At 44.3% G+C, this 71837-nt stretch overlaps 2 protein-coding genes, 1 long non-coding RNA gene, 2 other non-coding genes and 1 pseudogene across 6 annotated transcripts in view; 2 read left to right on the forward strand and 4 right to left on the reverse strand.

Moving 5' to 3' along the window:
• Positions 1-3695, reverse strand: part of LOC144697516 (uncharacterized) — a 3969-nt gene extending 274 nt beyond the window's left edge. The window contains exons 1-2 of the mRNA XM_078569540.1: positions 3515-3695; positions 1-2507 (exon numbers count right to left, since the gene is read on the reverse strand). The exon at positions 1-2507 is cut by the window's left edge and continues 274 nt beyond it. Of these exons, the coding sequence (XP_078425666.1) occupies positions 1667-2404 (738 nt within the window). The 5' untranslated portion in view covers positions 2405-2507; positions 3515-3695 and the 3' untranslated portion in view covers positions 1-1666. The remainder of the gene's footprint in view (positions 2508-3514) is intronic.
• Positions 3696-7717: 4022 nt separating this feature from the next.
• On the forward strand, positions 7718-7790 carry trnak-uuu (transfer RNA lysine (anticodon UUU)). The gene has a single exon. It is a non-coding gene; the product is annotated as a tRNA-Lys (tRNA).
• A 2569-nt stretch (positions 7791-10359) lies between these two features.
• On the forward strand, positions 10360-10432 carry trnat-cgu (transfer RNA threonine (anticodon CGU)). The gene has a single exon. It is a non-coding gene; the product is annotated as a tRNA-Thr (tRNA).
• Positions 10433-17663: 7231 nt separating this feature from the next.
• LOC144697990 (uncharacterized) lies at positions 17664-44279 on the reverse strand. Its single transcript, XM_078569939.1, has 2 exons — positions 42942-44279; positions 17664-19026 (listed from the first exon to the last, which is right to left on the reverse strand). The coding sequence occupies exons 1-2, from the start codon at positions 44019-44021 to the stop codon at positions 18079-18081; spliced, it is 2028 nt and encodes a 675-aa protein (XP_078426065.1). The 5' UTR covers positions 44022-44279; the 3' UTR covers positions 17664-18078.
• A 9167-nt stretch (positions 44280-53446) lies between these two features.
• On the reverse strand, positions 53447-58230 carry LOC144698494 (uncharacterized; annotated as a pseudogene). The gene is made up of 3 exons (XR_013580519.1): positions 58160-58230; positions 56629-56707; positions 53447-56517 (listed from the first exon to the last, which is right to left on the reverse strand). The product of XR_013580519.1 is annotated as an uncharacterized LOC144698494 (transcript).
• A 13015-nt stretch (positions 58231-71245) lies between these two features.
• LOC144697568 (uncharacterized) overlaps positions 71246-71837 on the reverse strand; it is a 1879-nt gene continuing 1287 nt past the window's right edge. Inside the window, exon 3 of the long non-coding RNA XR_013580390.1 lies at positions 71246-71352. This is a non-coding gene — a long non-coding RNA (uncharacterized LOC144697568). The remainder of the gene's footprint in view (positions 71353-71837) is intronic.

The raw sequence follows: 71837 nt of genomic DNA on the forward strand, positions 1-71837 counted from the left end.
AGTTTGGTGTAGATGGTCCTCGAAACACGCTGAACCAAATTTCAGTGCTTGCCTCCAAATATAAACTCATAGAGCGCAGGAGAAGGCCATTCGGCCCATTGTGTCCACGCTGCTCACAATGTTCTGACTACACTAATCCCATTATCCAGCGCTTGGCCCATAGCCCTGGAGGCTAAGGCAATGCAAGTGAATATTTAAATACTTCTTAAATATTACAAGAGTTTCTGACTCAACCACCCAAATCATTTACACCCTTTCAGGCAGTGAGTTCTAGACTCCCACCACCCTCTGGGTGAAAAAACAATTCTCCTGAACTCCCCTCTTAGCCTTCTACCTCTTACCTTAAATCTATGCCCCCCGGTTATTGACCCCTCTACTAATGGAAAAAGTGCCTTCCTAACCACCCAACTATGCCCCTCATAATCTTATACGCCACTATCAGGTCCCCTTCGCTGCTCTAGGGAAAACAACCCCAGCCTATCCAATATTTCCTCATAGCTCAGACCCTCCAGCCCGGGCAGTATCCTGGTAAATCTCCTCTGTGCCCTGTCCAGTGCACTCACATCCTTCCTATAATGTAGTGACCAGAACTTGGCCGGCCGACTGCAGTGTTTTCCGAGGAGAGGCAGTCTGCAATGCAGAAGTTTGCAAGGCTCTTTTTTAGGGTGTCCTTGTATCGGTTGTACTGACCACCTTGATGTTGTTTGCCCTGAGACAGTTCCCCATAGAAGATCAGCTTGGGAATTCTGTAATTGTCCATGTGGGAAACATGGCCTGGCCATCGGAGCTGAATTGTCTGGAGGGTGGTCTCCAAGCTGTTGAACCCAGCGTGTTGGAGAACCTCATTGTTTGTGATTTTTGTCCTGCCATCTAATTCTCAGGATGGACCTTGGGTGTCTTTGCTGGAAGTGTTCCAGAGCTTTGATGTGGTTCCAAGAGCAGACCCAGGATTCTGCTCCATACAGCAGGGTGGTCAGGACAATGGCCTGGTAAAGTTTGATTTTAGTTTTCAGTTTAATGCCATGCTGCTTCCAGACAGATAATACCATGGATTTAGACTAGATTGCACAGGAGGTTACGGGATATACAGCAGAGAACCAGGCCATTCAGCCCAATCAGTCCATGCTGGTGTTTACGCTCCACTCGAGCCTCCTCCCATTTTTTCTCAGCTAAATCTACCAATGTAATCATCTATTCCCTTCTTTCTCATAGAGCTATCCATTTTCCCCTGAAATGCACCTATTTTATTCACTTCCTGATGCAAATTCTATGCAATTCACCCCTGTCCCGAGAGGATGGATCTTTGGCCCAGTGGGCTAGTGGAGGGAGGGAAGCAGCAGAGGCAGCTGATCGGATTGTCTCAATCTTAGTGACAAAGAAGCTCCATGAGCTCCTCACACTTGTTGTTGGAGGTGAGGATGGAGGTGACAGGGGAGAGGCAGAGTCCTTCAAAAGGAACTAACTTGTGTTAAAGGTACTAAAAAGACTCAATACACTGTAATTAACACACAGCACTTCAAAAATACAAATGGCCCCCTATAACTGGGCTGGGGTTTATGAAGATCAACAGAAACCGACCCCAATGAACATAGTTCAGTCCTGGATGTGATTATCAGCAAATCCCAATCACTGTCGTTACTTGTGAACGTGTTGGTGCCTCAGTAGGTTAGATGATCGAGTGAATCCCTTCCCACACTCCGTACAGAATTCTCTGGTGTACCGTAAGGTCAGATGACCATCTGAACCCAGTCTCACAGTGAGAGCACCTGAACGGTCTCTCATCAGTGTGAACACGTTGATGGGACATCAGGTTCCCGGAACTTTTAAAGCACGTCCTGCAGTCTGGGCATTTAAAAGTTTTCTCTCCAGTGTGAACCCGCTGGTGTTTCAGCAGGATGGATGGATCAATGAATCCCTTACCACACTCAGAGCAGGTGAATGGCCTCTCCCCAGGGTGAATTCGCTGTTGTCTCAGCAGGATGGATAACTGAGTGAATCTCTTCCCACATTCTGAGCAGGTGAAGGGTCTTTCCCCAGTGTGAGTTTGTTGGTGTCTCAGCAGGTTAGATACACTAATGAATCCCTTCCCACACTCAGAGCAGTTGGATGGCCTCTCCCCAGCGTGAATTCGCTGGTGTGTCAGGAGGTGGTGTAACTGAGTGAATTCCTTCCCACACTCGGAGCAGGTGAACGGTCTCTCCCCAGTGTGACTGCGTCGGTGAGTTTCCAGGTCAGATGGGTAAGTGAATCCCTTCCCACAGTCCCAACATTTCCACGGTTTCTCATCGCTATGCCTGTATTTATGTTCTGACAGGCCAGATGATTGGCTGAAGCCTCGTCCACACACAGAACACGTGTACGGTTTCTCCCCACTGTCAACGGTGCTTTTTCCTTCCATGTTCATAAACCAAAGATATTCAGTTTATGATAAATTGGGCGGCTCCGTCAGATCCTGATGTGATGTTTGGTTTCAGTTTCCTGACTGTAAATCCTCCCCTTCTGATACCCTGTGAAATTGATTTAAAACAGAAAAAAGGGAGTGAGAGAGAACCCACAAAAACACAAAGGCAGGTTGTGAAATTGAGCTGAATGAATCTGGGAATTTGTGGAGCCGGCATGAGGAAAAAGTGACCATGAAAACTGCTGGATTGTCATAAAAACCCAACTGGTTCACTAATGTCCTTCAGGGAACCTGCCACCTGGTCTGGATCGACACTGGCCTCTATGGAAAGAGAGAGTGAGAGAGAGAGAGAGATAAAGAGGTAGGTAGCGCAGGAGGCAAAGGAGATGGATTGTTTATATCTATAACATAAGCAGAACTTTGACAGAATCTTCCAATCCCTCTACGTCCACCCCCAGAAGGACCAGGGTAGCAGGTGTTTGTGAGCATCATCGCCTCCAAGTTCCCCTCCAAGTCACACACCGTCCTGACCTGTCTGTCGCACTCCCGGTCGGCCTCCCGCTTTCAACCTCCCTGTAACCTTGAGGTCATCCAAAACTCTGCTGCCTGTGTGCTTACTCGCACCAAGTCTTGTTCACCTATCACCCCTGTGCTCACCGACCTACAAACGATCTAGGATAAGAAGCACCTACATTTTAAAATTCTCATCCGCTTTTTGAAATTCTATGTTGGTCTTGCCCCTCCCTATCACTGTAATCCAGCCTCACAACCCTCTGAGATGTTTGTGCTCCTTTCGTTCAGACCTGCTGAGCATTTTGTCAGTTTCCATGGCCCCAAGCTCTGAAATTTTCTCCCTAAACCTCTCTTCCTCTCTACTTCATTTTTCTCCTTTAAGACACTGCTTAAAACCTGCCTCTTTGACCAAACGTTTGGTCACCTGCCCTAATATCTCCTTACTTGGCTGTGTCAAACCTTGCTTTTAACATTTCTGTGAAATGCTTGGAACATTGTCTTACATTAAAGATGCCATATAAATACAAATTGTTGTTGTTGATCTGGACATATATCACTGTTCCTTTATCATCACCGGGTGAATAACCTGTAACTCCTTACCTAAAAGCATTGTGGGAGCACCTTCACCACATGGACTGCAGTGGTTCAAGAAGGTCAAACATCATCTTCTCCACAGGCAACTGGGGATCACAATAGATGTTGGTATCTGTGGAGAGAGACAGAGTTAACATTTCAAGGTGTGCAGAATGATTTTTCTAAATTCACGTTGGCATCACTGGCTAGGCCAGCATTCAGAGGGCAGTTAAAAGTCAACCACTGCTGTGGTCTGGAGTCACGTGTGGGCAAGACTAAGGACAGCAGATTTCCTTCCCTAAAGGGCATTAGTGAACAAGGTGGGTTTTTACGACAATCATCATTGGACTTTTAATTCTAGATTTTTGTGATGGAATTGAAATTCCACCATCTGCCATGACGGGATTTGAACCAGGGTCCCCAGGATATTGCCCTGGATTACTCGTCCAGTGACAATACCATTACACCATCGCCTCCTCTCTGGGAGTAAAAATGGTGCAGAATTTGATGGTCAATATAAGCTCAGAAGTGGAATAGAAATGGACTAGAGGTCAGGAAAAGCAATTCCTGACAATGAAAGATACTGTGGGAAGTTAAAGCTGGGAAGCCAGCAGCACATGGTCGGGGGATGGACAGTGGTGGAAACTTCATTTAGACACAATCGACAGAAGTAACAGTAAAATACTAAACATAACTCAAATACATCCATTATTAGAGACAGGGGAAGTTAAAAAATGGCAGAGAGGTGATCAAGGAGGGCAGAGGTGAAACAGACCAATGGATGAATATGGATTCAGATCCACAGTAAAGGAGCCAAATCAGCCCCAGAGCCATGGAACATCTCACAGATACAGAGCGTGGAACTAAAAGCTCTAAATTGTAGGTGGATGGTGAAAAATAGTCAACTCTGAAACAGTTTCAGTTTTCAACTTTAAACTCTCCTGCTGGAGCCTGCAGCTGGAAAGATATCAGAAGCACTGGAGTCAGAGAAAAATCTCCCAGTTGAGGAAATACCCGGGGAGCGGGGTGATGTCACAGTGTAATTGTCGATGTGTGATGATGTCACCGTGTAATTGTCGATATGTGATGATGTCACACACAGGGACACAGAACATCTGGGTCTGTGCAATCCAGTGATCACCACACATTATGAAGGATGTGAGGGTATAGAGACTTTTTTTACCCAGTGACTGGTAATGACCTGGAACTCAATACTGCAAAGACCGGTACATTGTTATTTGGGGACTGCGGCCTGCGCTGTGTCTTTATGAAGCCTCCCTGCCCACTCCGCTGGCTCCATTCCTCCTCACACACCCACTAACTCTGTTACAAAAACAGAATTACCTGGAAAAACTCAGCAAGTCTGGCAGCATCGGCGGAGAAGAAAAAACTAACTCTGTTAGTTTGCTCCGCTCGACATTCTCTCAACCGCTCTGAGCAGCTTCAGTCACAGACCAGCACTGCGCATGCTCATGAAACAGGCCGAAATGCGCATGCCCCAGCACACTCCGCAATACGCATGCGCAGTAAGGTGCTGAAGTGAGGATAGGGCACATTCTGTCTCGCAGTTAAACCTGGGTCTCCGCTCCGCCATTGAAAGACGATATTGTAGAACAGAAACCTATTTCCTGTAATCAGAATACGATGGGTGACATAGGGGCAAGACATAAAATTGTTGAATCAATTGATGCAGCGGCCAAATTGCTCAGGGCTCCACCATAATTCTCTCCTGAATATAATAATCCTACAGTTAGATCTGAACTCAGTGCAGTCTCAGCAGATGGGGTGAGCTAGTGACTTTTCCCCCTATACGTGGAACATTTAAACCGTGTCATGCTATTATCATTTCTCTGATTGTGGATCAAATCCTTTGAACTTTTAAAGTTGGAGTGTTAACTTGTGGGAAAACTGAATAAAGCCCTTTGCACACGTGAAGTATCTGAATGGTCTCCCACCAGCGAGACTATGTTGTTGTGTCAGTAAATGGGATGAACGTGAATCCCTTTCCAATTCCAGCTGTGAACAATCTGGTTACAGTGTGAATTTACCTACACATTTTCAGCTCAGACATGATCTCGAAATCTACTGGTAATGAGTTCCACGTTCTTAGCACCACATAAGAAAAAGGAGCGGGAGTAGGCTATTCGGCCCCTCAAGCCTGCTCCGCCATTTAATAAGATCATGGCTGATCTGATAGTAATCTGAAATCTGTACCCCACCTATCTCCGATATCCGATCACGCCCTTGCTTGCCAAGAATATATCCACCTCTGCCTTAAAAATATTTAACAACTCTGCTTCCAGAGCCTTTTCAGGAAGAGAGTTCATAAGTTTCACAACCCACTGAGAAAAAAAAATTCGCCTCATCTCCGTTTTAAATGGGTGACCCCTTATTTTTAAACAGCGATCCCGAGTTCCAGATTCTCCCACAAGAGGTAACATCCTCTCCAAATTCGCCCTGTCAAGTACTGCTCAGGGTCTTATATGTTTCACTAATCAGGAAAAGAAAAGCAAAATACTGCAGATGCTGGTTACCTGAAATAAGAACAGAAAATGCTGGAATTCTCAGCAGATCTGGTAGCGTCTGTGGAGAGAGAGACATCGTTTTCATTTCAGGTCTGTCGCCTTTCATGAGAACTGCACTGCATCTGAAGTGTTAATTAAGCCTCTAAATCCAAAGATGCTGCCAGATGTGGTCAGGGAGCTCAAGAAGGAAATGAAAATCCCCTTTGAGGAATGGAATCCAATGAGAATGAAGGGTGAACCAGAGACAGTCAAGGCACCTTTCCCTTCTTTAAGACGCTGGAACATTGACTCTGATGTTATCAGTGAAATTAACTGATCTGAGACATTGAAAGGATTCTCGTTACTGCACATCAGGAATTCAAACCTAATATCGGCTTCGGGACAATCAGAATACTTGGTAACAGACAAGACAATAAAAAGCTCGAAGGGAAATGGCACCGGTTGTAGGAGAACTGGTTCACAGTGACATGGGTGTGTCTGCAGTGGGTGGGATCAGACTGTTTCCATGTATCCATAATGAATGTCTCACCCTTTATTTTGGAAGAGTAAAACTGATAGAGCGTGATAACCATCTGGGTAGTGGCAATCTGAAGATTAGACTCACTGACAGCCTGGTTACAATACCTTGTCAGTTAGGTTTGTGTAAATGTCTGTGGCGCAATTGGTCAGCGTGTTTGCCTGTTAACTGAAAAGTTGGTGATTCAAAACCACCCAGAGGGTTAAGGTTTTTACTGTTTTTCCCCCTCATCACCAATCATTGCCACACAGTTCTGGATTGTCATTGGGTACTTGGGCTGCAAGATATCATCCCCAAAACGGTGGCAGGTCTTTTGTTGTCCAGTGAGCTCCCACAAAAACAGCTTCTTTTTAAAATTACATTTTCTGTCAAATACAATGAGAAAAGATTTGGACCCACTATGTACCTTCATCTAACCCATTAGAAATTCATGAAATTATTGGAATCAAACGAACGCAACAATTATTCTCTCTTCATCAGCTCCACAGTGAGTGAGACAGGGAAAAGCAGAAAAGCAGCAATATTCCGGCCCCGCGCTCTCCAATCACCCACTGCCAGCAGAAAACGGCGACTGCAGCTTCAATCAGCAGGTTACTGCCCATCCCTGGAACGCAAGATACTCCAACCCAGACCAAACCTCCCAATACAATGGGCATAGGCTCAGGAAAACACAGGTAGATTATATCCCGGTCACTAAACCTCTGAGCAGCATTTACAGGATACCCGAGTGAGTGAGTCACAAATAAAAGTCACACAAACTTTCTAATTCTTTTCACTGTAAAACTCCTTCATTTTATTGGAAAGCTGACTGTTGTGAATCTGAAAATGAGCACCATGGGATTTGTTTTACGAATGACTTGTTTTCCATTGTTTGTCCGTCAGGTTTGCAATTCAATTTGTGTTGGATGTTGATGTGAATCTAATTTCAAAATGAGGACACAAAGCAGGTAAATATTAAATCCAGGAGACAATCCTGAGGAAAATGGATCACGTTATTTGGAAGGAGGTGCAGCTAAGAAGTGGAAGATGTGAATAATGATATTGATGATTGAGAGGAATGTATTGCAACCTTGTGGCTTTTGTCGGCCGATTATGTCCCACACTTCAAAATTCAGACCAAGCTGAGGTATTAGGTGGAAAGCAACAGGTTTATCCATGTATGTTGGGATACAAAACAGCTCTTCACATTCCTGGCTAGCTCAGTCGGTAGAACATGAGACTTTTAATCTCAGGGTCGTGGGTTCAATCCCCATGTTGGGTGCTGTAGTACTTTAAAAATCTGGTTAAGAGTTGTACGGTCTGGAAGCATTGACTCTGTGTCTCCCTCCAGCTGCTGCGTTTTTCCAACATTTTCTGTGTTTGTTTCAGATTTCCATCATTTGCAGTAATTTGCTTTTATCTTTTTTACTTTTAAATCTTGCTGCTTAAAAAAAACAACTAATCACTGCAGCTCCTGTGAAACTTACAAGGCAGACATTCATCACTGAAAGCAACTGAAACACATCAAATTCAAAGCACTTTATTGTCGCATTTCTTCCTGCTTCTGTCCCTGTCTCGCCTCCAGCTCCCTCTGCCCGTCCAGCTCCCAGGTTAATTAGCTGCTCGATGCAGACACAGCCAGTTGGTGGGAATGGATAAAACTCGTGGGTAAAGAGACACCTGGATCTCATCTTCCTGGTTCTCCCAGATACTGATTACAGGAATGTGCCCAGTGCCGATTATCCACACTCACACTTACTCTCCTCCCAGTTGTTCAGCTTTGAAATTGATTTTTACTCTGTGAAGAAAGCAGAGCTGTGATAAGCTTATATTGTTCAGCAGATGTACTGCAAGAAGGGACATAACAGGCTGATGGTAACAGTGCTCTTTGGACGTGGTGAGCTCCAGGGAAGGATTGGCACCATTAATGTGTCGCTCATTTAGTCTCGTGACAAATATCGCGCTGGAAATGACAAGAAAACTCGCTGAATTTGCTCCGTGTTTAGGTTTCAGAAGAGCCAAATACAAGGTAAGAAAGTACATCTCGCTCGAGTCGGTTATAAAATGGCAGAATGACCCGTGCTGTTGGGAAACATAAAATTATAGAAAGTTACAAAAAGAGGCCATTCGGCCGGGCGTGCTGATTTCAAAGAACAGTAGTGATTGTTTGATCCATCTGGAGTGATATTTGTGCCAATGCAAACTGTAGGCAGCAAAATTCGTTCTTCTCCCACCCATATTTTGCCTCACACCAACATTTCTATAGTCAGTGCTTTGCAAACAGCCCTTCTCCTCTCCTCTTCCTTCACTACCACTCACGAGTGTGATGTTTTCCAGATCTGAGGCGAAACTTAAACTCTCACTCCTCTGATTCTGGTGGAGTTTTTAAATGTTACCAATCAACGAGTAATCGACACTCATTTCAACAAATCGATATTCCCTGACCAGGAATCGAACCCGGGCTGCAGCGGTGAGAGTGCCAAATCCTAACCACCAGGGAAGTTGCACCAGCATTTTTTGATTCGGCTTATCTACGCTGCTTTTGCCTATTGTTTTTCAGTTCAGATCTCTTTCAGCACAAAACTGCCTGTTTAGGTTCAAGATAAACGACTTCTTCAGCCAATGAAAACAACGGTTTCTGTGAGCTGGAACATGAAATTGACAGTGAGGTGAAATAGTCCCACAAGCTGCTCATGTGTAACTTTCAATTTCCAAAACCCTCCACCCAATTCGCTGTTGGTCCAATGGAAGCGCCAATCCCGAGTCACTGGACATCAGGGAAACTACCAATAAGGCTTGACATTTGGATTATGGAGGCTACTTTTGACTTTTTTCTCTCATTCCCGATCTCCATCACCAGAGACAACTTTCTCCGACCAAATGGTCTGTTTAGGTTGAACACAAGTGACTTCTTCACCAATGAGAAGAGCTGGAACATGAAATCGATACTTTCCTCCTTTAAGACAATTCTTAAAGCCTCCCCCTTTGACCGAGCTTTTAGTCACCTGACCGAATATGTGGCTCAGTGTCACACTTTGTTATATAATGCTCCTGGGGAACGCCTTGTGACGTTTCATTAGGTTAAAGGCGCTTTATATATATAAGTTGTTGTTGTTGTAGGATAAATATATAAAGGGCCAATCTCCTGTTTTATCTTTCACGCTGATACTTTTCTCATCGACATTTTAACCTGAAATCAAGTTTGCGACGTTAAAAACGTTTTCACCCCCTCAGGGAACTGAACCACATTGACAAGCCTGGATAATGCTCTTGCCAGGTTTAACACCGCAGCTCCATCATATGTGAAGTGAATATGACCCCCACTCGCCTCTATAAACCCTGCGCTGTAAAGATCCCAATATAAATTATTGTGGGGGCAAGGCGGGTGTGTGGAATTGGTTGAGTTGCTCTTCCAGAGAGCCAGCACAGACACGATGGGCCGAATGACTTATTTTGTCGCCATCTCTGATTTGATAAGAACACATTTGAGCTCTGGAGCAGCTGTTGCTCATAATTCAATGTTTAAGGTGACGGATTTGAAATCCATTGGGGTCTCCCCCTGTAGGTTTGAATCCTGCCGACTACAGTTCTCATTATTCCTCATTTTAACCAGGTGTCACCAACCTCATCCCTGCGACTCCTGTGAAACTGACAAGGCGACACACGGCAGAAATTCATCACTGGAAGTAACTGACACACGTCAAATTCTGCCTCTTTCATGTCGCATCTTTTAACTTCCTGTTCTCCCTCTCAGACGTTTCCAGGCCGGTCAAATGTCATTCGTTTGGAACTTTACCCTGGTCCTCGTCCACTGATTATGGTCAACTTTCCGGGCGTTGTAGTTGGCACTTGGCCCCGTAGCTCAGTGGTTAGAGCACTGGTCTCGTAAACTAGGGGTCGCGAGTTCAACTCTCGCTGGAGCCTGTGGCTAAGGTTTAGCCGATGAAACCGAGTTCCGTGGAAAAGTGGGCGATGGGATGGGCTGGACAATGAGAGGCTGCAAAGTTAGATGGGTTAGGTGATTGGTTTGCAAGATAGCACTTGGTCTTAAAAATAATTTTTTAAAAAACCAACAAGGCAGCGCATTTTTCAAAATCTGAGAAAGTTATGTTCTGGTGTTCAAAGAGACTTTTTGTACAAGGAACACAGAAGTTGCATCAGTCTGTGTAGTACCATTGGTCAGTGCATTCGGCTGTTAACTGAAAGCTTGGTGGTTCAAAAGTACTCAAAGGCGAAACTTTCAATGTTTTCCCTCTCCCCTCACACCTCCCCCCATCTCATCTACATTCATTGTCACACAGACCCAGGTTGTCAATGACAGCAAGAAAAATTTCCACAAATGTTGCCAGTTCTGCTGTTCTGCAGTGAATTTCGAATCAGGGAATCTTCGGTGTCTAAAGCAAATGTGATAACCACAACACATCAAAAACAAGCGCAGCTCCTTGCAAACGACTGAGGATGTCAAACCGTGCAGTCTTATTGCACTTCTGAACCTTGCTTTGTGGAAGTATAATTCGGCTGAAAACCTTAGCCATGCGGCAGAGAAATTGATCTAATGTTAGAATCATCAGATAACACAGCACATCAGCAGCTCATTCAACACCTCACACATGTGCGAACTATCTTAGTGCAATTCGGCCCCCATCCTTCTCCGTTCCTTAAGGACAGTGCATTTTTCAGAATATCATTCAAAACCTGGGAAGTATAAATATCACAAGGCTGTGAGATAATACAGCCATTGACTAATTCACAACAAACAGCAACGATGCAACCTTTCCCCACTCTGTGTTTTGATAATGCTACTTCCTGGTTTCAAACAGAGAAACCATTCGTGTATGAGGTGACCATGACACCCATTGCCCAACACAAACCCTGCGCTGTAAAGATCCCAATGGAGCTGTCTGGAATGTTAAACGGTGACGTCATGCAGCAGCACTTTGGGTCTTTGTTTTGAAGAAATGGAATTCGGCTGTTCTCATTAGGAATGCTGGAGACAGACTGATCAACAATGTCATCATCAAATGGCACAGCTCAGTAAGAGGCCCTTCCACCCATCGTGTCTATGTCTGCTTTTTTAAAAAAGAGCTGATGGATTCGTCTCGACTTCCTTCTCTCTTTATTACCTTTGAGGCTCTGCTTCTTAATTTGGTGCCTAGCTCTACATACTTGCTATGCAGAATTTCTTTCCTTTTCCTTTCTATGTCATTGGTACCTACATGTACCATGATAACTGGATCCGCGCCCTCCCAATGCAAGTTCCTCTCCATCCCTGAGCAATTGTCCCAAACCCTTGCACCAGGTTCGCAACACAGCCTCCTGGACTCTTGCTCTTTGTTGCAGAGAATAGTGTCAATACCCCTCACCATACTGTCCCTTACTACCACTATATTCCTGTTTGCTCCCCACAGTTGAACAGCTCCCTGTACCATCGTGCCATGGCTCGCTTGCTTCTCTAACTTACATATTTCTCTTTCGGCCACACAGGTTGTGAACACCTCAAACCTGTTTGACAATTGCAATGTCTGAGGCTCCTCCGCTACTGTCTGCTCTGTCCCATTACCTGCCTCACTCACGGTCACATCCTCCTGTCCCTCACCACTAACCACAATAGATGACTCAATTTTTAAAGGCATGACTGTCATTTGGAACGAAGAGCCCATGTATTTTCCCCCATCCCTTATATTGCGCAGTGTCTGCAGTTTGGCTTCCAGATGAATAATCCTGATCCAGAATTCCTCTAGCTGTTTACACTTTCTGCAGATGTGTTTGTCCTGGATCACCTTGGTGTCCAAAAGGGCCTACATTCCACCGCTGCAATTACACCTGTCCTGCCAATGTTAATTATTATATTTAGTTAACTTAATTTAATTACTTCATTTATTAACTTAGATAATTCCTATGTATGGTACAATTTACTGTGCTTATTAAATATTTGTACATTTATTAACGTTTATTAACCACACAGCAATATGTTTCAGGTGTTTATTTTAATTATTTTATTTTATTTTTAAAGTTTTAGTTAATTTATTTATAGATCTACCTTAACTCCCGCGCCCTAAGCTGGTTATTAACACACTGTGCCTTACACAAAGCACTTACCGGCCAGTCAACTTACAATGACATCATTGTTGTCACTGGCTGAAGAAGCTGTTTGTGTTTTACCTAAACGCGCGCGCCCCTCTGTCGGAGAAACTTGTCTCTGGTGAAAATGGTCTGGAATGGAAAAATAGGCCAAAGTAGCCACAAGGGCTGTTGACAGTTTCACTCATGGTCTCATGGTCAGGAATTCGGTGGTTTTACTGCTTTGGCCGACTTTCATTTCCGGTCAGAGAATGATGGTTTTGTGAAATTGTTAGAACGAATGTGATTTAATTATTGATTGAAAACAGAAAACACAGAACAGCTCTACCAGAATCAGTGGAGTGAGAGGAGAAGTTTCACATCAGAGCCGGAAATGTCACATGTGGAACAGGCCGAGGACAAACACAGAGGTAGAGTGAGGGTGTGAAAGCAGGAGAGAAGGGCTGTGATAGGATGTACAGCACGGATGAAAGAGATATTGGTGCAAGACAAAGTATGGGAGTTAATGGGACAGATTTTACTGCCCACTGTTGACACTAGCACAGAGATCGCTCCTGATCAATCAACCACAACTGCTGTTTGAAAGCAGCATGCCAGCCGAATTGAAAGTTACACATGAGCAGCTTGTGGGGCTATTTCGCCTCACTGTCGGTTTCATGTTCCAGCTCACAGCAACTGTTGCTGTCATTGGCTGAAAAAGACGCTTGTGTTCAAACTAAACCTGCCATTTTGTAGGAGAAACTTGCCTCTGGTGATAAAGGCCTGAACTTAAAATAAAAGGCAAGGGTATCATGGATAAGCCCAGTTAAAATGCTCGGAGGCAGTTCCCTGGTTGTCCAATGGTTGGACTGTGTTCTCTCAACATCGCGACCGGCGTTAGGTTCCAATTCAGGAAATGAAATTATTGCTCATGTAAAAACAAACATCAATGACTTCCTGATCGAAAACATCTCTGCCTGAAGCTGCGAGGAATGAGAGATTTTGTTTCGCATCAGAGCTGGAAGTGACGCATGTACAATAGGCTGAGAACAAACACAGAGGCAGAAAGAGAAGGGCAGTGAGAGGCTGAAAAGCACTGATGATAGACGTGTTGGTTGGTACAAGGCAAAATATGGGTGGTAATGGGGTGGATTTTACCGTTGACTCTGACACAAATATCTCCCAGACCTGGTTCCGAATCTCATGTTAAATAACAAGAAAACTTCTCACTGAATTTACTCAGTCCCATGACGTCAGAGGAGCTGAACACAAGGGAAGAAGGTGGATTTTGCTGGAATGGGTTGTAAGATGATAGAATGACTGTGAAGGCAGCAGCAGTGGGGATGGGAATGAAACTATAGAAAGTTACAGCACAGGAGGAGGCCATTCGACCCCGCTAGCTGCTGTGAAGGAGCAGTTCCAACTGATTGATTAGGAGGGATATTTGTGCCAGTTTGAACAGTGGCTAATTTACTGAAATTAGAGACAGATGGGCTGCAATAGGAGCAGGAATAGACCATTTTCTCCTCGAGCCCCTCATTGTGTTATACAATTAGAGCCAAGGTTATGCCACAGATAGAGGCTATTCGGCCCGTTTCATAGCAACATCGGACTAATGAGCAGGAGTGGGTTATTCAGCCCTTCGAGTCTGCTCCCCCATTCAATAACGTCTCAGCTGATCTGGTTGTGATCTCTTTCCTGTCCGCCCCCATAACCCCTAACCCCCTTGTCTATCAAAAACTTAATTCTGCCTTGAATAAATTCAGTGACCCAGCCTCCACTGCCTTCTGGGGAAAATAATTCCATAGACTAACGGCCCTCGGAGAGAGAGAAAAGAATCCTCAGCTCTGTCTGAAAAGGGAGATCTCATCCTCTTCTGGAAACTAACTCATCTGGTCCCACTCCCCCGCCTTTTCCCCGTAGACCTGCATTTTCTGTTCAATTCTCTTTTGAAATCCGTGATTGAATCTGCCTCCCCCACACTCTCAGATAGTGCATTCTAGATCCTAACCACTTGCTGTGTAACAGAGAAACCCCTTTAGAATTGTACGTTTCATTTGAAAACAGGAAATGCTGGAAAATCTTTCCAGGTCTGGCAGCATCTGTGGAGAAAGGAAGAGAGCAAATGCTTCTTTGAAGAAGAGTCATATTGGACTTGAAACATTAATTCTGTTTCTTTCTCCATAGATACTGCCAGACCTCCTGAGTTTTTCCAGCATTTACTGTTTTTTTTCAGGTTTCCAGCACCTGCAGAATTTTGCTTTGGCACTTTACTTGATGTTGTCTCTTCTCGTCCTTCTGACCAAAATCAATCACTTCACACTTCCCTACATTAAATTTCAGCTGCCACTTGTCTGCCAAAATGGATTTGTTGAAGAGCCCGAAAGGAGGCCCAACTCAAACTGGGAATGAGTGAGAATGAAAGAGGAAGAGAAGTGACGGGTTTTGTAGATCCCAGGGGAAAGAGACTCCAGGATCAGTTCATTGTGACAGTTCACACAGCAACAAGAAAACAACATTCCCTGATGAGGGCCAAACCCGGGCGGCAGGAGTGGGAGCGCCGAATAATAGCATGTTTAGTGAAAACCTAGGAGACTGTTTCAGCCAATAACAGCATCAAATGTGTTAGACATGAACATGAAGTGAACAGTGAGGTGAAATAGTGTCACAAGCTGCGGATGTACAACTTTCAATTTCCAAAACCCACCAACGTCATCAATGCGTCTCCTCTGAAACTTTCAAGGCAAATATTGATCCCTTATAAGGTGTCATTCCCAGAACTATACACAGTCCTCCGGGTATGATTTAACCAGGGCTTTGTACAGCTGTCGCAAACCTTTCCCTCTTTCCTATAACGATCTCTGTAACAGGTTGTACAGCAAGGGGAGTTAGAATCTATGTATCAACTGAGAAAAATGACAAGATGCTTGATCAGAAAAAACTTTAAAAATTTAATTCAAAAATCAACAGATTAAGTGGATTGTTTTGGTTCAGAAACAGTATAAGAATCCTCAGTCCAATTCCTCATGTCATTGGGTCAAGGAAACTTTGCTAAAACTGCAGAATTTAGCAGACTGGACACTGCCGAAGCTCTTGATTATCTTTCAATATTGTTTTTTCTTAACTCATAGTTATCAAAAAAAGGAATTGCACATTGGCTTTAGGCAGGGAAAATCAGGGTCCTGGAGAGAAAGAGGGGAACTAGGACGAATTAGAAAGCTCTTTGTAAAAAAGCTTATGACAATGAAACTGTTGGTGAAGGTCCTCTTACTGCGCTGTGCCATTTGATGATGACATTGTTGATCAGTCTGTCTCCAGCATTCCTAATGAGAACAGCCGAATTCCATTTCTTCAAAACAAAGACCCAAAGTGCTGCTGCATGACGTCACAGTTTAACATCCCAGCCGGGTGTCTTTCAGTTTAGAGGGTTCAAGTAACATCCCAGAAATAGCTGTAAATTGGTAAATGGAAGGGAGGGAGGAACTCAAGATAATTACAATCACCAGGGAAATGGTACTGAGAAAATTGTTGGAGCTGCAGCCTGACCCCAAGGCCCAATGGACTTCATCCTGGTTAGTGAGGTAATTGATGTGTTGGTCTTAATTTTCCAAAATTCTGTAGATTCAGGGAAGGCTCCGTGAGATTGGAAAATAACAAATGTAGTTCTTATATTCTAAAAGGGAGGGGGGCGGGGGGGAGACAGAAATCAGAAAACTACAGGCTAGTTAGCTTAAAATCTGTCATGGGGAAAATGTTAGATGCCAATCTGAATGATGTATAACAAGGCACTGAGAAAAATTCAAGGCATTCTGGCAGAGTCAACATGGTTTTGCTCAAGGCAAATCAGGTGCTGTGCATAATGGGGAACTTGTGGATGTGCTGTACTTTTAGATTTCCAGGAGGCATTTGATAAGGTGCCACATCAAAGATTATTGAGGAAATTAAAAGCTCATGGTGCAGGGGTTAGCATATTGGCGTGGATAGAAGATCAGCTAGCTAACAGGAAACAGAATAGGCATAAATGTGTCATTTTCTGGTTGGTATGATGTGACAAGTGGTGTGCCACAGGGACCAGTACTGGGGCCTCAAGTTTTTACAATTTATATAAATGACTTGTATGAAGGGACCAAGGTATGGTTACTAAATTTACTGATGACACAAAGATAGGTAAGAAAATAAGTTGTGAAGAGGATATAAAGAGGCTAGAAAGGGATATAGATAGGGTAAAGTGAGTGGGTAAATATCTGGCAAATGGCAGAGAATGTGGGAAAATGTGAAATGGTCCATTTTGGCAGGAAGAATAAAAAAGAAGCTTCTTATCTAAAAGGTGAAAGGTTGCAGGGCTCTGCGATGTAAATGATCTTGATGCCCTAGTGCAGGAATTGCAAAAGGTTAGTGTGCAGGTGCAGTGAGTGGTTAAAGTGTTATTGTTTATTGTAAGGGGAATTGAATATAAATAGGGATGTTATACTTAAGTTATACATATCATTGGTGAGATCACATCGGGAATATTGTGTCCAGTATTGGTCTCCTTATTTAAGGAAGGATGTAAATGCATTGGAAGCAGTTCAGAGAAGGATCACGAGGCTAATATCTGGAATGATTGGGTTGTTTTATGAGGAAATGTTGGAAAGGTCAGGTTTGATTCTGCTGGAGTTTAGAAGAGTAAGAGGTGACTTGATTGAAACATATAAGGTCCTGAGGGGATCTTGACAGGGTGGATGTGGAGAGGATGCTCTCTCTTGTGGGAGAATCTAGAACTAGGGGTCACTGTTTAAAAAGACCATTTAAAGCCCATTTAAGGCAGAGATTTGGAGAATTTTTTCTCTCAAATGGTCGTAAATCTTTGGGACTCTTCCCCAAAAGGCAGTGGAAGCAGAGTCACTGAATATTTTAAAGACAGAGGTAGATTGATTCTTGATAATCAAGGAGGTGAAAGGTTATCTGAGCTGGCTGAGAATGTGGACTCGAGGTTACCATCATATCAACATGATCTTATTGAATGGCGGAGAAGGGTTGAGGGGCCGAGTGGCCTACTCCTGATTTTAATTTGTGTGTAAATTGTGTGAAAGATATTAAAAAGGCTGGGCACAACTTGCCTTTAACACAAAGTTAATTTACTTCACTTTAATCCACAATATTTACCCCTCTAACTGGGCTGGAGTTTATTAACATCAGCAGAAACAGACCCCAATGAAAATCATTCAGTCCTGGGAGTGAGTAAAATACAATCAGTGCAGTTACTTGTGAACTCACTGTTGTGTCAGCAGGTAGGATGACTGAGTGAATCCTGAACCACACTTAGATGAGGTGAATAGTCTCTCCCCAGTGTGGATTCGCTGGTGAACAGTGAGTTGAGATGATCACCTCAGTCCCGCAGTGAGAGCACCTGAACGGTGTCTCGTCAGTGTGAATACGTTGATGGATCATCAGTTCCTGGGAACCCTTAAAGCATTCCCCACACTCTGGGCAATTAAAATGTCTCTCGTCATTGTGAACTCGCTGGTGTTTCAACAGGATGGATGACTGAGTGAATCCCTTTCCACACTCAGAGCAGGTCTCTCCCCACTGTGAGTGCGCTGGTGTTTAGTGAGGTCAGATGAATGTTTGAACCCAGTCCCGCAGTGAGAGCACCTGAACGGTCTCTCGTCAGTGTGAACACGCTGATGGGACATCAGGTTCCAGGAACTTTTATAGCCCTTCCCACAGTCTGGACATTTAAAAGGTCTCTCCCCAGTGTGAATGCGCTGGTGTACAGTGAGGTCAGATGAATGCTTGAACCCAGTCCCACAGTGAGAGCACCTGAAAGGTCTCTCGTCAGTGTGAACACGCTGATGGGACATCAGGTTCCCGGAACTTTTATAGCCCTTCCCACAGTCTGGACATTTAAAAGGTCTCTCGTCAGTGTGAACTCGCTGGTGTGTCAGCAGGCTGGATGACTGAGTGAATCCCTTCCCACACTCGGAGCAGGTGAACGGTCTCTCCCCAGTGTGAATTCGCTGGTGTTTAGTGAGGTCAGATGACCACCTGAACCTACTCCCGCACTGAGAGCACTTGAATCGCCTCTGGTCTGTGTGAACACGTTGATGGTACATCAGTTCACTGGAACTGTTATAGCACTTCCTGCACTCTGGACATTTAAAAGGTTTCTCATCAGTGTGAACTCGCTGGTGTATCAGCTGATTGGATAGCTGAGTGAATCCCTTCCCACAATGGGAGCAGGTGAATGGCCTCTCCCCAGTGTGACTGCGTCGATGAGTTTCCAGCTCTGAAGGGTAATGGAATCCCTTCCCACAATCTGCACACTTCCACGGTTTCTCCCTGTTGTGACTGCGCTTATGTTCTGACAGGCCAGACGATTGGCTGAAGCTTTGTCCACACACGGAACACGTGTACGGTTTCTCTCCACTGTGAACGATGTTTTTTCCTTCCATGTTCAAACTCCAATGATATTCAGTTTACGATAAATTGGGTGTCTCCGTCAGGTCCTGAGCTGATGTCTGGTTTGAGTTTCCCAACTGCAAATGCTCGTCTTCTAATCGCCTGTGAAATTGATTCAATACAGAAAAAAGGGAGTGAGAGAGAACCCACAAAAACACAAAGACAGGTTGTGAAATTGAGCTGAATGAATCTGGGAATTTGTGGGGCCGGCACGAGGAAAAAGTGACCATGAAAACTGCTGGATTGCCATAAAAACCCAACTGGTTCACTAATGTCCTTCAGGGAAGGGAACCTGCCACCAGGTCTAGGCCCACACTAGACTCTGGGTTCTATGTGAGGAGGGGGGCTGAGAGAGATGGGAGTAGAAGGAATGAAGGAAAGGAATTTTATATATCTATAACTAGAAAGAGTCTCCCAAACTCTCAACCTCCACCACCTAGAAGGACCAGAGTAGCGGGTGTATGTGAACACCATCACCTCCATGTTCCCCTCCAACTCACACACCGTCCTGACTTGCCCGACATCCAGTACTGGATGAACAGAAATTTCCTGCATTTAAATATTGGGAAGACTGAAGCCATTGTTTTCAGTTCCCGCTACAAACTCCACTCCCTAGACACCAACTCCATCCCTCTGCCCGCCAACTGTCTGAGACTGAACCAGACTGTTCACAACCATGGTGAAATATTTCACCTCAAGATGAGCTTCCAACCACATATCATTGTCGTCTCCAAGAGTGGGTTTCCATCTGTGAGGAAACTGAGACCTCACACTGTAATTTTTTTGGAAAATAGATATAGATATCCTCATGGCTATTTCTAAAATTTTTAAAACTGGACAAAGACCTTTTAAAATGGCTGAAGCTGTCTGTGACCACTGAACAAAAGTGGTCTGGCATTATTGGAGAAATTTGGAACTCGCTATCTCTGAAGAGACATTCATGACCCACTGTGGGTTGCACAGGTCAAATTCAAAGACAGCTATCTAAAGCCATCTGCATTTCATAACCCAGGCTGGCCAACAGGAGTCCAATCATCTGCTGAGACAAAGGGCCCTGGCGCCTTCCTTTAAATTCTTAATGATTGAGACATTTAACCATCTCGGAGGCCCAGATAAGGGATACACATCCCTTGTCAAAGACAAGGTGGGAGTCATGGGACATGAACCTCCAACTTGTGTAACCAGTAATATTGCCTTGCTGCACTGATAAACCTCAGTCTGCCATTTTAACATCTACAAGCAGCAAACAGAAAAGGTGTTCTGCCCAGACTGAATACCTGGCCACATCTACACTGTTTCTGCTGGAGCATCTGTGCCTTTGCCTACAAGACTGATTCATCTCTGCATAGCTATCTCATCGCGTGAAGCCAATTCCATCGGAAAAGTGAATTATACAGCATCAATTTTCAACCTGCCGACCTCCATGAAGGAACATCTCACTGGACATTGATTCCGGACTCTGGGACCCACATAAAATACAATTTTTCTCTGCAGTCCCTGCCCTGTAAATCTTTCTTTTCTCCATCCCTCTTTAATTGTATGAATGAAAAGGAGCCACACTGCGATCACCACCCATGTTTTGGGTGTGTGCAAATGAACCAACCCTTTGAGTTTGCCCTATCTCGAGTTTGCTGTGGGGTTATTAATAGAAATTAGATTGCATGAAAACCGAGGATTGAAGAATACTTATAAAGAGGGAAGCAAATCAAAAACACCTTTCCTTTTACGAGTGGGTGGTGAGAGAAATCAGTGTGGTTTAAATTACCCCACCTCCTGTCCTGAACACATCTCAATAACGTCATTCAACTTGGCCCTGTCTCAGCACGTTTCTGAACTCTCATCCACTCCTTTGTGACCTCTAAACTTGACTGGCTGGCCTCCCATATTCAACCTTTGATGACCTGGAGTTTATCAAAACCTCTGCTGCCTGTGTCCTCTGCACTGAGTCCCATTCACTCACCATCACTTTGTCCTCACTGACCTACACAGGCTCCCGGTTAAACAGCAACTCAAATTTAAAATTCTCATCCTTCTTTTCAAACCCCTCTGTGACTTTGCTCTCCCCTATTTCCAGTCAAATAGATGTTTGAATCTTTTTCCACAGACAAACATACTTTCAGGTTCTGATGAATCGAGTGACTCTGTCAGGTTTTGATCTGATGTTTGGTTTGAGTTTCCCACCTTCAAATCCTGTTCTTCTAATATCCTGCAAAAAAAATCCCTGTCAGTCCAAGAATAGAAATTGAGAAGAGACAAACATTTCTCTGGGTTTGAGTTTGCTATGTGTAAATCCTCCCCTTCTAACCCCCTGTAAAAGGAGTTTCCAAAATCCATCCCTGTCAGTCCAGGATAGAAATTCACAACATTTTCTCCTCCTGCTACCTGGACCAGGATGACCGCGCATGCGCCCTTCTGCATTAACTCGGGCCTCCAGCCTGTCGACGCGGCCCTTCAGCTGTTACCGCGCCGTTCGGTGCTAACGCGAGCCCAATAGGCTCTTATTCGGCTTTTGAGGCCTCCACTGGGTGTTCATGAAGCCTCCCCACCCACCCTGTCACCTCCATTACCTTCCAAAACTCGGCCATCTCTCTCCGATTGCACAGTCCATATGACCACCACCCCGCAGCTGCAGCACCCACACTGCGCATGCACAGTCGGACACTAAATTGCGCATGCGCTATTCCCAATTCGCCTGTGCGCCTGCACAAGGGACTCATTGAGTGCGAAAAGGGCATATTCCTTCTCGCCGCGAACCCTGGGTAAGATCACCGCCATTGAAAGGAAATATTATTCAATCGAAAATTGTGTTATAGGATCTGATTACGATTGGAGTAATAGGGCCAAAATATAAAATTATTAAATCAATTGATGCAGCAGCCAAAGCGCACGAACCCTCCAGCAGTTCTGTCCTGGGTGCAATTAACAGCAGAACAAACCCCGACAGTAAGATCTGAACTCACTGGAATCTCAGCAACTGGGGTGTGAACAAGTGATTTTTTCCCCCCCACATACGAGATATCTAATCTGTGTCTTGCCAGAGTCTAATAATTGTGGATCAAACCCTTTGAACTTTTACAGCTGGAGTTTTAACAGGTGAGGAAACTGTGTTCACTTCACTACACTTCACTTCACACACGCAAAGTATCTGAATGGTCTCCCTCTATTGACTGTGCTGCTGTCTCAGTAAATGGGATGACCGAGTGAATGCCTTCCCACTTTCAGCTGGTAAACTGTCTTTTCACAGTGGGAATTTACCCATGGGTTACCAGCTCACACATGGATCTCATTCTGGTAAGGAATTCCAGATTCTCAACACTGTACATTGAAAGAAAAGCAAAGTACCGCAGATGCTGGAAATCTGAAATTGAAACAGAGAATTCTGAAATTCTTATCACATTTGGTCATATATGTGGAGACAGAATCATAGTTTATGTTTCAGGTCTGTGGCTTTGCATTAGAACTGTATAACTGGATAAAAATCAATAATCTGGAGCATTCACTCTGTTACCATTTCCATAGATACCGATGAATGTTTCCAATATTTTCTGTTTTAAATTTGGATTTCCAGCAGCTGCAGTATTTTGGGTCACTGTGAATCAGTTTTCTCTCATTTAACGTTACCTGGTTAAACAGATAAAATGTAGAGGCTTTAATTAATGAGACAGCAGTTACTCTCATCCTGTTCAACGTGAAATGAAACAAAATGCCAATTGCTCACTTTTAAATATTCTTTCATGGGATGTTGGTGTCGCTGTCAAGGGCAGCATTTGTTTTCCATCCCTAAGAACTCTTAACAGAGTGACTTGCTAGGCCATTTCAGAGGGCAGTTATGAGTAAATCCACATTGTTGTGAGCCTGAAGTCACATGTAGTTCAGATTGGGTAGGGATGGTACATTTCGTTCCTTAAAAGATATTAGTGATCCAGATGGGTTTTCGTGACAATCGAAGAAAGCTTCAATTCACCATTACTGAGACTAGCTTTCAAGTCCAGATTTATTAATTCAATTCCCAACTCACCAAGGCCCATTCAACAGCACATTCCAACCCCGTAAGCCCTACCACCTCGAATGATGAGGAAAGTGGATGAATGGGAAACACCACCATCTGCAAGTTCCCCTCTATTCTAAACATCATGCTGACTTGGAACTATATCGCCATTACTTCACTGTCACTGAGTCAAATTTCTGGAACTCCCTCCCTATTAGCACTGTGCATGCACTTGTACCACATGGACTGCCGCAGTTTAAGAAGGTGGCTCACCACCATCTTCACAAGGGGAAATTAAGGATGGGCACGATATTTATATTGGCCAAGCAAGCGACGCCTGCATCCCATGAAAGAATAAAAAGAAATGAAATCACAAATGGTGGTGGAATCTGAAGCCTTGTGTCTGGGCCTCTGGATTAATTCTCCCTGATTTTATCACTGTGCCAACTCCAACCCGAAACAATTGAAGGGCAAATTGTCCACGTGAGATCTCACCAGCTAATTTCACATTTAAAGCAAACACTATGACCATTGCACTCGGGAAATCCGTGTCCCACATCCCGGACAGAGGGGAAATGGCCATACATCTATCACTCTCATTGACAACCAAAAAATGCTGGAAATGCTCAGCAGGACAGGCCGAGACTGTGGAGCGAGAAACAGTTATCAGTTCAGGGCGTTGAACTTTCATCAGAACTGGAAAGAAGCTCGAGGTGTTACAGATTTTCAGAAAGTTCATAGACAGGGTGAGTGGGAGGGGAGAGAACTGAAGAGAAGGTCTGTATCGGGTGGAAGACAGGAGAGAATAAATAACAAAAGGGATGAGGATGAAAGGCAAAAGCGATGAGGATGGAACTAGTAAAGGAACTAAAGATGGGAAAGTAATTCTGTATCTGTCATCTATTTCTGCTCAGATTGGAAATGCTTTGCTTCCCTGTTGATCCATTTCACTTCTGTCCTAAACTGAATACTCTCAACCCTTCTCCACCGTTACCTTTTACAAACATTTAATTGAGCAAACACACACAAGGCACATGGGGAACGGGGTGGGGAGGTGGTGGGGGGAAGGAGATGATTGACTTGGAGGGAAACTTCCAGGCGGTGATGTTCCCATCTTTCTGCTGCCCTTGTCCTTCTGGTTAAGAATGGCTGTGGGTTCGAAAAGTGCTGTCTAAGGAGCCTTGGTGAATTCCTGCAGTGCATCTTGTGGATGGTACTCACTGCTGCTCCTGTGCGTCGGTGGTTGAGGAACTGAATGTATGTGGATGTGGTGCCAATCAAGCGGGCTGCTTTGTCCTGGATGGTGTCGAGCTTCTTGAGTATTGTGGGAGCAGCACTCATAGGCAAGTGGAGAGTATTCCATCACACTCCTGATCTGTGTCTGGTAGTTTGTACACAGGCTTTGGAGAGTCAGGAGGTGAGTTACTCACTGCAGGATTCCTAGCCTTTCACCTGCTCTTGTAGCTACAGTAATAACATGGCTAGTCCAGTTCAGTTCCTCGTCAATGTTAACCCCCAGGAAATTGATAGTGGAGGATGCAGCGATGCTAATGCTATTGAATATCAAGAGGTGATGGTTAGTTTCTCTCTTGTTGGAGATGTTCATTGCCTGGCACATGTGTGGTGCCAATGTCACTTGCCATTTGTCAGCCCAATCCTGGATATTGCCCAGTTGAAAAGGAATAAAAACGGAGCCAGGTTGGTGTCATTCTTGCTTTCTGGTTGTTTGTCTCCCCTGAGAAACAAAACTTGTGCTCTGTCACTCTCGGTGTATATGTCTCTGTGTGTTCCTCTGTGTTTGTCAATGTGGTTCAGTTCCCGATTTTTACCAATCTAAACACTAATTCATTCGTCTTGTATTTTCATATTAACATTGTACAAAGTAAAAAGAACAAGCAAGAGGAGATTTATTTCGTTATTTATTTATTTATTTATTTATTTATTTCAGTGGAGACTGATCATAAGACCATAAGTGTAGGATCAGATGTCGGCCAATCGAGTCTGCTCCAACATTCAATGAAATCATGGCTGATCTGATAATCCTCAACTCCACTTTCCTGCCTTTTCCCCATGACCCTTGATCCCCTTACTGTTTAAAAATCTGTCTATCTCAGTCTTGCATATACTTAATGACCCAGCCTCTACAGCCCTCTGTGGTAAAGAATTCCAGAGATTCACTCCCCTCTGAGAAAAGAAATTCCTCCTCATCTCTGTTTTAAATGGGCAACCCCTTACTCATATTATTCCCTCTGGTCCTAGACTCTCCCACAAGGGGAAACAACCTCTCAGCATCTACCCTGTCAAGCCCCCTAAGAAACTTTCAATCAGGTCACCTCTCATTCTTCTAAACTCCAATGAGTGCAGGCCCAACCTACTCAACCTCTCCTCATAAGAAAATCCCTCCATACTCGGGATCAACCCAGTGAACCTTCCCTAGACTGCCTCCAATGCCACTATATCTTTCCTTAGATAAACTGTTCAAAATATTCTAGGTATGGTCTAACTGATGCCTTGTAGTTTTAGTAAGGTTTCCCGTGGTTTTATACTCCATTCCCTTTGAAATAAAGGCCAACATTCCATTTGCCTTCTCTATTACCTGTTGAACTTGTGTGTTAGCTTTTTGTGAGGGCCCCCAAGTCCCTCTGTGCTGCAGCTTTCTGCAGTCTTTCTCTATTTAAATAATATTCAGCTCTTCTATTCTTCCTGCCAAAGTGCATAAACTCACATTTTCCCACATTATATTCTAACTGCCAAACTTTTGCCCAGTCAATTAACCTGCCTATATAGAATCATAGAAAAGTTGCAGCACAGAAGGAGGCCATTCGGCCCATCTTGTCCATGCCAGCCCGAGGACACCCAGGTGCCCTTACTAATCCCACCTTCCTGCACCCGGCCCATAGCCCTGCATCTTACAGCACTTTATGTGCAGATCCACGTACTTTTTAAAAGAGTTTAAAGTTTCTGCCTCTACCACCAACTTAGGCAGCGAATTCCAGGCACCCACTACCCTCTGCGTAAAAAAGTTCTTCCTCATGTCCCCCCTACATATCCCTATGTACTCTTTCTGTCATCCTCACCACTTGCCCTCCCACCTATTTTTGTGTCATCCACAAACTTGGTGATAATAAATTCACTTCCTTCATCCAAGTCATTGATATATTTTAGAAATAATTGTGGCCACAGCACTGACCTCTGTGGCACTCCACTAGTTACAGGTTGCCACCCTGAAAATGCCCCCGCTTATTCCAACTCTCTGTCTTCCATAGGTTCGCCAATCCTCTATCTATGCTAAAATACTAACCCCAAACCATGGGCTCTTATCGTATTAAGTAGCCTGATGAGTGGCACCCTATCGAACGCCTTTTGGAAATCCAAATATATTACATCTACTGGTTCCCCTTTATCTATCCTGCTTATTACCTCCTCAGAGAATTCTAATAACTTTGTCAGGCATGATTTCCTCATCATGAAGCCATGCTGACTCGGCTTGATTATATAATATATTTTTAATGCTCTGCAATTACATCCTTTGTAATAGACTCCAGCTTTTTCCAGTTGATAAATGTGAATCTCACTGGCCGATAGTTACCTATTTTTTGTCTCCCTCCCTTTTTGACTAAGGATGTCACATTGGCAGTTTTTCAATTCTCTGGCACTTATTCAGAATCTAAAGATTCTTGGAGGATTACTACCAGTGCATCCATTATCTCTGTAGCTATTTCATTTAATATTCAAGGATGCAGCCCATGAGGTCCAGGGTTCTTATCGGCCTTTAGCCCCATTAGTTCCACTAGTACTTTTTCTCCAGTGATAATTATTGTACTTATTTCCTCATCCCCACCACCCCCACCCCCATACTTTTGGCCCCTGATTATTTAGTATTTTTGGTATGCTATTAATGTTTTCTATCGTGAAGACTGATGCAAAGTATTTATTCAACTCCTCTGCTATTTCCTGGTTCCCCATTATTATTTCCCCAGCCTCATTCTCTTAGGGACCTATGTTCACTTTGGCCTCTCTCTTCCTTACTTATCTATTTAAAGAAGCTCTTACTGTCAGTTTTTATATTACTTGCTAGCTTACTCTCAAAGTTTATTTTCTCCCTCTTTATTATTTTAGGTCATCCTTTGTTGGTTTTTCAAACTTTCCCAATCCTCTGGTTTACCGCTAATCTTTGCCACATTGTATCTTTCCATTACTAAGTGCCTGTATGCTACAAAGCAGAGGATAATTGAAATTTTCACTGAGCAACATTTGAACAGACACTGAGTCCTTGTGGTCGAGTGGTTTAGGCAATGGACACATTGAGAGAATGAATTTGTAAATACGAATAGTCCAAACTGAAATCCTTTAGATATTAGGAACTGTTTCTACTGCTGTCGGGTGTCGCAAGGAACAGGAAAATAAAAATTCAATCACAAATGTTCCAAAAACAGATAGGTTATAATCACCAGGAAAGGCTGAACAGCCTGAAGCTCTTTTCTCTAGAAAAGAGAAGGCTGAGAGATGACCTGATAGAAATGGGATGCTTTGTCCCTGTTTCGTCAGGGGTTCGAGGTGAAATTTATTCACTCAGCTGCAGATTTACATCTGCTGAATCTGCATCAAACAAACAATGAAATGTTCAGAGATATAGAAAGAAAGATTCTACATTGAGATGGAATTCTTAAGATCAGATTTTGTCATCTGCTGAATTAGCATTTTTGTCAAACTCTCTCTGTCATCAGATTACAACAGTGACTGCATTTCAAAAATATTTCATTGACTCTAAAGTGCCTCCGTTGTCCTGAGTTGGTGAAAGACTCTGTTTAAATGTAAGTCTTTCTTTCTCTTCTTTCTTTCTGCCTGTCAATCTAAGTTAACAATCATATGGAATGGTGAAGTGTATCTGTTGCTTTCCATGTCTACCCCACTCTCTTTCTCTATCTGTCTCTCTTTGTCTCTGTATATCTGCCTCGCTCTCTTTCACTCTCTCAGTCTCTCTGTCTGTGTCTCTATCTCTGTTCACTCTTGTGCTCTTTGTTCCCTCCATTCACTCGCTGCCTGTGTGCAACCAAGATTCATTCCTGAGATGAGATGGTTGTCCTCGGAGGAGAGATTAAGTGGGATGAGCCTGTTCTCTCTGGAGTTTAGAATAATGAGAGGTGATCTCATTGAAAAGTCTGACATTCTGAGCCAGCTTGACAGTGAACATGCTGAGAGGCTGTTTCCCCCTGGCTGGAGCGTCTAGAACTGGGCTCACATTCTCAAGATAACGTGTCAGCCACTTAGGACTGAGGTGAGGAGACATTTCTTCACTCAAAAGCGTGTGAATTTTTGGAATTCCGTAGCCCAGAGGCCTGTGGATCCTCAGTCGTTGAGTGTACTAAAGGCTGAGATGGATAGGTTTTTGGACTTTCAGGGAACAAAAGGGCTATTGGGAACGATGAGAAATTGGTGTTGAGGCTGGGGATCTGACTTGATCTTATTAAATGGTGGAGGAGGTTCGAGGGGGCTTATTCCTGTTTTATTTTTGATGGTTTTAATGTTTCATTTCATTGGAAATACCATCAAGGCGATGGGAAACAACTGGTTGAGGGTGGTAGCCTAGCCAAACGGTCTCAGGTGCTGGGTTCAGGTCCCAGCCTCTGTGGAACCGCTGCCAAAATTGTAGGTGGTTTACCTGTGGGTCACTTTGAGTGCTCTCATCTGACGAAAGGATGCCAGCTCAAAGTGAATGCAGGCGTTTATTGGGTTTCCTTTTAACCGGAAGAAGGAGGAGAGGCAGTACATATACTAATTGCTCGCGTGAGAATGCACGGTAGTAGAAGTAGCTGAGTTGCTCTTCCAGAGAGCCTGCACGGGCACAATGGGCCGAATGCCCTCCTTCTCTGCTGCAGCCATCTTATATACCAACAATATTAACCTACCCACATCGTAGCCGAGTGGTTAAGGAGATGGAGTCCAAATCCATTGGGGTTTCCCCACTTCTCATTATTCCTGCTTTTAAATCTGTGTTTACAGAATGAATTATCGGCTAAATTGAATAAAATCCACCCAGAAACTCGGGATTTTTCCTATTTCTGTTCATTGATGAAAGCATTCACGAAATTTCCAGTCGGAACAAGAACGGAGCCAGATTGGTGACATGCTTGCTTTCTAGGTGTTTGTCTCTCCTTAGAGACAAACCCTTGCCCTCTCTCACTTTCGGTGAATATGTTTGTGTGTGTTCCTCTGTGTGTCAATGTGGTTCAGTTCCAAGAGGGGCTGAACACATTTTTCCCATCACAAACTTTATTCACATAAGCTGTGCAGCTTCATATCTAAATTTTACAGAGAAAAATATCAGGATGAAAGATGCAAGAGGAGTTTGCAATGCTTGGAAGGAGGTGCATCCAAGAAGAGGAAGATACAGTGAGAAGTTTCCTTCTCATTTAGATTTGGAACCAGATCTGGGAGATATTTGTGTCGGTGTAAACAGTAAAATCTCCCCTATTACTGCTATATTTTGCCTTTCACCAGCACCTCTATAGTCAGGGATTTGCAGCCTATCACAGCCCTTCTCTTATTCCTTTTCTTCATCTCTGTATTTGTTCTCGACCTTTTGCATGGATGACATTTCCAGCTCTGATGCAAAACTCAAGCTCTCACTGCACTGATTCTGGCAGAGCTAATAATTTTAATCAGGAAATAACTCGAGCTCATTTTAAGAGCTTGCATGAGGCTAGTAATCCATCATTCCCTGACCAGGGATCAAACCCAGGCCACAGCAATGAAAGTACCGAACCATGACCACTAGACCATCACGGAAACTACTGACAAGCCTTCCAACTTGGCTTATCCATGCTACCTATGCCTTCTATTTTCATTTCCGACCCTTTTCACCAGAGACACGTTTCAAAAGAACATAAGAAATAAGAGGAGTCGGCCATTCGGCCCCTCTCGCCTGCCCTGCCATTCAATAAGATCATGGCTGATCTCCTCCAGGCCTCAACTCCTCTTTTGTGCCAGCTCCTGATAGCCCTCAACTCCTCGATATTTTAAAAATATATCTACCTTCTCTTTAAATACTTTCAGTGATCTAGCCTCCACAACTCTCTAGGGTAGAGAATTCCAGTCATTCACTACCCTCTAAGAAAAGAAATTCCTTCGCATCTCAATTTTAAATGGGTGTCCCCTTATTCTGTAATTATGTCCCCTAGTTTGAGATTTCCCCACTAGTGGAAACATCTTCTCAACACCTACCCTGTCAAGCCTCATCAGAACCATATACGTTTCAATAAGATCACCCCTCGTTCTTCTAACTCTAATGAATAAAGGCCTAACCTGTTTAGCCAATCTTGATAAGTCAACCCCTGCATTCCAGGAATCAACTAGAGAATCTCTTTTGAACTGCCTCTTATGTCAGCATATCCTTTCTTAAATACGGGGACCAAAACTGTGCATATGCTCCAGGTGAGGCCTCACCAACAAATTGTACAGTTGTAACAAGATTTCCCTATTTTTAAACTTCAACCCCCTAGCAATACAGGCCAAAATTCTATTTGCCTTCTTAATAACTTGCTGCACCTGCATGCTAACTTTTTGTGTTTCGTGCACAGGAACAACCAGATCCTGCACTTTTTTGGAGTCTCTCTCCATTTAAATAACAGCCTGCCTTTTGATTTTTCCTACCAAAGTACATGACCTCACACTTTCCTACATTAAACTCCATCTGCCAAGTTTTTGTCTTCTCACTCAACATGTCTATATCACTTTGCAGATTCCTTATGTCCTCATCACAACATGTCCTCCCACCTATGCCTGTCCCAGGGTCCTCCTCTCGCACTCTCCATCAGATGCCTCCTTGAAATCCAAGTGCAGTATGCCTACAGGCTCCCCTTTATCCACTGTGCATGTTATTCCTTCAAAAAAACTCCAATAATTTGGTTAAACATGACTTTCCTTTCACAAAACCATGGTGACTCTTCCTGATTGCCTTGAGCTCTTCTAAGTGCTCAGCTATAACCTCTTTAATGATCAATACTAATAATTCTCCACAACAGACGTCAAGCTAACTGGCCTATAGTTTCCTGTTTTCTGCCTCCCTCCATTCTTGAATAGAGGGGTTATATTTGCTACTTTCCAATCTGATGGAATCTTTCCAGAATCTAGCAAATTTTGGAAAATTAACACCAACAACCTCATCAGCCACCTCTTTTAAGACTCTAGGATGTAGCCCATCTGGATCCTGAGACTTGCCAGCCTGCAGCTCCATCAATTTGCTCAGTACCATTTCCCCAGTGATTTCAATTTCACCAAGTTTCTTTCTCCTATTCACCTCCTGATTTGCAGCTATTACTGGAGTGTTTTTTGTATCCTCTATATTGAACACAGAAACAAAATATTTGTTCATCTCTTCCACCATTTCCTTATCTACTATGAACTCCCCATTGACACTCTCTGGAGGACCAACACTGACTTAACTCACTCTTTTCCTTTTTAAGTACCTGAAGAAACTCTTGCTATCCCTTTGATGTTTGATGCTTCCCTTAACTTCTTTAGTAAACCACGGATGTTGGGTCCTCCCCTTAGAATTGTTCTTTTTGTGGCAATGTACTTATTCCGAATACTCTGAAGTATCCCCTTAAATGTCTGCCACTGCCTCTCTATTGACCTATCCTCTAGCCTAGTTTCCCAGTTCACCTCAGCTAGCTGAGCTTTCATCCCCACATAGTTGCCCTTATTTAGGTTTAAGATACTAGTCTTATTTGTATTTGTATCACGCCTTTTGTGTAACAGAATGTTCCAAGGTGTTTCACAGGAGTGTTTCAAGAAACATTTGAGAACGAACCACATGAAGAGATATCAGGGCAGATTAACAAATGTGTAGTTGAAGAGGTAAATTTTAAGGATTATTTTAAAGAAGGGAAGTGAGGTGGAGAGGTTTATGGAGGAAATTCCAGAGTTCATGGTCTTGGCAGCTGAAAGCGTGGCCACCAAAGGTGGAGGAATTAAAATTGGGAATGCTCAGGAGGTCGGAATTCGAGGAGCGCAGACATCTCAGAGGGCTGTGAGGCTGGAGGAGAATAGAGAGGTAGGGAGGGAAAGACCATGGAGAGATTTGAAAACAAGGATGAGAATTTTAAAATTTAGGTTCTCCTTATCCCAGGGCCTTTGTAGGTCAGTGAGCACAGGGGTGATGGGTGAACAAGACTTGGTGCGAGTAAGCACACGGGTAGCAGAGTTTTGGATGACCTCAAGATTACAGGGAGGTTGAATGTGGGAGGCCAGCCGGGAGTGCATTAAGTCAAGAGGTAACATAGGAATGGATGAGAGTTTCAGCAGCAGATGAGCTGAGACTGGGGTGGAGTCGGGCGATGTTACTGAGGTGGAAATAAGCGGTCTTGGTGATGATGTGGATATGTGGTTGGAAGCTCCTCTTGGGGTGAAATATTTCATCATGGTTGTGAACAGTGTGGTTCAACCTCAGACAGTTGTCAGGGAGAGGGATGGAGTCGATGTGTAGGGAGTGGAGTTTGTAGTGGGAACTGAAGACAATGGCTTCAGTCTTCCCAATATTTAACGAGGAAATTTCTGTTCATCCAGTATTGGATGTCAGACAAGTCAGGATGGTGTGTGACTTGAAAGGGAACTTGGAGGTGATGTTGTTCACATACACCTGCTACCCTGGTCCTTCTGGAGTGAAGAGGTTGACGGTTCGGAAGATTCTGTCAAAGTTCTGGTTGAGTTGTAGATGATAAAATCAATTTGCTTTACTGAGCGACTCTGCCACCTCTCTCCTTCCCTCTCTCTCTGTCTCTATTCTCTCTCCGAGAGGCCAGAGTCTTGTGTAGGCCCAGACTGGGTGGCAGGTTCGCTTCCCTGAATGACATTAGTGAACCAGTTGGGTTTTTATGACAATCCAGCAGTTTTCATGGTCACTTTTGCCTTGTGCCAGCCTCACAAATTCCCAGATTCATTCAGCTCAATTTCACAACCTGCCTTTGTGTTTTTGTGGGTTCTCTCTCACTCCCTTTTTTCTGTTTTAAATCAATTTCACAGGGTATTAGAAGGGGAGGATTTTCATTTAGGAAACTGAAACCAAACATCACATCAGGATCTAATGATGCAGCCCAGTTTATCTTAACTTGAATATCATCGGATTTTGAACATGTTAGGAAAAAGCACCGTTCACAGTGGGGAGAAACCGTACACGTGTTCTGCTTCAGCCGATCATCTGACCTGATGGAACATAAATGCAGTCACAACGGAGAGAAACCATGGAAATGTGGGGACTGTGGGAAGGGATTCAAATACCCATCTGCCTGGAAAAGCATCAGCGCAGTCACACTGGGGAGAGGCCATTCACCTGCTCCACATGTTGTAATGGATTCACTCAGTCATCCCACCTGCAGAAACACCAGCAAGTCCACACTGATGAGAGGCCTTTTAAATGCCCAGACTGTGGGAAGTGCTATAAAAGTTCTGGGGAACTGATGTCCCATCAACGTGTTCACACTGACGAGAGACCATTCAGGTGCTCTCACCGCGGGACTGGGTTCAGGCGATCCTCTCAACTCAATGATCATCAGCGAGTTCACACTGATAAGAGACCATTCAGGTGCTCTCAGTGTGGGACTGGGTTCAATACATTAACCGGCCTCACTGTACACCTAAGAATTCACACTGGGGAGAGGCTGTTCACTTGCTCCCAGTGTGGAAAGAGGTTCACTCAGTCATCTCATCTGCTGACACACCAGCAATTTCACACTGAGGAGAGACTTTTTAAATGCCAAGATTGTGGGAAGTGCTATAAAAGTTCTGGGAACCTGATGCGCCATCAACGTGTTCACGTTGATGAGAGACAATTCAAGTGCTCTCACTGCGGGACTGGGTTCAAGACATCATCTCAGCTCACTGTACACCAGCAAATTCACACTGGGGAGAGGCCGTTCACCTGCTCCGAGTGTGGGAAGGGATTCACTACCTCATCCCACCTGTTGAGACGCCAGCGAGTTTAACTGCAGTTATTGGGTTTTGCTGTTAATCACATCCAGACTGAACCATATACTTTGGGGTCTGTTTCTGCTGATGTTCATCGACTCCTAATATTCTGGATGAAGTTAAATAAATCAGCTTTTTGTTAAACACAGTATGTGTTGAATCTGTTAAACATCTGTTAGTTCCATTTGAAGGGCTCTCTCTCTCCCCTGTTTCTCCATCCTCACCTCCAACAACAAGTCTGAGGAGCTCGTGGAGCTTCTTTGTCACTAAGATTGAGACAATCCAATTAGCTGCCTCTGCTGCTTCCCTCCCTTCCACTAGCCCTCCGGGACAAACTGCCTCTAAAGATCCCCCTTGTCTGAGCTCTGAATATACATCTTTCTCCAGTTTCTCTCCCATCTCCCCTCATGTCCTCCCAATGCTCATCTTGTCCATGAGACCCACCTCCTGCTCCATCGACTCTATTCCTATGACAATGTTGATCACCCAACTTCCCCATGTTCGAAGACATGGTTACCAGTTCTCTCTCTTCAGGTGCTGTACTTTGCCTCAAATCTGCCATCATCACCCCCTCCTCAAAAACAAACCTTTCATCCCACCGTTCTTGCAACTACTGCCCCATCTCCAACCTCCCTCTCCTCTCTACACTGTTGGAGCATGCTGTCACCTCCCAAGTCCTAGGATTGTCAGTGTGAACAGGGTGGGGTATGTTTGGAGACAGGATGTCCCAGTTCTCCACACTGGGTTTGTCAGTGTGAACAGGGTGGGATGTGTTTGGAGACAGGATGTCCCAGTTCCCCACCCTGGGATTGTCAGTGTGAACAGGGTGGGATGTGTTTGTAGACAGGATGTCCCAGTTCTCCACCCTGGGATTCTCAGTGTGAACAGGGTGGGATGTGTTTGGAGACAGGATGTCCCAGTTCTCCACCCTGGGATTCTCAGTGTGAACTGGGTGGGATGTGTTTGGAGACAGGATGTCCCAGTTCTCCACCCTGGGATTCTCAGTGTGAACTGGGTGGGATGTGTTTGGAGACAGGATGTCCCATTTCTCCACCTTTAAAGGGACAGGGAGAGGACCAGCTGGGCTGAATGACGCTGCTCTATGACATCACTGCAGTGCCTAGTAACCATTCTCCCTGAGCCCCGCTCATTATGGGCTGGCTTTAGCTCAGTGCTGTTACAGGGAGGGAAACAGGAGGAGGATTCGAGCCGTGTGGAGCTCAGGATTAATGGGGAGAGATACAGGATTAATTTCTACCTGACTGAGTGAGAAATGTCATTGTTCCGGACACTCCCTGTCCCTCAGTATCTGTATCCAGGGGAAAGGCTGATGGGTTTACTCTGTATCTAATCCGTGCTGTATTTGACTGGAGAGTGTTTGATTCTGATAGTAGTTGTTCACCCCGATGATGATGAGATAAACCCTTTAGCTTCTCCCCTGGACACAGATCCTGACAGACAAGGAGTGTCTGGAATATTTTCAACCATGTTCTTGATCCAATTTTGAACTCCTTGCTCACATCTCCCCTCATCCTGCTTTATTCTATTGAAAAGACCCCCAGTTTCTCCAGTCTCTCCGATGGGAAAGAGAAGTTGGAACAAAGTTAGAAACTCAAAGGAGCTTCACAGCAGACAGGTCACCATGAGAAAACATTTCATTCCACAGTTAGTTGTTATCACCTGGGATACACTGTCTGAAAGTTTGGCGGGAGCAGATTCAACAGTAACTTTCAAAAGGGAGTTGGAGAAATGCTTGAAGGAAAACATTGACAGGACCATGGGGAAACAGCAGGGGAGTGGATTATTCAGATAGCTCTTCCAAAGAGCTGGCAAAGGCACAATGGGCCGAATGGCCTCCTTTTGTGCTGCAGCCTCTCATCCATGGTATTGTCTCTGTGAATCTCCCCTGCACCCTCTCCATTGTCTTGACATCATTCCTGTTTTAAGATGCCCAGGATTTGACTCAATATTCTAAATGCAGCTGAACCAATGTTGTACAAGTTAATTTTATAAAGAAAAGCGGGGTAACAGGTTCAAACAGCATTTCAAACTTGTCCTTCAAATTTAAATATTTGTGTATTTGAACCCCTTATAACATGGCTAAAAGACATTGGGGTAAAATGCCTGATATAATGTGTATTATGGGATAGAGAAGTTTAGTCTGAGTTAGAAACTCAAATAGGCTCTTCACTGCAGACAGGTCACCATGGCAACACTGATAAGACATTCCATTGTACAGAATCAGCTCATTGGAAACTCGAATCAGATCAGGGAAAAGGACAGAGTTTGTCTGTTATTAACCACAATATAAACTGAAACCAGAGAGGAATGGAATAGATCAGATTATAATGTGTGATGTTTATACCTATAATTGTGAAGCTATCCAAAATAACAGAATTAACAGTGGGCAGGGGAGTTTAGGGAGATGAGAAAATTCCTGAAGAAAAATAACTGCTGGAAAACAGGAAATGTGTCCTTGTAAATCACAGATTAGAGAAATTCCGGCTGTTTTTCCCTCACTTCCTGCCAAAACCCAGCAGAGAAGACAAAGAATCAGGGGCCAGAGCTGGATCACTACAGGGTATAAAAGTGAGGGGATACTGATGTAAGGGGGCAGTCGGGACTGGAGACACCAGAAATCAAACTCAGGGCACCCAAGGTTCCATCCAGTGGGCTGACCTCGTGTAAGTGTCTGTGGACACATGGGAGTTTCATGTTTATTCTGATTTATGGATCAATATACGATACAGTAGAAAACAGAGAATCTGCTCAGCTTATGCTTCTTAATGAGGTGTTGAAGTTTCTGACCCTGGACTCTCAAACCCACAGATTCTGAGAGAGAGAGAATACAGAAAGAAAGCAAATGAATGATTTGTAAAATTGAGGGGGAAACAGGAAGTGATCAATGAGTGAAGCTATAATGACAAAGGATAGACAATGAGAGAAAGTAGAGAAATAAAAGATATCTACAAATCTCAGAGAATGTGAGAATAGTTACAGAAGGTTAACTAATTTGGGGATAGTGTGGGGAAATGGTGTTGAAGTAGAAGATTATTAAATGGTGCACCATCGCGCTCCTATTTCTTATGTTATTATAAAAAGTGTATTGTTTTAGAAACAAATACTTCTGTACAGGCTTTTAATTCGGGGTGTGTGGGCGTTGGTAGCAAGTCTATTATATAAGCTGCCCATCTCTTGTTACCCTTTGAGAAGGTAATGGTGGTGATGTAGATATGTGGTTGGAAGCTCATCTTGGGGTGAAATATTTCACCATGGTTGTGAACGGTCTGGTTCAGCCTCAGACAGTTGTCAGGGAGAGGGATGGAGCTGGTGTCTGGGGAGTGGAGTTTGTAGCGGGGACTGAAGACAATGGCTTCAACCTTCACAATATTAAAATGAAGGAAATTTCTGCTCACCCAGTATTGGACGATGTGTAACTTTGATGAGAACTTTGAGGTAATGGTGTTCACACACACCTGCTACCCTGGTCCTTCTAGGTGGTGGAGGTTGATGGTTTGCAAGAACCTGATGTATTTCTGTTCTATTTGTATATGTCAAGATATTCTCTCTCCTTCGCTTCTCTCTTGCCCTTCCTCTCACACTCGCGCTCCTCCCACAGAGGCCAGAATCTTGTGTAGGCCTAGACCGGGTGGCAGGTTCCCTTCCCTGAGGGACATTAGTGAACCAGTTGGGTTTTTATAACAATCCAGCAGTTTTCATGGTCACTTTTTCCTAGTGCCGGCCCCACAAATTCCCAGATTCATTCAGCTCAATTTCACAACCTGCCTTTGTGTTTTTGTGGGTTCTCTCTCACTCCCTTTTTCTGTTTTAAATCAATTTCACAGGGTATTAGAAGGGGAGGATTTACAGTCAGGAAACTGAAACCAAACATCACATCAGGATCTGACAGAGTCACTCGATCCGTCAAGCTTGATAATGGAAGGAAAAAGCAGTGATTACACTGAGGAGAAACTGTGGAAATGTGGGGATTGTGGGAAGAGGTTCAATTCCCCGCCTCAGTTGGAAACTCATCAGCGAGTTCACACTGGGGAGAGACCGTTCACCTGCTCCGAGTGTGGAAAGGGTTTCAATCAGTCATCCAACCTGCTGAGACACCAGCGAGTTCACACTGGGGAAAGGCCATTCACCTGCTCTGTACGTGGGCAGGGATGCACTCAATTATCCAACCTGCTGAGACACCAGCGATTCAATACTGATGAGAGGCATTTTAAATGTTCGGACTGTGGGAAGTGCTTTTAAAGTTCTGGGGAACTGATGTGCCATCAACGTGTTCACACTGACGAGAGACCGTTCAGGTGCTCTCACTGTGGGACCGGATAGAGGCACTCATCTCACCTCACTGTAAACCAGCGCATTCACACTGGGGAAAGGCTGTTCTCCTGCTCCGAGTGTGGGAAGGGATTCACTCAGTCATCCCACCTGCTAACACTCCAGCGAGTTCACAAGTAACTACAGGGATTGGATTTTGTTGTTGATCACATCCAGGTCGGAACAAATTTCATCGGAGTCTGTTTTTGCTGATGTTGAAAAGCTCCAACCATGTTAGAGGTGCTAAATATTCTGGATTAAGTTAAATAAATCAACGTTGTATTAAACACACAGTATGTTGAACATTTTTAATATCTTTAACACAAGTCAGTTCCTTTTGAAGGGCTCTCCCTCTCCCCTGTCTCCTCCATCCTCACCTCCAACAACAAGTGTGAGGAGCTCATGGAGCTTCTTTGTCACTAAGATTGAGACAATCCGATCAGCTGCCTCTGCTGCTTCCCACCCTTCCACTAGCCCACCAGGACAAACTGTCTCTAAAGTTCCCCTTGTCAGAGCCCTGAACTCATATTTTTCCCCAGTTTCTCTCCCTCATGCCCTCTCAGTGCTCATCTTGTCTTCTGCTGTATCGACCCCATTCTCATTAAACTACTGATCACCCAGCTTCCCTATCTCAGCTGATATTGTTAATGGCTCTCTCTCTCTCTTTCTTCCGGTACTGTCCCTCTCACCTTTAAATCCACTGTTATCACCTGAAAAAACACTTGACCCTACCACCTTAAAATTCCACCCCATCTCCAAACTCACTTTCCTCTGCACAGTCCTTGGACTTGGTGTCCCCCAAGGATTTCAATCTCCATGACATCACATGTCCCCACCTGACCCCAGCTCATCTGCTGCTCAAACCCTCATCCATGTCCGTGTTACCTTTAGACTTGACAATTCCAATGCATTCCTGGCCGGCCCCTCACATTCACCCCATCCCCACACGGAAACGTGAGATCATCCAAAACTCTGCTGTCCATGAGCTTTATCAGGCCAAGCCCTGCTCACCCATCAGCCCTGTGCTCTCTGATCTACGCTGGCTCCTGGTCCAGCAGAGCCTCCATTTTAAAATTCACATTCTTGTTTACAAATCCCTCCATGGCCTCATCCCTCCCTATCACTGTAACCTCCAGTCACTCACCCTCTGAGATATCTGTGCTCCTCTCATTCTGGCCTCTTGAACATCCCTGATTTTAATTACTGCACCACTGGTGGCCGTGCCTCGGTGTGAAACCCTGAAATTCCCTCCCTAAACCTCTCCACCCCCTCCAGCTCTCTCCCCTGATTTAAGATGCTGGTTAAAATCTGCCTCTCCAATTAAGGTTTTGTCCATTTACCGTAATATCGCTCTCTGTGACATGGTGTCAAATGTTTCTTTACAAACCTCCTCTGAAGCACCTTGGGTTGTTTTATTACATTAAACATGTTAGATAAAGACAAGTTGCTTCTGTTTCATGACAGCCAGATGCGCAAAGTAAGATTCCACAAACAACAATCACACAAGTAACTGATTAATCGGTGTTTTTTTTTGGTGGTGTTTGTTAAAGCACGAATGTTGGTCCTACTGCACCAGGAGAACTCCCCTGTGGACAGGATGTGGAGTTGTTGAGCTCTCCTGAGCTGAGAGTAGAGCTGATTGATCTGTCGGGCCTACAGTGTACCTTGAAGAACCGCTGTCTGGGATCTTTCCTCTAAATTCACTGACTCCCAGCTGCAGTAAAATAGTTAACTTTGAATATCAATTCCAATTTAATCTTTGAAGTAAAATCTACAACTTCAAATCAGCTGTAGAAAAGACAGAAAGTTGTGTTTATTTATCATCTTTCACATCCTCAGAACATCCCAAAGTGACTCACAGTCAATGATGTATTTTGAAACAAAGAATGAGGAGAGGCAGAATAAATTAAATGGTACAATTTTAAACAGAGTGTAGGAAAAGTGTGACCAAACTGTTTAATAAAAGCTAATGGGGTCCTCGGCTTATTCATGGAGACAAGGAGTACAAAAGCAAGGCAGTTATCCTGAATCTTTATCAGTCACTGATTAATCCTCAGCTGAAATATTGTGTTCAATTCTGAGCACCACACTTCAGGAAAGATGTCAAGGCCTTGGCGAGGGTGTGGGGAAAATGGCCCAGAAAAGTATCAGGGATAAGGGGTTTCAGTTCTGTGGAGAGACTGGAGAAGCTGGGATTGTTCCTTTTAGAGCAGAGAAGGTTAAGGGGTGTTTTAATAGAGGTGCAGAGATTTTTGAGGAGTTTTCATCTACACAGGGAGAAATTGTTTTCATTGGCAGGATGGTTGGTAACCACAGAACACAGCTTTAAAATAATTGGCAAAGAATCCAGGATGGAGATGAGGAGAGGTTATTTTACTCAGTGAGTTCTGATGATCTGGAACACATTGTCTGAATGACTGGTGGAAGCAGATCCACAAGTAACTTTCCAAAGTGATTTGGACTGATCGCTCTGCACTAGTTCGGGGTTCGCACATGTACAGAGCACACTCAGTGGCCACGGCAACAGACTCTTTGTCTGTTGGTTCAGGGGCTGGAGTAGAACTTTCCACTATTAAACTCATCATTCATTGTACATTAGGCCACATCTACAATCTTGTCTCTCACATTTCCAGTGAAGCGGAGCATCTGTGGATGGATGGATGGGTCACTTCAAGAAGCTCTTCACTGTCACATTATTTTCTCTCTTGAAAGCCAGTTTATATATCTCATTTCTGGGAGTCTCATATCAATAACTTTTCCAATTGTCCATTAGCAAGGGACAGATATTCAAGGTAACCCCTCCCATTTCCATTGGAAGTTCATGAAGTCTTTTGTGGCTCATCACTTGCTGGGACATCCTGTTTACCCTTTACTCAGACAGTTGGTTTACATATGGGTCATGAGATCCCCTCACCGTATCAAGCTTGTCTGGTTTCAGGGTCTGTGCCAGAGACATGTCCTTGGCAGAGAAACAGGCCTCACTGTCCTGTGTTTCTCAACCCAGGAAGCTTTCTTCATGAGAGAGACAGACAGAGAGTGAGAGACAGAGAGTGAGAGGGTAATTGCAATAATGTTCAATAAATTTCTGATGATTTTATAAGGTTACTAGACAGTGATTTCTCACAGATCTCCCCACCTTGAAAAGGGTGACTCCTTATTGATTTCTCACAACTGATTTCTGACTAACCTCACTATTTCTAAGCGATGAGCTTGTTTTCCTAATTTCTTGATGACAAACTGTAGATAACGTACTAAAGCTACTAGAATGATCAGAATCAGCAACACAAACCATTGAGCTGCCACCAAAAATAAATATCAAAACTTTTCCACTAAAATGTCATAACAGTCATCTCAGATTCATCCTCCCCACCTGTCAATCATCTCACACAATCTAAATTATTGGCATGTTGTAAATACATCTGGTTCAAACAAAAGTTCATGCACGGACTGTAAAGATTCTCCAGCTCTCTATTCACCTGCATCCACCTCGTAGGTATTTTCAAACTCATTCTGGACCTTTATCAACTTAATTTGTCCTTTCTGACCCTCTTTACAAACCCTATCAAGGATATACTCGTAATCCCGGTCACACTCCTTCAATCCCCAGGATATCTCTCACCCCTGGCCCGCCTATTTTCTCTATCAGACTATCTATCAGTCGCTTCCTGTAATATGTCAATGCCATTGTACACTCCTGGCTTCACTTAGGAACTTCTCCATTCACATTTAAGTAAGTGTGTTGCTTCTCAAGCTTATTATGGTCTCGATCACTCCGATCCCACTCCTAACACCACTTGTAAGATTTAGGTTCGGGAGTCACAGATTACCTGAAAAGGGGGTTGAGCGCAGAAGTGATTTTAAAGTAGTTCATTGAGAAGCGACAGTTTAAATATGATGCAGAACCTAAATAGACACGAGAAACACACGACCCATGACAGGTTAGAATGGATTACTGGTCCTGGAGGACACAGAGTGAGTGCTCGTCTCTGTAGCTGGTGGTGGCAGTCTCTTCTGAATGGTTAACTGGTGTGGGGAGTGTGGGTGTTGGGCTGAAGCCAATCTCTTTGCTCTCGAGAGCCTATTTTAACCTTTTTATAAGGTTATTAGACAGTGATTACTTACAGTCCATTACTTGGATTGAACTTGTCTCCATTCCCGTGCCGAGGGGATTTCTGTACCAGGCGGGATGGGTAACATTTGGGAACTCTCGATTCTCCACCAATTCCCATTCCCCTTCGTTCTGATGGATAATGGAGGTGTCACTGTGAGTAATGTGCAAGTCAGTAAGAATTGTCAGCAAGGATGAATCAGCACTTTCTAATTGGAGATATTAATCAGTGGAACCTCTCAGACACTGAATTGTAGAGTTTATACCAAAGATCAATTTAGGATCAAAGTAAAAGTTCAGAATCTTGTTGTAAACTAATTTCTGATGAGAGTTCCTGAATTATGGGGAAAGAACAGAGACAGTGGTTTTTAAAGGGACACTGCAGCCCCGAGAACACAATCAGCTGTAGATCCAGAATATTAAACTCCAGCCCAGTTACAGGGATTGTAAACATCAGCAGAAACAAGCCTAATATTGTCAGACTTTTTATCCTGGATGTGATTAACAGCAGAATCCAATCCCTGCAGTCACTTATGAACTCGCTGGTGTTTCAGCAGGTGGGATAACTGAGTGAATCCCTTCCCACAGTCGGAGCAGGTGAATGGCCTCTCTCCAGTGTGAATTCGCTGGTGTACTTTATAGTTGGATGAAGACCTGAAACTCTTTCCACAGGAAGTACAGGTGAACGGTCTCTCCTCAGTGTGAATTCGCTGGTGTGTCAGCAGGCTGGATGACTGAGTGAATCCTTTCCCACATTTGGAGCAGGTGAACCTCCTCTCTCCAGTGTGAACTCGCTGGTGCACTTTGAGGTTGGATGAAGACCTGAATCTCTTTCCACAGGAAGTACAGCTGAACGGCCTCTCCTCAGTGTGAATTCGCTGGTGCTTCAGCAGGACAGTGGACCCAGTGAAGCCTTTCCCACATACAGAGCAGGTGAACTGTCTCTCTGCAGAGTGAACTCGCTGGTGTGTCAGCAGTGTGGATAACTGAGTGAATTTCTTCTCACACTCAGAGCAGCTGAATGGTCTCTCCCCAGTGTGAACTCGTTTGTGCGTCAGCAGGTGGGATGACTGAGTGAATCCCTTCCCACACTCGGAGCAGGTGAATGGTCTCTCCCCAGTGTGAACTCGCTGGTGTGTCAGCAGGCTAGACAACTGAGTGAATCCTTTCCAACACTCAGAGCAGGCGAATGGCCTCTCCCCAGTGTGAACTCGCTGGTGTACACTGAGGTTGAATGAAGACGTGAATCTCTTTCCACAGGAAGTACAGCTGAACGGCCTCTCCTCAGTGTGAACTCGCTGGTGCTTCAGCAGGTTAGGGGACGCAGTGAATCCTTTCCCACATACAGGGCAGGTGAATGGCCTCTCCCCACTGTGAACTCGCTGGTGTGTGAGTAGGTGGGATAATCGAGTGTATCCCTTCCCACACTTGGAGCAGGTGAATGGTCTCTCTGCAGTGTGTAACTGTTGGTGTGTTAGCAGGTTGGATAACTGAGTGAATCCCTTCCCACACATGGAGCAGGTGAATGGTCTCTCCCCAGTGTGACGGCGTCGATGGTTTTCCAGATGGGATGGGTAATTGAATCCCTTCCCACAGTCCCCACATTTCCACGGTTTCTCCATGGTGTGGGTATCCCTGTGTCTCTCCAGGTTTGATGATCAGTTGAAGCCTCGTCCACACAGAGAACACGTGTACAGTTTCTTCCCACTGTTAATGGTGTGATGCTTTTATCGGCTGTGTAACTGGTTAAAGCTCTTTCCACAGTCAGTTCACTGGAACACTCTCACTCGGGTGTGTGTGTGTCTCGGTCCTTTTCCAGTCACACTGATGTTTGAAATCTTTTCCCACAGACAGAACAGACAAACATTTCTCCTTCCACATTCAAAAGCTCGATGATATTCAGGTCCTGATGAATTGAGTGACAGTGTCAGATCTTGATGAGATGTTTGGTTTGAGTTTCCCGTCCGCAAATCCTCCCCTTCCAATACCCTGTAAAAGGAGTTTACAAAAGTCATCACTGTAAGAACGGGATAGAAATTCAGGACAGACAACTCTAGTTTCAGTGGAACATTTCTTCATATTTTGTTCCCCCAAAGCTGCAAATCCCCGTCCCACACACTCTCCCTCCTCCCTGTGCTGAAATCCAAACAGAGTTTTGGACAATTATTTCTGTATCTTTTTAACAGATTTCTACAACTGGAGATAACAATATGTTTGATCATTCACTTTAGTCATTACTCGTGACAAAACATTAATCTGAAACCCCCTGACCGACCATACAGAATAGCAGATGTTAACCTGGTGTCCAAAACTTACTGCGTGGAGATTTAATGAGTGATCGTGAAGGTCGTTTCTCCAAACCTCCCAGGGTTTCCTTCCTTCCTTCTCTCTCTCTCCAACTAAGTTAAACCTGGGATCAGTCTCGTGGCCCATTCTGGTTCCTGCTTCTCTTCCTGATGACTAATTAACTCCAATTAAACACTGAGAAGACTGAAGTCACTGTTTTCAGTCCCTGCTCCAATCTCCATTTCCCAGATACCAACTCCATCTCTCTCCCTGGGAACAGTCTGAGATTAAACCAGTTTGTTCAGAACCTCGGTGTTACATTTGATCTCAAGATGAGTTTCTGACCTCATATCTGTGTCATCACTCTGATCGCCTGTTTCCACCTCCGTAACATCACCCGACCTCACCCTGTCTCAGTGCATCTGCTGCTGAAACCCTCATCGCTGCCGTTGTTACCTCCAGACTCGACTATTCCAACACACTCCTGGCTGGTCGCCCAAGTTACCCTCTGTAAAGTTGAAGCCATCCAAAGGTCTTCTGTCCATGTCTTCACTCGCGGCGAGGCCCATTCCCCGAACACCCCTCTGCTTCCTGACCTACCTTGGCTCCCAGTCAAGCAACAAATTGATTCTAAAATTCTTATCCTTGTTTTGAAATCCCTCCTTGGCCTCGCCCCTCCCTATCTCTGTAATCTCCTCCAGCCCTACAACCCTCTGAGATATCTGCACTGCTCTAATTCTGGCCTTGCACATTCCCTACAATCGCTCCACCATTAGTGACCTTCAGTTCCCTTGACCCAAGCTTTGGGATTCTCTCCCTACACCTCTCCCTCTGCCTACCAGACTTCCCCCTTTAAGACACTTGAGTATTGTTAAAAAAAGAGACATTCTGCCAAACTTTTCATCTTGTACTCACCAGGACAGATGCAAGAACATCAAATTTCAAAGATTATCAGTCAGGCTTGTAATGTGTCTCACTTACACTTGCTAGAAGCTACATATATTTATACACAGGGACCTGTCCTCTGCAGGCAGAAGGAACAAGTCCAGGAACGGGGCCTTTTGTTGAATTAAACAAAAGCACCGGGGCGGGGGGGGGGGGGGGGTGAGAGCTCCTTGTTACATTCTCCATAGCAATGACCAATCAGAATTGACTGGCCAACAAATCAGCACCCTTTTGTCATGCAGCATAATCTGCTGCTTCCTTTGAAATTTGGTTTATTTTTGGCCCTGCACTCTCGCTATTTCCTTTTTAAATGACTCCCACTGCTCTGATGTAGATTTTCCTACAAGTAGCTGCTCCCAGTCCACTTTGGCCAGATCGTGTCTTATCATATTAAAATCAGCCTTCGCCCAATTCAGAACCTTTATTTCCGGACCATCTTTGGCCTTTTCCATAACTACCTTAAATCTTACTGAGTTATGGTCACTATCACTGAAATGCTCCCCCACAGAAACTTCTACCACTTGCCCGGCTTCGCGCCATTGCCTCTCTTGTAGGACTTCCTACATGCTGGCTTACAAAGCTCTCCTGGATACATTTTAAGAATTCAGCCCCCTCTAAGCCTTTCACACTTAGTCTTTCCCACTTCTGTGAGATTTGCCTACATATCTGCCCTCCTACCTCTCACTGACTGTTTGGGGGTCTGCAGTACACTCCCAGCAATGTGATTTCCCCCTTTTTGTTTTTAAGTTCTAGCTATATGGCCTCATTTGAGGAACCTTCTAAGATATCATCCCTCCTTATTGCAGTAATTGTCTCCTTGATCAATATTGCGACCCCACCTCCTCTTTTACACCCCCTCCCCCATCTCACCTGAAGATTCCATTCCCTGGGATATTGAGCTGCCAGTCCTGCCCCTCCCTCAACCATGTCTCCGTGATAGCAATTATATCATATCCCCATGTGTTAATCAACTCATCTGCCTTGCTTGCAAGGCTCCTTGCATTAAAATAGACGCCATCCAGGCTTGCTATGCTCCCTTGTGCCTTAACTTGACCACATATGCTCTGCCTTCTGGACTGACTTGGTTTTTCTTCTATGCTTGTCTGTGCATCACCCCTACTCTACCTTCACTCCGTAACCCATCCCACTGCCAAATTAATTTAAACCGCCACCCACAGCATGAGCAATCCTCGCGCAAGGATGTTGGCCCTGTTCCAGTTCAGGTGCAACCCGTCGGAACTTTACAGATCCCATTTTCCGCAGAAATGGGCCCATTGGTCCAGGAATCTAAAGCCCTCCCTCCTGCACCAACTCTTGGACTGTGATGGACTTTTTTCATAATCTTTTTACAGCATTTTATTCATTCATGGGGTGTGAGCATCGCTGGCTAGGCCAGCATTTATTGCCCATGCCTCATTGCCCTTGAGAAGGTGGTGCTGAGCTGCCTACTTGAACTGCTGCAGTCCATGTAGTGCAGGTACACCCACAGTGCTGTTAGGAAGGTTTTAACTCAGCGGCAGTGAAGGAACGGCCGATATATTTCCAAGTCTGGATGGTGAGTGACTTGGAGGGAAACTTCCATGTGGTGATGTTCCCATCTATCTGCTGCCCTTGGTCATGGGTTTGGAAGGTGCTGTCTAAGGAGCCTTGGTGAGGATTTGCAGACGGGAAACTCAAACCAAACATTACATCAAGATTGGACAGAGTCACTCGATTCATCAGGACCTGAATATCATCGTTCCACCTGCTCCACCCCTCTTAAACAGTATGAAGCCCATGATATTTCTACTTCTCTTTATCTCTGAAGAAGAGTCATACGGACTCGAGACGCTGACTGTCCTTCTCTCTCCACTGAGGTTTCCCAGCATTTTGATTTTTTTGCCCCAATAAAGATGGCGGCCGCGCATGCGCCTCGCTGCACTTTGCCCCCAATAAACATGACGGCCGTTACCCCGGGTCTGCAACTGGGAGAAAGCAGAGGCCTCGCTCGGTGCAAACGGGGAGACGGTTCCCCCGGGGACCGGGAAGTTCTTTTTCGGGGTTTGCGGTTTACAAAACATGTTTACGAAGCTGTTTCGCCCACCCGCCGGACCCATTACTCCCTCCGCCCCGCCATTCACTTCCTTACCAAATGAGGATCAGAAAATTAAGCGTCTCTCCAGCGCCATTACTCACACTGCGCATGCTTCATTCCAAGACCCGCCCCGCCCCTCATTCACTCCGATTGGTTGGAGGACCAGCCGCTCCTCGGTCTTCCAGTCATGCCCCCGCCTCCTATTGGCCCGGAGCTGCCGTCAATCAGCTGGGCATTGTGACGGTTTCAGATGGTGAGAGCGGCCACAGACTCAGCCTGACTTGCTGATTCTTGGCAGCATTTTCTGTTTGAGGATCAGAGCTAGAGATGGATGGTCAGTTCCCCTCTGTCCGGGGGGGATTCACACTCATTTCCCCAATGCACTGATTATCACCTTTACTTTACATGAGAAAGTCCCCGGTTCAATCCCGGCTGGAAACTTTGTGTTTACAATTGTTACTGAGGAGGAATTAACAGTGAGTTTAGTTTCATGTCGAACAGGGGGACAGTTATTGTCTCATTCTTTAAAAGCTCCTTCTTCACCTTTAAACAGGGAACGATAAGTCAGAGAAAACTGATCCATTGTGAACTCAAAACAAGACACTGCAGATGCTGGAAATCCGACCTCAAAACAGAAAATGCTGTAAACTCTCAGGTCAAACAGCTTCTATGGAGAGGGAAACAGAGTGAATATTTCAGGTCTGGAATAATTTAGAGACTTAATAGTTTACAAACAAGTACTGTGTCAGGGAAAAGCCTCTCTTTCCCCTCTGGAGAGAAAGAAAGGACATTGTGGTAGGATGGAAGGCTGGGGTGATTAAATGAGAAAGGGGATAATGGTGCAAGGCAACATTGGGTGATGATGAAGGAAATAAACTAATGGGATAAGTGGAAAAACAAAAGGAAGGTCCAGAGGAGGGATCAATTGTAACAGCAGAACCACTACCAGCACCAACTGTCTGAAAAAATGGGAGCGGTGGTTTTGATCTGAAATTGTTGAAATGAATCTTGCATCTAGGAAATTGTAAAGTGTCTATTCAAAGATGAGGTGTTGTTTGTAAAGCTTCATTTGAACAATGCAGGAGGCCGAGGACAGAGAGGTCAGAGTGGGATTGGGTGGAGAATTAAACTGGTAAATGTCTGGGAGCTCAGGATCACACTCTCAGACTGAAAGCTGATGTTCCACAAAGAAGTCATGCAATTGGGATCTAGGTTAGCGGGGGCTGCATCTGCAGTGCTTGAATGGAAATGATTCACAGTGATGTTCATAAGAACACAAGAAATAGGAGCAGGGGTAAACTGTACTGCCCCTTCAGCCTGCTCCACCATTAAATGACCTTCCATCTCCACTCTATTTTCTCGCTTTATCCCAATATCCATTGAGTGTCCTCGAGTGTCCACATATTGATGGCTTTCCATCGTGAATATACTCAAGATGGAGAACAATAGATTCAAGTTTTAATATAGAAAATGTACAAACAAGGTACACAAGAGTTGCAAATTCACCTCCTCACTGCTTGGAAATCACATTAACTGAGCTTCACACTGGCCTGGTGCTGAAATCTAGCCATTCCCTGACAGCTATTCTTAATGGTATAAGTGGTGGATTTAGAATGAAAACCGCCCTCTGCTGGATCTGTCATTTCATCTCATCTTATTTTCAGCTAATGGGAGAAATGCTGAAATAGAGGCTGGTGAATAACAGCTCGAAACCACAGTTCTCCCTCCTGCTGAGCTACTGATCCTTCCAACATGCAGGAATTTGGGACAATAGTGACGTTGATGCTCAGATTAGCTCTGTCTCCATATTATGAAATGGACCGAGAAGCACTGGAGTAAGTGCAAAAAAGATTTGCTAGAATGATGACAGAATTGGAAAGTTATATCAATCAACAAAGATTGAACGGTTTGAAAAGGTTTTGCCTGGAAAAGAGAGTGAGGGATGACCTGATCAAGGCCTTTAAGATAATGAAAGGGTTTGACAGGGTCGACAAGTGGAAGATATTTTCACTTGTGAATGGATGAAAATAAATATAAGTTAGTCACTAACACATCTAATACTCAGCACATCTGGGAACATCTGTAGATTGGGAAACAGAGTTAAGTTTCAGGTCTGTGCACTAATGCAGTGCAGATCTGATGGAAAGTCATTGCCCTGTAATTTAAGCTATGTTTTGTTCTCTACAGATGCTATGTTTGTCCCTCCACAGACTCCACCAGACCTGCCGAAAATTCCAGCCTTTTCCTTTTTTATTTCAGATTTACATTACCCACTTTTCGATAACTGTAGATGGTTAAGAATGTAGAGCTCGGTATCAGAAGGATTTGAGATCCCAGTGTGAGCTGGAAACTTATGGGTAAAATCACACAAACAATTGTCCACCAGCTGAATCCTTACATTCTTACTGACAACAGAGTTTAACTGTTCTGTGTATGGAAAGAAAAGTCACTTGTTCACACCACCTGCTGAGGCTGCAGTGAGTTCACATCTAACTGTAGGGGATTGTTCTGACTCATAGACATTTACAGTACAGAAGGAGGCTATTCAGCCCATCGTGCCTGTGCTGGTCAACAAAGATCTGACTATACTAATTTTCCAGCACTTGGCCCATAGCTCTGGAGGCTATGGCAACACAAATGAATATCAAAATACTTCTTAAATGGTACAAGAGTTTGTGATTCAACAACCTTTCAGGCAGTGAGTTCCAGACTCCCACCACACTCTGGGTGAAAAACTTTCTCAACTCCCCTCTTAGCCTTCCACCTCTTACCTTAAATCTATGCCCCCTGGTTATTGACCCATGTACTAATAGAAAAAGTGCCTTCCTATCCACCCTATCTATGCCCCTCATAATCTTATACACCTCTATCAGGTTTCTTCTCAACCTTCGCTGAACAAAAGAAAACAACCCCAGTCTTTCCAATCTTTCCTCATAGCTCAGGCATTCCAGCCCAGGCAGCATCCTGATGAATCTCTGCACCCTCTCCAATGCAATCATATCCTTCCTATAATGTGGTGACCAGAACTGCACACAGGACTCCAGTTGTAGCCCAACCAGTGTTTTATACAGTTCCAGCATAATCTCCCTGCTCTTGTATTCTATGCCTCGGCTAATAAAGGCAAATATTCCATTTGCCTTCTTAATCACCTCATCTACCTGCCCTGCGACCTACAGGGATCTGTGGATATGCACATCAACGTCCCTCTGATCGTCAGTACTTTCCAGGGTCCTACCATTCATAGTGTAACCCCTTGCCTTGTTAGCCCTCCCCAAGTGCATTACCTCACACTTTTCCAGGTTAAATTCCATTTGCCACTGTTCTGCCCACATGACCAGTCCATTGATATCCTCCTGCAGTTTACGGCTATCCTCCTCACTATTTACCAATCTACCAATTTTTGTGTCATCCGTGAATTTCTTGATCTTACCCCCTACATTTAAGTCCAAATCATTTATGTACACCACAAACAACAAGAGCCCCAGCAATGAGTCCTGCAGAACCCCTGGAAACAGACTTCCAGTCACAGAAACATCCCTGTACCATCACCCTCTGCTTCCTGCCTCTCAGCCAGTTTTGGATCCAACATGTCACATTGTCATGGATCCCATGGGCTCTTACTTCCTTCACCAGTCTGCCATGAGGGACCTAATCAAAAGCCTTGTTAAAGTCCATGTAGACCACATCAAATGCATTACCCTCATCAACACTCCTGGTTACCTCCTCAAAAAATTCGATCAAATTTGTCAAACATGGCCTTCCTTTAACAAATCCATGCTGACTATCCCTGGTCAATCCGTGTTTCTCCAAGTGTAGATACATTCTCTCCCTCAGGATTCTTTCCAAAGCTTCCCCACCACTGAGGTTAGATTGACTGGCCTGTAATTTCATGGTCTATCCTTTCCTCCCTTTTTAAATAATGGGACAACGTTAGCAATCCTCCAGCACCTCACCTGTGGTCAGAAAGGATTTGAAAATTACTGCCAGGGCCCATGATACCTCTTCCTTTGCCTCCCTCAACAGCCTGGGATACATCCCATCCAGGCCTGCAGTTTTGTCCACTTTCAAGGCTGCTAAAGCCGCTGGTACCTCCTCTCTCTCTATGTTAATTTCCTCTAATATTTCACAGTCCTCCACCCTGGGTCTTCCTTTCCCATTGTGAAGACAGACGCAAAGTATTCATTGAGGACTGTACCCACGTCTTCCGGGTCCGCACGCACATTACCTCTCTGGTCCCTAATTGGCCCTATGTTTTCCCTCGTTATTCTCTTGCTCTTTATATATTTTTTTTAAAAAACCCTCAGGGTTTTCCTTTATTCTACCCACCAATGCTTTCTCATGCACTCTCTTAGCTTTCCTAATGTCCATTTTAAGTTCCCCCTGCTTTCTCTAATTCAGTAACTGGCTCTAGCTGTTGCTGGTTCTTGGTCACAGTGGCCACCTGGCCTCAGTACCTCAGACGAGAATACAATGGAGTTGTTTCACACTGTCTCTTAATCTGATTTTAAACAATTCCTCTATTCACTGGACCAGACTCTGTAAGGTGATGTGACTTTGCCCACGGACCTTTCTCAGGGATCGAGAGTGATTCATTGTTGGAGCAGTTTGCCTGAAGCTGCCCTTTCTCACACAAACAGAGACAGACAATAATTGAGCTTAATGAGCTTTAAATGAAAACCCTGTCTTTCTAACATATTGACTCATTTAATATAACTCAATCAAGGCTCATTACTTGTATCTGTTTCATTACTGGTTACGACCTTAATACAGTCATTTGATGAATACACATGGTTAAATCAGAATGGTTTCTTTACACATGTGTTAGTATCAGAATGGCTCTCTTGACCTTGTTCATTGTTATAGTGGATACAATATTACAAATTATCAAGTTAAACTAAAATCTAAGCACCCAGGCAAACTTACAATATAACTTCATAAAATTAATGCAACAGACTTGAAACTCTCCCTTCAACTGTATCCGTTCTTACATAATACTCACTAAGTATTATTTCTCTTTGGCCTCGAGTTGTCCCCATCCAAATCCCTTTCACTTAAATTTTACTCCCTCCAACGATTGCCAGTGTCTTTAGTTCTACCTTGATTGTTGTAAAGTCAGTTTCTCTATTGTGTACGTGTTAACGCATTGATGATTAAAAAATGTTCTCTCACTCTGCTGGCCACATTAACAATTTCATGTTGCTCTGTTTGTCCAGTAACTGAGCATGTCTGGGATCAAAACATCAGTGGATTTCATCATACACTTCTGCATGTTAAGTTATTTCATGTTTAACAAATCACACTGGTATTCTAATATCATGCCACATGGGCTTCATCCTATAGAAACCATTCTTAGATGATCTTATCAGATGATCATAGCAGGTAATCTTAGCAAAAAATGTCTGTCTAAAGATCTTTGCTTATTTTCCCTGCATGGCTTTGATGAATTGGGTAATGGCCAGACTTTCGAATGCAGTTCTCTTTAAAAGTTCATAGGCAAGAATACAAACATCTTTTTTTGTGTATTCGTTGATCGGATGTGGGCATCAAATCTGGGCCAGAATTTATTGCCCATCCCTAATGGCCCTTGAGAACTGAATGGCTTGCTAGGCCATTTCAGTGGGCATTTAAGAGTCAACCACATTATTGTGGGTTTGAAGTCACATATAGGCCAGGCCTGGTAAGGATGGCAGATTTCCTTCCCTAAAGGACATTAGTGAACAAAATGGGTTTTTACAACAATCGACAACAGTCATCATTAGACTTTTAATTCCAGATTTTTCATTGAATTCAAATGCCATTGTGGGATTCAAACCCAGGTCCCCAGAGAATTAGCCTGGGTATCTGGAGTACTAGGCCAGTGATAATACCACTATGCCACTGCCTCCTCTAAGATAAGTTCTCTAGGAGAAGTTATCAATTTATTAGTCTCATGCACACTTTCCTTTCACTCAAGTGTACATTGATACCAGGTTAATATATTCCACTGAAGTACACTCAAGGTAAGTTATTCCAGTTCCCATTCGGTGGTGTGGCGCTTTAACTCTACCTCCTATTCTCAATCCCTTCCTCTCATACATTTTGTTACATCCCATTAGTTACCATCCGTTCTCATTCATGAGCCTTGGAGAAACTTTACTGTCAACTACTCATAATGTCTTTAAAACAAAAATCAAATATTCCCATTTGATTCCAGGCATTGACATGATCTGTTTGTTCTTTATTTTAAATAGCCTTTAATTGCTTTAAATTAACCAGCATAATGTGCCTGACTTTTTTATCTTTTAAAATTTCCCTAAATTCAAATAGCAGTGTTGTTTTGCTGACAAGTTTTCTTAATGTTCAATTTATTTCCATCAAAAGAATCCTTTTTTTCATTAGTTTTATTTTGAAAATGTGATTATCCCCTTAAACTTCAGGTAAATTTCCCTTTGAATGCTTGAAATAGCAACTCACATCAATTGATTTTATCAATTTCAATTTCAGGAACAATTATGTCCAGACTTGCTGGTTTTAAATGGTACTTTGACATCAGAGACAGAGGTGCTTGGCATCAATTTAGAGCTAGTTTCCATATCTTCTGTTCTCAAGCAGTTTGTCTTGGAAGATAACTAATGGCCTGAATGGTCAAGGCCAAGTGTTTGAAAGACAAAGCCTTTCATTTAAATTGTCACCATGTTGTGGTGTTTGATATTTGTAGATAAGTCCTTGAATTCATTAAAAACCTTCTGGATCTCTTTCTGTGGTATCAGTATTCATGTGGCCATGGTAACCTTCATCACCTGTTTAATAAAAACACAACAAACCCACTTGGCTTTGTCCAAGGGCCCAATGGGTGAATATGGCCATGAGAATAACCGAATGTGGGGGGAGCTGAAATAATCTAGAGTAATGATGAGGTGTTATAATTCAAAAAGTCACTTGGTTGTACATAACTTGAGTATTGTTGAAAAAAAGAGACAAGCTGTCAAAGCCTTTCATCTTTCACTCATCAGGACAGACACAAGAATACCAAATTTCAAAGAGAACAACAATTCACCCGGCATCAGAAACAGGTTGCTGATTGGCTGGGAAGTGATAACCTATTATGGTTCAGTGGTTGCATTCTCATTCAAGTCTGTAGCTCATGGATTCAAATTCACATCCAGAAACTTGACCACAAAATCTTGGCTGATATCCCAATGCAGTACTGAGGGAACACTGTCCTGTCAGAGGTCCCATCTTTCAGAGCAGACCTTCAGCTATGGCCCCATCTGCTCTTCCAGGTGGACATAAATGATCCTGTGACATTTATTTTGGAGAACAGGGAACTTCTCTGAGGTGCATACTCAAGATAATTGCCCTCAATGATCATCACCAAGCAGATCATCTGGTCATAATCATATTTCTGTTTTTAACTCTGTTTCTCTCTCCACAGATGCTGCCTGACCAGCTGAGTACATTCAGCATCTTACTCTGTTTGTGGGGTCTGTTGCGCACAATTTCGCTGTCGTGTTTCAAACATTAAAACAGGGATGAGGCTGTAAAGCCCTTTTTGAGATCCTGAAATGGTGGATGTCACCACAGAAATACAAGTCTCACATTAACAATGAAGAAAAGGCCCAAAAATGGAACAGTCAGCAACAGGACATCAATCAGTCTCCTCTTAGCGTAAAGAAATGAAGGACACAAACTCTGTGTATTTAATATCAAGACTATTTGTCTCTTTAACTGGGCTGGAGTTTAACATCAATTGAAATAAACCCCAACTGTCAGAATGAACACGGTTGAGTCCTGGGAGTAATGACAGCAAAATCCAACCCCTGTAATCACATGTGAACTCTCTGGTGTGACAAGCGACTGGATGGATGATTGAATCCCTTGCCACACACGGGGCAGGTGAACGGCTTTTCTCCAGAATGAATTCGCTGGTGTTTCATCAAATCGCTTCTTCTTTTAAAGCTCTTCTCACAGTCTGAACATTTAAATGGCCTTTGATCAGTGTGAAGAAGCTTGTGTGTCCACAAATGGGATGACGATATGAATCTCTTTCCACACACGGAGCAGGCAAACGGTTTCTCCCCTGTGTGAATACGCTGGTGTTCACTGAGTAGAGATGGCCGAGTAAATCCCCTCCCACACTCAGTACAAATGAACGGTCTCTCTCCAGTGTGACCACGCTGGTGACTAAGAAGGATGCATGATTTCATAAAGCCCTTCCCACACACGGAGCAGATGAACGGTTTCTCTCCAGTGTGAACACGCTTGTGATAAGTGAGGTCAGATGAACAAGTGAATCTCTTCCCACACTCAGCGCAGGTGAACGGCCTCTCCCCAGTGTGAACTCGCAGATGTTCAGTGAGGGTGCCTGACTGCTTGAACTTCTTCCCACACTGAGAGCAGACGAACGGTCTATCTCCAGAGTGAATTCATTTGTGTGATGTTAGGCTGGATGCTGAAGTGAATCCATTCCCACATTGAGAGCAGATGAATGGTCTCTCTCCAGTGTGAACTCGCTGGTGTGATGTTAGGCTGGATGTTGAAGTGAATCCCTTCCCACACTGAGAGCAGACAAATGGTCTCTCCCCAGTGTGAACTCGCTAGTGTGATGTTAGGCTGGATGGTAAAGTGAATCCCTTCCCACACTGAGAGCAGATGAATGGTCTCTCTCCAGTGTGAACTCGCTTGTGTGATGTTAGGCAGGATGATGAACTGAATTCCTTCCCACACACAGAGCATGTGAACACTCTCTTCTCATGGTGAAAGTTCTTGTGTGATATTAGGCTGGATGCCCAAATGAATTCCTTCCCACATGTGGAGCAGGTAAATGATTTCTCCTGAGTGTGAACACGTTGATGTTGAATTAGTCCCTTAGAGCTCTTAAAGCATTTCCCACAGTCAGAGCATTTGAAAGGTCTCTCATCAGTGTGAACTAGCTTGTGTGATACTAGTGTAGATGACTCAGCAAATCCTTTTCCACACACGGAGCAGGTGAATGGTCTCTCCCCAGTGTGCCTGTGTCGATGCCTTTCCAGCAAGTTTGGATAATTGAATCTCTTCCCACAGTCCTCACATTTCCACGGTTTCTCCATGGTGCAGGTGTCCCTGCATCTCTCCAGGTTTGTTGATCAGTTGAAGCCTCGTCCACACACAGAACACGTGTACAGTCTCTCCTCACTCCGAATGGTGTGATGTCTTTTTCAGACTGTGTAACCTGTTAAAGCTCTTCCCAGTCAGTTCACTGGAACACTCTCATTTGGGTGTGTGTGTGTCTCAGTGCTTTTCCAGTCACACTGATGTTTCAAATCTTTTCTCCTTCCACATTCAAACATCAATGACATTCAGGTCCTGATGAATTGAGTGACCTGTCAGATCTTGTTGTGATGTTTGGTTTGATTTTCCCGTCTGTAAATCATCTCCATCTTGTACCCTGTAAAAGGAGTTTACAAAAACCATCACTGTAAGTGCAGGATAGAAATTCAAAACAGACAATTCAAGTTTCTATGGGACGTTCTTTCCCCAAACATGTGGTCCAATAAAACTAAAAGAAGCGAACACCTGCGGTCTGTCTGCAAGAAAGACCCAAACCTCCCTGTCGCTTGCCATTTTAACACTCCAACCTGCTCTCTTGCCCACATGTCTGTCCTTGGCTTGCTGCATTGTTCCAGTGAAGCCCAATGCAAACTGGAGGAACAGCACCTCATCTTCCGACTAGGCACTTTACAGCCTTCCGGACTGAATATTGAATTCAACAGCTTTAGATCTTGAATTCCCTCCTCCATCCCCGCCCCCTTTCCGTTTCTTCCCCCTCCCTTTTGTTTTTTCCAATAATTTATATAGATTTTTCTTTTCTCACCTATTTCCATTATTTTTAAATCTATACCTTTTATGCCCTGTTAGTCTTTCCACCCCACCCCCACTAGAGCTGTACCCTAAGTGTCCCGCCATCCATTCTTAATTAGCACATTCTTTTAGATAATATCACCACCTTCAACACCTCTTTGTTCTTTTGTCTGTGACATCTTTTGATTATCTGCTCCTATCACTGCTTGCTTGTCCCTACAACCACACCAACCCCCCCACTTCTCTCCCTCCACTCCCCCCCACCTTAAACCAGCTTATATTTCACCCCTCTCCTAATATTACTCAGTTCTGTTGAAGGGTCATGAGGACTCGAAACGTCAACTCTGTTCTTCTCCGCCGATGCTGCCAGACCTGCTGAGTTTTCCCAGGAAATTCTGTTTTTGTAAAAGAAGCCAAAATCAACAACAAAGTCCCAACAAAAGCAAAGGGATAAAAGCAAAATACTGCGGATGCTGGAAATCTGAAACAAAAACAAAAATTGCTGGAAAAACTCAGCAGAGTTTTTCCAAAAAAGCAAAAGGAACCTTGCTAACTAAACCAGAATGTTGTTTCCAGTGTCTATGAGACACTCTGTACCCGGAGATGCCCACTGGATGTGGGAGGTATCAAGTATACCAGTGGACATCACATGTTCCCTCACCAGGGCCAGCTGGGCATGGAAGACCACGGAAGAGGTTGGCAGCCATTGTCACCACCCCCATGTGTGTCACCAAACCTGGATCTACAAATTTCTGTTTTAACCAGGTCCGTGAACAGTTACAGGAGAAGACTCTCTGACTTACTCCACACTGGGAAGCCAAAGATTAGGAGTGTGGGGGCTGAAGTGTCACCAGAGGTTGACAATGAGCCCCTTAAAGGCTGAAACCTCTCCCTGAATATATACAAGGCCCATGGACGCCTCTCGGCCACAAACATCACCTGCAGCCTGGGACTGGGTGAAGCTGCTTCAAAATCTTTTCCTCAGTAACTGCATCTCCCGAGCATGAGGACCCGGTTGGAAACAGTGACGCTTAAACCCCGCCCACTCTGGGTTGCGTCACCGAGATGTCGGCGCATGCGCCCTGCTCCCCGCTGAAACAAGATGGCGGCTGATAAACTGATATAAGAAGAATGGTAGCCAGCAAGAAAGAGTGACTCCGTCAAACATCAGATGAGAGGCACCCTCTACATGGTCATACACCTACACCCAGCCGCCTAAAGTCAAGGAAGAGCTTCATGAACAGTGTTGGTCCATTACAATCAACCCCATCTGAAGCCCGCATCGCCTTGTGAAAAGACCGGCTCACCAGTCTCGAACAACCCCCAGCGATGGAAATTCTACCTTCCCCAGGAGCTCATTGCAACTGGGCAACCTGGAAGTGTCTTAACAGACTTAGGACTGGTGTAGGTCGTTCAAAGGTGTCACTAAGCAAATGGGGATATACGACCTGCCTGACAACTTGTGAATGTGGAACTGAGCCACAGACTATGTAACATCTCCTGCAATGCCTATCGCTAGAGGAACCCTGCACTGTTGCAGATCTTGCCGAATTCAACAACAAGGCGCAAAAAATGTGTCCAGTTCTGGCTGGGCCATGGATAGACTGTCCGTGGACACGATAAGAAGAAGAACTGAAACAAAAACAGAAACAGAAATACCTGGAAAAACTCAGCAGATCTGGCAGCATCGGCGGAGGAGAGTACAGTTGACGTTTCGAGTCCTCATGACCCTTCAACAGAACACACTTGTGCTCTTCTCCGCCGATGCTGCCAGACCTGCTGTGTTTTTACAGGTATTTCTGTTTCTGTTTTTGTTTTGGATTTCCAGCATCCGCAGTTTTTTGTTTTTATCTAAGAAGAAGAACTGAACCTGGTCCCGGGAAAAAGAGCAAGAGCTGCAAAAGCGAGACCTGTAGGTTTTTGTTTGGGGTTTGAGGCCTTCACAAGGTGTTTATAAACCCTCCCCGTATAGCCACCGGCTCCATCGCTCCCTCCGCGTTTCCACATCCTCACCGGCTGCAGCTGTGACCCAGGAGCTTCTCTCCCCATCGTCATCACTGACACTGCGCATGCTCCAAATAATGTCCTGTACTGCGCCTGCGCGCTGCTCTTCAGTGGCTCAGTTCTGTTGAAGGGTCATGAGGACTCGAAACGTCAACTCTTTTCTTCTCCGCTGATGCTGCCAGACCTGCTGAGTTTTTCCAGGTAATTCTGTTTTTGTTTTGGATAGGGGACATTCAACACCGCAATGAATGCTGGGTAAAGGCACTACCATTGAATGTCTAATTAGTTAATAGACTTTTTTGCTATGATGTGAAGATTAGGGTAGTGGGCCAATCAATCAAATTAGCAATAGAATTATACACAAACCTAAATGTGCAGTCCATCCATGATCCACCAAAAAGAAGGGGATTGGAGATTATCCATTTAAGTATCGTAAATAGAAACTTAATGAAGGGGAAATCACTCTCTGACTTTAACGAACATCGACATGCAATGGAGGGAAATGAATAACCTTTAAACACCTCATCCACTTGGCACAGAACTGTCTGAAACTCATAACAGAATCTCCATGAAACCAAAATAGTGAAAAATATTAAACTGTTGACAGAATGTTTTTAAGGATATAAATTGTTTGCCAGGGGATAAGGCACATTGTTTTCCGTGGGAATGCTGGTTAACACCCCCGCCACTGAATGGCAACAATTTCAGAAGGAAGGAAAGACAGAGGGTCCAGAAAAGATGCAAGAGGACAGTTCCCCTTCCAAGGAAAACAAGCCCAACTTCACAAATCTAACCACTGAACAGAAGTTCCTCATCTCTGGAACCATTCTCGTGAATCTTTTTTGCACTCTCTCTGATGCCTCACATTCTTCCTAAAGTGAAGTGCTCAGAATCAGACACAGTGCTGCAGTTGGGACCAAACCAGTGTTTTATTCTGGTTTATTGTAACTTCCTTGATTTTGTACTTTGTACATCACCATTTATATCACCCAGAATTCCACACGCTTAATAACTGCTTTCTCAACCTGCCCCACCATCTTCAATGATTTGTGCACATATAGCCCCAGATTCTTCTCTTTCAGCACCCTTTGCAATTGTATCCTTTATTTTACATTATCTCTCCTCTTTCTCCTGACAAAAAATGAATCACTTCAGACCTCTCTGAATTTAAATTTCATCTCCCACCTGTCTGCCCATTCTACCAGTTTGCCTATGTCCTCTTGTGGTTTATCGCTATACTGCTCACAGTTCACAAAACTTGAAAATTTAGTATAGTCTGAAAATTTTGAATTTTTTCCCTGCATACAAAAGTGTAGGTCATTCATATGTATCAGTAAAAACAGTGGAATGGGAATTGGTGGAGAATTGAATGTTCCCAAACGTTACCCCTCCCGTTTGGTACAGAAATCTCCTCGGCACGCGAATGGAGAGAAGTTCAATCCAAGTAACGGACTGAAAGAAATCGCTGTCTAATAACCTTATAAAATCTTCAGAAATTTAGGGAATATGACAGAAACACCTCACTCTCTCTCTTATGAAGAAAGTTTCCATAGCAGCTTGCTGGCTGACAAACACAGGACAGGCCTGTTATCTCTGCCAAGGACATGTCTCCAGCACAGGCCCTGAAACAAGACACTTCTAACCCTGATACGATTGAATCTCATGGCCCAACCGTAAACCAACTGTCTGGGTAAAGGTTAAAACAGGCTCTCGAGAGCACAGAGATTTTGAAGTGATCTACACTGGCTTCAGCCCAACATCCACACTGTGACTCACACCAGTTAACCGTTCAGAAGTACAGAAAGAATTGTCCAAATCTCGGTTTGGATTTCATCACAGGGAGGAGGGAGAGTCTGTGGGATGGAGATTTGCAGCTTTGGAAGAGCAAGAGAGGAAAAAATGTTCCATGAATTGTCTGTTCTGAATTTCTATTCTGTTCTTAAAGTGATGACTTTTGTAAATTCCTTTTACAGGGTGTTAGAAAGGGAGGATATAGAGATGGGAAACTCAAACCAAACATCACATCAAGATCTGACAGAGTCACTCGATTCATCAAGACCTGAATATCATCGGCCTTTGAATGTGGAAGGAGAAATGTTTGTCTGTTCTGTCTGTGGGAAAAGATTTCAAACATCAGTGTGTCTGGAAAAGCACCGAGACACACACCCACCCGAGTGAGAGTGTTCCAGTGAACTGACTGTGGGAAGAGATTTAACCAGTTACACAGCCTGAAAAAACAAATCACACCATTCACAGTGGGGAGAAACTGTACACGTGTTCTCTGTGTGGACGAGGCTTCAACTGATTGTCAAACCTGGAGAGACACAGGGACACCTGCACCATGGAGAAATTGTGGAAATGTGAGGACTGTGGGAAGGGATTCAATTACCCATCCCAGCTGGAAAACCATGGACGCAGTCACACTGGGGAGAGGCCGTGCACCTGCTCTGAGTGTGGGAAGGGATTCACTAAGTCATCCAATCTGCTGACACACCAGCGAGTTCACACCGGGGAGAGACCATTCACCTGCTCTGTATGTGGGAAAGGATTCACTGGGTCCTCTGACCTGCTGAAGCACCAAAAAATTCACACTGAGGAGAGGCCGTTCAGCTGTACTTCCTGTGGAAAGAGATTCAGTTCTTCGTCCAACCTCAGTGCACACCAGCGAGTTCACACTGGGGAGAGGCCATTCACCTGCTCTGAGTGGGAAGAAATTCACTCACTCATCCAACCTGCTGAAACACCAGCGGGTTCACACTGAGGAGAGGCCGTTCCGCTGTACTTCCTGTGGAAAAAGATTCAGGTCTCCATCTGGACTCAAAGTGCACCAGCCAGTTCACACTGGAGAGAAGCCGTTCACCTGCTCCAAGTGTAGGAAGGGATTCACTCAGTTATCCAACCTGCTGAAACACCACCGGATTCACACTGAGGAGAGACCGTTCAGCTGTACTTCCTGTGGAAAGAGATTCAGGTCTTCCTCCAACCTCAATCTACACCGGCCAGTTCACACTGGAGAGAGGCCATTCACCTGTGCCAAGTGTGGGAAGACATTCACTCAGTTATCCAACCTGTGTACATACCAGCGAGTTCACAATGAGGAGAGGCCGTTCAGCTGTACTTGTTGTGGAAAGAGATTCAGGTCTTCATCCGGACTCAATGTACATCAACGACTTCACACTGGGGACAGGAAGTTCCCCTGCTCCAAGTGTGGGAAAAAATTCACTCAGTTATCCAACCTGCTGAGACCAGCAAATTCACACTGAGGAGAGGCCGGTAACTGTACTTCCTGTGGAAAGAGATTCAGGTCTTCATCTAACCTCAATGCACACCAGCAAATTCACACTGGGGAGAGACCATTCACCTGCTCCGAGTGTGAGAAGGGATTCACTCAGTTATCCCACCTGCTGACACAACAGTGAGTTCACAAGTGACCTTAGGGTTTGGATTCTGCTGTTATTCACACCCTGGACTGGACCATGTTCATTCTGACAGTTGGGGTTGTTTCTGCTGATGTTAATAATCCCTGAAACTGGGCTAGAGTTTAATGTTCTGGATCTGTAGCTGATTGTGTTCTCAGGGCTACAGTGTCCCTTTAAGAACCGCTGTCTCTGATCTTTCCCCATAATTCAGGAACTCTCATCAGAAATTAGTTTACAGCAAGATTCTGGATTCTGAACTTTTACTTCAATCTTAAATTGATCTTTGGTGCGAACTCAACAATTTAGTGTCTGAGAGTTTCCACAGATTAACATCTCCAATTAGAAAGTGCTGATTAATCCTTGCTGACAGTTCTTACTGACATGCACATTATTCACACTGACACCTCCATTATCCACCAGAAAGAAGGGGAATGGGAATTGGTGGAGAATCGAGAGTTCCCAAATGTTACCCCTCCCGCCTGGTACAGAAATCCCCTCGGCACGGGAATGGAGACAAGTTCAATCCAAGTAACGGACTGTAAGAAATCACCCTGACGAAGGGTCATACTTATTCGAAACATTAACTCTGTTTGTCTCTCCACAGATGCTGTCAGACATGCTGAGTTTTTCCAGCATTTTCAGTTTTTATTTCAGATTTCCAGCATCTGCATAATTTTGCTTTTATGTAAGAAATCACTGTCTAATAACCTTATAAAATCTTCAGTGATTTATGGAATTTTAGAGAATTAGCTCACTCTCTTTGTTATGAAGAAAGCTTCTTTAGCAGCTTGCTGGCTGACAGACACAGGACAGGCCTGTTATCTCTGCCAAGTACAGACCCTGAAACAAGACATTTCTAATCCTGTTACGATTGGAACTCATTACCCATACATAAACTAACTGTCTGTGTAAAGGTTAAAACAGGCTCTCGAGAGCACAGAGATATTGACGTGATCCACACTGGCTTCAGCCCAACACCCACACTCTGGCTCACACCAGTTAACCGTTCAGAGGAGACTGTCACCACCAGCTACAGAGATCAGCACTCGCTCTGTGTCATCCATCCACTGTCCTCTGGGACCGGTAAACCGTTCTCACCTGTCACGGGTCATGTGCTTTTCCTGTCAATTTAGTTTACGCATCATATTTAAACTGTTGGTTCTCAATAAACTACTTTTAAATCACTTCTGAGCTCAGCCCCCTTTTCGGGTAATTTGTGATTCCAAAACCTAAATCTTACAAGTGGTGTTAAGAGTGGGATCACAGTGATCGAGATCATAGGCTTGAGAAGCAACAGTCTTAGTTAAACATTAACGGAGAAGTTCCTAAGTGAAGCCAGGAGTATACAATGGCATTGACACATTACAGGGAACGTCTGATAGTCTCACAGAGAAAACAGGCGGGCCGGGGGGTGAGAGATATCCTGGGGATTGGTGAAGAGTGTGACCGGGATTATGAGTATATCCTCAATAGGATTTTTAAAGAGGGTCAGAAAGGACAGATTAAGTTGAAGAAGGTCCAGAATCAGTTAGAAAATATCCACAAGGTGGATGCAGGTGAACAGAGAGCTGGAGAATCTTTAAAGTCTGTGCATGAACTTTTGTTTGAACCAGATGTATTTACGACATGTCATTAATTTAGAATTGTGTGAGATGATCGGCAGGTGGGGAGGATGAATCTAAGTCAATAGTTATCACATTTAGTGGAAAAATTTTGACATTTATTCTGGGTGGAAGTTCAAGGGTTTATATTTCTGATTCTGATAATTCTAGTAGCTTTAGTATGTTATCTACGGTTTGTCATCAAGAAATTAGGAAAACAAGCTCATGGCTTAGAAATCATGAGGTTAGTCAGAAATCAGTTGTGCGAAGTCAGTAAGTATATTCTCTTCTCAAGGTGGGGAGATCTGTGAGAAATCACCTTGTAAAATCTTCAGAAATGTATTGAACATTATTGCAATTACCCTCTCGCCCTCTGTCTCTCACTCTGTCTGTCTCTCTCAGGAAGAAAGCTTCCTGGGCTGACAAACACAGGACAGTGAGGCCTGTTTCTCTGCCAAGGACATATCTCGAGCACAGACCCTGAAACAAGACAAACTTAATAGGGTGGGGGGAATCTCATGACACATACATAAACCAACTACTTGAGTAAAGGGTAAACAGGATGTCCCAGCAAGTGATGAGCCACAAAATGACTTAATGGACTTCCAATGGAAATAGGAGGGGTTACGTTGAATATCTACCCATTTCTAATGGACAGTTGAACAAATGATTGACCTAAGATCCCCAGAAATAAGATATGTAAATGTTTGTTGAGGGGAAAAATATTACATCAGGCAGTTAAGAGCTTTTTGAAGTGATCCATCCAGATGCTCCTTTTCACTGGAATTACAAGAGACAAGATTATAGGTTTGGCCTAATGTACAATGAATGATAGTTTAACAATGGAAAGCTACACTAAAGCTGTGCCAACAAAGGGAGTGTGTGTTGCCACGACAGCTGAGTACGCTTTGCGAACACGTGGACCTCACACATGTCAAGAGCGATCAGTCCAAATCACTTTAGAAAGTTACTCATGACCCATATGTAAACCAACTGTCTGAGTAAAGGGTAAACAGGATGTCCCAGCAAGTGATGAGCCACAAAAGACTTCATGAACTTCCAATGGGAATAGGTGGGGTCACCTTTAAAATCTGTCCCTTGCTAACGGACAATTGGATAAGTTATTGACATGAGACTCCCAGAAATGAGATATATAAACTGACTTTCGAGAGAGAAAATGTCAGACAGTGAAGAGCTTCTTGAAGTTACCCATCCATCCATCCACAGATGCTCCTCTTCACTGGAAATGTGAGAGACAAGATTGTAGATGTGGCCTAATGTACAATGAATGATGAGTTTAATCATGGAAAGTTCTACTCCAGCCCCTGAACCAACAGACAGAGAGTCCGTTGCCGTGGCCACTGAGTATGCTCTGTACATGTGCGAACCCCGAACTTGTGCAGAGTGATCAGTCCAAATCACTTTGGAAAGTTACTTGTGGATCTGCTTCCACAAGTCATTCAGACAATGTGTTCCAGATCATCAGAACTCACTGAGTAAAATAATCTCTCCTCATCGCCATCCTGGATTCTTTGCCAAATATTTTAAAGCTGTGTTCTGTGGTTACCAACCATCCTGTCAATGAAAACAATTTCTCCCTATGTAGCTGAAAACTCCTTAAAAATCTCTGCACCTCTATTAAATAACTCCTTAACCTTCTCTGCTCTAAAGGGAACAATCCCAGCTTCTCCAGTCTGTCAACAGAACTGAAACCCCTCATCCCTGATACTATTCTGGGACATTTTCCCCACACCCTCTCCAAGGCCTTGACATCTTTCCTTAAGTGTGGTGCTCAAAATTGAACATAATGTTTCAGCTGAGGGTTAATCAGTGATTTGTAAAGATTCAGGATAACTGCCTTGCTTTTGTACTCCATGTCTCCATTATTAAACCGAGGAGCCCAATAGCTTTTTATTAAATAGCTTGATCAGCTTGCCCTGTCACATTCAAAGATTTGTGTACATACACTCCCAGGTCACTCTGTTGCTGCACTCTGTTGAAAATTGTACCATTTAGTTTATTCTGCCTCTCCTCATTCTTCCTTCCAAAATACATCATTGCCTGTGAATGACTTTGGGATGTTCTGAGGGTATGAAAGATGATAAATGAACACAGGAAATTCCTTTCTCTTTTACAGCTGATTTAAAGTTTTAGATTTTGCTCCGAAGATTAAATTGGGATTGATATTCAAAATTAACTATTTTACTGCAGAAACAACATCAGCTGGGAGTCAGTGAATTAAGAGGAAAGATCCCAGACAGCGGTTCTTCAAGGTACACTGCAGGCCCGACAGCTCAATCAGTTCCACTCTCAGCTCACGAGTGCTCAACAACTCCACATCCTGTCCACAGAGGAGTTCTCCTGGTGCAGTGGGACCAACATTCGTGTTTGAACTAACAGCACTAAAAAAAAACTGGATTAATCAGTTCGTCTGCTTGCTGTTTGTGGAATCTTACTGTGCACAAACTGGCTGTCGTGAAACAGAAACAACTAGTATTTATAAAACAAATTTAATGTAGTCAAATGTTCCAAAGTTCTTCAGAGGAGTTTCATAAAGAAAATTCTGACAGCGAGTCACATGGGGAGATTTTAGGCTAAATGGACAGAACCTTGATTGGAGAGGCAGATTTTAACAAACATCTTTAATCAGGAGAGAGGTGGAGAGGTTTAGGGAGGAAATTTAATAGCATCGTAGGTAGGCACGGCCACCAATGGTGGAATAATTAAAAGCAGGGATGTTCCAGAGGCCAGGATGAGAAGAGTGCAAATATCTCAGAGGGTTGTGTAACTGGAGGTTACAGAGATAGGGAATGATGAGACCATGGAGGGATTTGTAAAAAGGGTTCTGAATTTTAAAATCAAGGCACTGCTTGACCAGGAGCCAATGTAGGTCAGTGAGCACAGGGGTGATGGGTGAACAGGACTTGGTGTGAGAAAGCTCATGGGCAGAAGCGTTTTGAATAATCTCATGTTGATATGACACTGAGATTGTGAACAGTGTGGTTCAGCCTCAGACAGTTCCCAGGGAGAGGGATGGACTTGGTAGTTAGGGAACGGAATTTGTTGTGATGACCGAAGACAATGGCTTTGGTCTTCCCAATTTTTAATTGAGGAAATTTCTGCTCATCCAGTACTGGGTGTGGGATAAGCAGTTTGATCATATAGTAGCAGTGGAGGAATGGAGAGGGGTGGTGGTGAGGTAGAGCTGGGTGTTGTCAGTGTACATGTGAAAACTAACATGGTGCTTTGGGATGATGTCACCGAGTGGCAGCATGTAGATGAGAAACAGGAGGGGCCAAGGATAGATCCTCGAGGGACACCAAGTACAAGGGCTTTGGAGAGGAAAGGGAGGTTGGATATGGGGCAGTAGTTTGCAAAGATGGTGGGGGGGTCAAAAGTTGTTTTTTTCAGGATGGGTGATCACAGTGGATTTAAAGGTGAGAGGGACAGTACCAGATGAGAACGAACCATTAACAATATCAGCTAACATGGAGAAATTGGATGGTCAGCAGTTTAGTGAGAATAGGTTGATGGGCATACCGGCTAGCTCAGTCGGTAGAGCATGAGACACTTAATTTCAGGGTCGTGAGTTCGAGTCCCACGCTGGGCGCAATAATAGAGAATAGGGTTGATGGAGCTGAAGGTGGGTCTGATGGACAAGATGAGCACTGACAGAGCATGAGGGGAGATGGGAGAATAACTGGAGAAAGATGTGAGTTCATGGCTCAGACAAGGGGAACTTTAGAGACAGTTTGTCCCAGTGGGCTAGTGGAAGGGAGGGAAGCAGCAGAGGCAGCTGATCGGATTGTCTCAATCTTAGTGACAAAGAAGCTCCATGAGCTCCTCACACTTGTTGGAGGTGAGGGTGGAGGAGACAGGGGAGAGGGAGAGCCCTTCAAAAGGAACTTACTTGTGTTAGAGCCATTAAAAAGATTCAACACAGTGTGTTCAACACAAACCTGATTTATTTGACTTTATCCAGAATATTAACACCTATAACCAGGCTGGAGTTTATTAACATCAGCAGAAACAGACCCCAAGAACATGGTTAATCCTGGATGTTATTAATAGAAAGATCCACTCAATGTTACGAGTTACTTGTTAAAACGCTGGTACCTCAGCAGTGCAGATGACTGAGTGAATCTCTTCCCACACTTGGAGCAGGTGAACAGCCTCTCCCCAGTGTGAACTCGCTGGTGCACAGTGAGATTAGCTGATTGCCTGAACCCAGTCCCACAGTGAGAGCACCCGAACGGTCTCTCATCAGTGTGAACACGCTGATGGGACATCAGTTCCCCGGAGCTTCTAAAGCACTTCCTGTAGTCTGGACGTTTAAAAGGTCTCTCCCCCGTGTGAACTTGCTGGTGTCTCAGCAGATGGGATGATTGGGTGAACCCCTGCCCACACTCGAGACAGGTGAACGGTCTCTCTCCTGTGTAATGTTGCTGGTGTTGATGCAGCCCTGATGATCAGGTGAACTCCTGCCCACACTCAGGGCAGGTGAACGGTCTGTCCCCTGTGTGAACTCGCTGGTGTTCCAGCAGCCCTGCTGATCGCGTAAGTCCACTCCCACAAACGGGGCAGGTGAACGGCTTCTCCCCAGTGTGAACTCGCTGGTGTCTCAGCAGGTGGGAGGAATGATTGAATCCCTTCCTACACTTCAAGCAGGTGAACGGCTTCTCCCCAGTGTGAATTCGCTGGTGTCTGAGCAGGTTGGACGAATGATTGAATCCCTTCCCACACTCGGAGCAGGTGATTGGTCTCTCCCCGGTGTGAACTCGCTGGTGTGTCAGCAGGTTGGATGATCAAGCGAATCCCTTCCCATATAAGGAGCAGGTGAACGGCCTCTCCCCAGTGTGAGTGCGCCGATGAGTTTCCAGCTCAGACGGGAATCTGAATCCCATTCCACAATCCCCACATTTCCACGGTGTCTCCCCACTGTGAACGGTGCTTTGTCCGTCCATCTTCAACAGGGCGACTCTGTCAGATCCTGATGTGATATTTGGTTTCAATTTCCCGACTGCAAATCCTCCCCTTCGAATATCCTGTGAAATTGATTTAAAACAGAAAAGGGAGTGAGAGAGAGCCCACAAAAACACAAAGGCAGGTTGTGAAATTGAGCTGAATGAATCTGGTAATTTGTGGGGCCGGCACGAGGAAAAAGTGACCATGAAAACTGCTGGATTGTCATTAAAAACCCAACTGGTTCACTAAAGACCTTCAGGGAAGGGAACCTGCCACCCGGTCTAGGCCTACGCAAGACTCTGGCCTCTATAAAAACTGAAGAAATAGGAACAAGAGAAGATCTAACACCCCATCGAGCCTGCTCCACCATCCAATACGATCGTGGCTGATCTTGGGCTTCAACTCCACTTTCCCGCCCACTCCCCATATCCCTCGACTCCCTGAGAGACCAAAAATCTCCCCATCTCAGCCGGAAATATATTCAATGATGGAGCATCCACAACCTGCTGGGCTGGAGAATTCTATGTGACAGAGAGAGAAGGGGAGTGGGAGAGAGAGAAAGAGAAGCGGAGTTTGAGAGAAAGAGGAGGGAGTGGGAGAGAGAGAGAGACGGGAAGTGGGAGAGACAGAGAGAGAAGGGGAGTGGGAGAGACAGAGAGACAAGGGGAGTGGGAAAGACAGGGGGTGAGGGGCAGGTTTTTATAAACCAACAACTAAGCCAGAAGTTGGATTGAATCTCCTGAACCACTAACCTTTGGCCCCTGGAAGGACCAAGGTAGCAGGTGTATGTGAACACCATCACCTCCAAGTCACACACCGTCCTGACTTGTCTGACATCCAATACTGGATGAGCAGAAATTTCCTCCATTTAAACATTGAGAAGACTGAAGCCATTGTCTTCAGTCTCCGCTACAAACTCCACTCCCTAGACACCGACTCCATCCCTCTCCCTGACAACTGTCTGAGGCTGAACCAGACTGTTCACAACCATGGTGAAATATTTCACCCCAAGATGAGCTTTCAACCACATATCCACATCATCACCAAGACCGCCTATTTCCACCTCAGTAACATCGCCCGACTCCACCCCAGTCTCAGCTCATCTGCTGCTGAAACTCTCATCCATTCCTTTGTTACCTCTGGGCTTAACTATCCTAATGCACTCCCGGCCGGCCTCCCACATTCAATCTCCCTGTAATCTTGAGGTCATCCAAAACTCTGCTGCCCATGTGCTTACTCGCACCAAGTCTTGTTCATCCATCGCCCCTGTGCTCAGTGACCTACAAAGGCTTCCTGGTTAAGAAGCACCAAAATTTTAAAATTCCCACCCCTATTTTCCAATTTCTGTATGGCTGCTCCCTGTTGCTGGAATCTCCTCCAGCATCACAACCCTCCGAGATATCTGTGCTCCTCTAATTTGGCCTCCTGACCATTCTTGATTTTTACTCTTCCACATTTGTGCCCATTCTGTCAGTTTCCAAGGCCCCAAGCTCTAGAATTCATTCCCTGAACCTCTTCCTCTCTACCTCATTTAAGTTACTCTGTAAAACCCACCTCTTTGATCAAACGTTTGGTCATCTGCCCTAACGTCTCCTTATGTAGCTGTGTCAAACCTTAACATTTCTGCTGGAACATTGTCTTTCAGTAAAAGTGCAATATAAATTGATGTTGTTGATTTGGACATATATCACTGTTCCTTCATCATCACTGGGTGAATAACCTGTAACTCCTTACCTAACAGCATTGTGGGAGCATCTTCACTACACAGACTGCAGCAGTTCAAGAAGGTCAAACATCATCTTCTCCACAGGCAACTGAGGATCACAATAGATGCTGGTATCTGTGGAGAGAGATAGAGTTGTGCAGAATGATTTTTTTTTAATGCAGGTGGGTGTCACTGGCTAGGCCAGCATTCAGAGGACAGCTAAGAGTCAACCACTGCTGTGATCTGGAATCACATGTCAGCAAGATTTCATTCTCTAAAGGGCATCAGTGAACCAGATGGGTTTTTACAACAATCATTTGATTATTAATTCCAGTCTATTTTTTATTGAATTGAAATTCCACCATCTGCCATGACAGGATTTGAACCAGGGTCCCTAGGATATTGCCACTAGATCACTAGTCCAGGGACAATACCACTACACCTTCGCCTCCCCTTAGGGAGTAAAAATGGTGCAGAATTTGATGGTCAGTATAAGCTCAGAAGTGGAAGAGAAATGGACTATAGCACAGGAAAAACAATTCCTGATTATGAAAGATACTGTGGGAAGGTAAAGCTGGTAAGACAGCAGCACATGGTCAGGGGATGGGCATCGGTGGAAC

This window comes from Cetorhinus maximus, chromosome 23 (genome assembly GCF_964194155.1).
Source record: "Cetorhinus maximus chromosome 23, sCetMax3.hap1.1, whole genome shotgun sequence".
NCBI classification, from domain to species: domain Eukaryota; kingdom Metazoa; phylum Chordata; class Chondrichthyes; order Lamniformes; family Cetorhinidae; genus Cetorhinus; species Cetorhinus maximus.

What these genes read in the sequence shown, in the direction of transcription:
- LOC144697990 (XM_078569939.1), bottom strand. Translation starts at nt 44,021, where the DNA reads ATGGAGAAACCGTGGAAATGTGGGGACTGTGGGAAGGGATTCAATTAC. An exon ending in CCCACCTGCTGAAACACCAG is followed by an intron (nt 19,027 to 42,941) that starts CGAGTTCATAAG and finishes AATTTATCGTAA; the next exon opens with ACTGAATATCATTGGAGTTT.